This window comes from Malania oleifera, chromosome 11, assembly GCF_029873635.1.
Source record: "Malania oleifera isolate guangnan ecotype guangnan chromosome 11, ASM2987363v1, whole genome shotgun sequence".
Classification (NCBI taxonomy): domain Eukaryota; kingdom Viridiplantae; phylum Streptophyta; class Magnoliopsida; order Santalales; family Ximeniaceae; genus Malania; species Malania oleifera.
The window spans coordinates 54,763,458-54,835,546 of NC_080427.1; the positions used below are offsets into that span (position 1 = coordinate 54,763,458).

The 72,089-nt window shown below is 36.2% G+C and overlaps 2 protein-coding genes and 1 long non-coding RNA gene across 12 annotated transcripts; 1 reads left to right on the forward strand and 2 right to left on the reverse strand.

Annotated features, from left to right (window-relative positions):
* Positions 1 to 3,231: 3,231 nt before the first annotated feature.
* Positions 3,232 to 23,063, reverse strand: LOC131168471 (shaggy-related protein kinase epsilon). 9 transcript variants are annotated; one of them, XM_058127920.1, is made up of 14 exons: positions 22,867 to 23,063; positions 19,240 to 19,519; positions 13,193 to 13,427; positions 13,013 to 13,105; positions 11,019 to 11,078; positions 10,629 to 10,901; positions 6,939 to 7,013; positions 6,805 to 6,861; positions 4,913 to 5,053; positions 4,749 to 4,799; positions 4,548 to 4,643; positions 4,372 to 4,455; positions 3,684 to 3,786; positions 3,232 to 3,552 (listed from the first exon to the last, which is right to left on the reverse strand). In XM_058127920.1, exons 3-14 carry the CDS (start codon positions 13,313 to 13,315, stop codon positions 3,470 to 3,472), a joined length of 1,239 nt encoding a protein of 412 aa, XP_057983903.1. In that variant the 5' UTR covers positions 13,316 to 13,427; positions 19,240 to 19,519; positions 22,867 to 23,063; the 3' UTR covers positions 3,232 to 3,469. The 9 variants fall into 9 exon arrangements, with proteins under 9 accessions (XP_057983903.1, XP_057983906.1, XP_057983901.1 ...); XM_058127923.1 differs by having other exon boundaries at positions 13,202 to 13,427; positions 19,240 to 19,341; positions 22,867 to 23,038; XM_058127918.1 differs by having other exon boundaries at positions 19,240 to 19,341; positions 22,867 to 23,038.
* A 31,779-nt stretch (positions 23,064 to 54,842) lies between these two features.
* LOC131168472 (polygalacturonase At1g48100) lies at positions 54,843 to 58,094 on the forward strand. Its single transcript, XM_058127926.1, has 7 exons — positions 54,843 to 55,159; positions 55,918 to 56,049; positions 56,191 to 56,394; positions 56,512 to 56,562; positions 56,660 to 56,867; positions 57,092 to 57,282; positions 57,468 to 58,094. Exons 1-7 carry the CDS (start codon positions 54,887 to 54,889, stop codon positions 57,855 to 57,857), a joined length of 1,449 nt encoding a protein of 482 aa, XP_057983909.1. The 5' UTR covers positions 54,843 to 54,886; the 3' UTR covers positions 57,858 to 58,094.
* Positions 55,645 to 59,727, reverse strand: LOC131168473 (uncharacterized). Of its 2 annotated transcripts, XR_009140301.1 has the most exons (4): positions 58,685 to 59,727; positions 56,732 to 56,881; positions 56,571 to 56,602; positions 55,645 to 56,338 (listed from the first exon to the last, which is right to left on the reverse strand). It is a non-coding gene; the product is annotated as an uncharacterized LOC131168473 (long non-coding RNA). The 2 variants fall into 2 exon arrangements; XR_009140300.1 differs by having other exon boundaries at positions 56,732 to 59,411.
* Between the last annotated feature and the right edge of the window lie 12,362 nt (positions 59,728 to 72,089).

Sequence of the window (72,089 nt, forward strand, 5' to 3'; positions counted from 1 at the left end):
AAAGAGTTTTCTCTCAATTGTGTTCATTTATAACTTGTCTCCATGTAAAACAAGGGATGTGATTGTTTTCTTTGTTTCCTTTGTTCGCTTGTTTTCCTCTTAATTGTGTATGTTTATAACTTGTATGTAAGAATATATCGGTCATGACACAAATGAAATTAAATTGAAAAAGACACAAAATAAAGGGCTGCCTTAGTAGGGTGGTTTACTAACCTATAGTGGCAATCAATTGGCCTAGGCAGAAAGCTCGAGTTTGCTTTTCAGAGATTTCAATGGTCAAATTTGTACTCTAACGGCTAGTGCTCAGTTAACTGGTGTGTGAGACAAGTCGACTAGTTTGTATAGTAAACTGGCTCTAACAGGCAGTGAACAACTATTCTGATCAAGAACTTGATATATATGCCCTCTTAAGCCTAAGGAACGTTAAAGAAGCTATCTATATTGAATTTTCAAGTGCTCTAACTCCTCCTTCTCTATTAACATCTCTTGTGCCTTACGCTTCCTTTTGAGGAAATGTTTGTTGTAATCATCTTGTATTTGGCTGCCTTATATTCATATAAAACAAAGAGTATATTTGGTTGTCTCTCTATATAAGATAAGGGGTGTAACTGGTTTCCTTGTCTTAGTTAAAAAAAAAAGAGGTTAGTAGAGCCTTAAGGTAGTTTGCCATAAGAGAGCCGACATAGGTAGGGACAACTAAACTACTATAAAAGAATTTGCATTCATTTCTTCCCTACTCTTTAGTTTAATTGCTTTATATTTGTATGTTTGCTTGGTTTGCTTAATTTGATTTAAATTTGACATGAAACAATTAATTTTTATTAAACTCAATTCACCCTCCTCTCCTCTTGGGTTGTGAGTTGGGCCAACAAAGTCAAGGAATGAACATATACACTAAATCTAGACATGACACTACTAGAAAATAAGGTAAGGGAAGGACGACTTAGATATTTTGGGCATTTGAAACTATATCAAGTAGGGCACCAATGAGGAGGAACAAGCTAGTTATTGTTAATGATACTAAAAGAGGTAAAGGTAGACCTAAAATAACTTACAGTGAACTAATAATGAAGGATTAACGGATCTTCAAGTTAATAGAAGAAAATGCCCTTGATCGAGTGAGGTAGAAAAGGATTCATATAGTCAACTACACTTAGTGAGGCTTAAGGCTTGTTATTGTTGTTGCTATTTTAGGGCTTTCTTTTGGAATTCATGCATCTTTAGGTGCGTATGTGTAAGAGCAAAGTTATTGATAAAGTTGAATGGCTCTTCAATGTGAGCTTTCCTCCAATGGTGTGTTATCTTTTTCCTCTCATCTCTTCTTACTTCTTCCTTCTTTCTTATTCTTCCCCTTGTCTTCTCTCCTTTATTTCATTGAATTCTCTCATTGTAATTCTCTAAAGATGTCTTGCATCACTGGACCAATTGTTGAAAATTGTCAACTAGGTATAAACTAAATATGTATAACTTATTCATCATTGTTTAAAGCCAAAGAAAAAATAGTGGCTAATGCAAATTCAAAACAGCACCAATTAGATTATAAACATAAACAATTGTAGAAAAGTACTTTACTGAAAAACTAAAAAACATTTATCTAAAAAGCACTTATTTGAAAGCAGTCTAAGATTACTTATTATAAGTATTTTTTTTTTCAAATAAATACTTTTATAGAAAAATATTTTTTTAGAAAATACTTATTTTCCTAAAAAGAAATAGCTTGGAAAGATATTTTTTGAAATAAGTGCTTATTGACGTTCCAAACAGAGGTTAAATCAATTTTTATGAAATTAAAATAGTATAAATTTATCTAACATTACTAAAAGGTCCTTGCACCAATTTGTAGTTTTAAGAAATACATCAAATATTTTACTTCAATTTCTCACATATGCACACTAAATTTATTCTCCAAAAATATGTGTCAAACAATCAAAGATGGATTTCTTCAAACCAACATCAAAATCTTGGGATTTATATTTGTAGTAAATCTCAAAATATCATAACTATATCCATATCTAAATGTTGGCAAACCTTTAAAACTCATAAGTTTGCATGGACGGTCCTAAATCTTTTACCCTATACTTAGAGAGACCATAAATTTATATTTGTATTAAACCTTTTAGATAATATATAATATAAAATCATATTCAAATTTGTCCAAATTCGTCCAAATCCAAATTTATGATTTGAAATTCATGCTCCCAAATGCAGAATTAGTATAGATCAAAATATCTCAAAGCATGGTCCAAATATTGCAAAAGATCTAAAATATTATGGCTAAACCCAACTTCTCGATTCTCACGATTCCAAAAATTGCAGTTGGCTCAAGCAATTTTGGGGTTCTAGCAATTTCTCTTACATGCCGCCGTCAACACATGGGGCGCTTGCGACTCCAACCTATGATGGTTTTTCCTCTTGTAGCATATTGAGGGCTAGTGTCGATGTTTGATCAACAGGTTAGGGTTTGCTTGTGATTGAGCAACAATGTAAACCTTCGGGATGACCTTTCAAGGGGTTCAATTTTTTATAATGATGGATGTGTTTTCAACAGATGCCTACAACAATGGTGCTCGAAACTCAGCAAGAGTACTTTTTTTAGAAAATTTGCGGTTGATGAGCAATGCTTCAAATTTTGAATTTTTATTATATTCTGAAACTTGAATGCGTAGTGTGATTGGCAATAGTGCAACAATATTTACAGTTGTATGGAAATTGAATAAAGAAAAATAACCATTCCTTCTGCTTTGCGACAACATTGACAGTGCTATAGTCTGGCTACAGGTTGTGTTGTTTGGCTACAGCACAGTAATTGTTGTAGGACAAATAGAAAATCAAAAATAACATGGAAAGAGGATCAAATATGAAGGCGGAAGAGAGAGAGAGCAAAAAATAGAAATTGATGCAGGTCAGAAAAGATGAGGGAGGAAGAAGGGTGAGGCTGGAAGAGAGGGAGGAAATTGAACAGGATATTTTGATTTCAAAATGACAGCTTACTAAAATACAGCACAAGCAAAGTACTTATACACCCAACGATACATCTAAAACAAATAAATACAAAGTAACCCTAACTAAAACAAATAATCCCAAAATATAGCCCTAAATTAGCTGTACTTCCAAAACAGCTAGAATTTTAACCAAACTAAAAATTCTAGGTACAATATAAACATCTATAGTTCCCATTGCTTGTTCTCATAATGCTATCATATTCACTTCAATTGAATAATTTTACAAACATTAACACACGAACGAACAAGGATCCATTTGCATTGCCATTTCCAGAGTCTTAACCCAGCACGACGTTTTTGTACTCATCAAATAACAAGAAACCATAAGCACTCACCATTAGTGTTTTTCTTAACGAAAACTTAACATACAAACAGAGATAACACTACTTGCTACTTCAGACAATATGGAAAGCAAACAGGGTACAATGGTACAACAACTACACTTCCACAAACATTGATGTTACAATCTAGGAACCAAGGAAGGGGCACTGCTTCCTAGCATGCTCCGGTATCAATTTACACAGAAGCTCCGGAGACGCTCCTTTCAGCTCTGAAAATGCCAAGCATCATCATTCAGGGCACACAGCATCAGCAACTAGTTCTATGCAAGTTGATGCATTGACACACAAAAAAATGGGGGGAAAAATGAAATACAGAGAGAATGGGTAAACAAAAATGAACCTTGGGGTCTAAAGTTGAAGAGAGGAGGCAACGGCCGCCCATTTGGAAGACGGGTATTGGGATCACGAAGTTCATCAAAAAATGGATGGATACAAGCCTCTAACTGCAAAAAATAGACAGGTGATGATTTGATTATAGTCCAATAAAACAACAGTGCATTATCATGCAGTAGAATCATTCCACTTCTTTGTTCTATAGCAATTAAGAGGTCAGTCTATTTATATTTCATAGCATCTGAAACGAATCTATCTGATTATGCAAGTAATTTTCAGGAGTCAAATTTTCACTATTATTTCCAGTGAAGGCCCCATTTTCTACAAGGCTTTGCCTGGGAAGATGGTTGTAGCCCTCAAATACTCGATTCAACGTCCTTTGCACACCTAGATTCAAGTCCTTCACACACCCATATCCAGACATTTACAGCTCCTGAACCACTTGTTATCCAGAAAAGCAGATAAAAGCAACCAATGACGACTAAAGTTTGAGAAAGTGCAACATCACAAAGTGCAAGGATATCCTCATGTATGAATGGAATGACTAGAAAATGCCTAGACATTAACAATCAGAACTGTGGAGGTAAGACATTGTACCCTCCCCAACCCACAACAGCACGAGGGCTTTGTACAATGTGTACAAACATGTGCTTTGCGTAAGGGCATTAGAGTGATAAAAAGCAGGATATACTCACAGCAGTACACCTTAGATTTGGAGAGTATTGAAGAAGTCTTGAGACAAGATCTACTGCTTCTGGGGGCATGCGCTTGTGAAAAATCTGGGCAGAAAAGAGTGTGAGAAGAATTTGCAGTGTAGAATGTAAAAGAGCAACAGTAGTTAAACAATGTCAATATTAAACAGGGTGCTCACTTTGTGCCATGGGTGAGCCTTGATTTGTGGGAACTTAAACTCGGTATAGTTAGGATTCATACACTTGATTTCCTCACGAGTTGGCGTTCCCAGTACCTAAACACAGGAAACTAGAATTTCAGCTCAAATCTTTGGGAGGCAATCAACGAATATCTTCAGCAGAAATCTTTCTTGTGCAAGCACAGCCCAGAGACTATTTACCTTAATTATCTCAACCAGCTGATCAACTGCACTCTCACCTGGAAAGAGAGGCTACCAAATGTGGAATGGGGGGAAAGGGAAAAAAGAATCGCCATTAATAACAAGCAGTCATACACCAATTGCACCAAACAAAAAGCAAAATATTACAAGCTCACGAGTACAACCTGTCCAAGAAGCAGTTCTGCAAGGACACAACCAACTGACCATATGTCAATAGCAGTCGTGTACTCAGTTGCCCCAAATATGAGTTCAGGAGCTCGATAATAACGGGAACAAATGTATGATATATTTGGCTCACCCTTAACCTGTTACAAATAATTAAATGAGAAGTAACTTACGCAGCATAGTTAAAGAATGGTGTTGAGGTACATTAATCAGGAATCATGATTGATAAAATGGAGACAATTCAACAAGAAGAGGAAGCTAGAAAAACACAAAATAGGATAAAGGATAAACTCTGTCATTGCCTATGTACATTTGAGGATCCTAATGTTTTCGCCATTAGAAATTTTTTTTTTAAAAAAATTTATACAATTTTCAAAATCCTGCAAATGGTTTTTGAAAAAAAAATATAAGACATCATACAGAAAACAATGGACGATATATTTCAAAATCCTGCAAATGATTTTTGAAAAATAATAATAATAAGAAGAAGAAGAAATCAGACAGAAAACAATGGAAGAAATATGGTAGAGCATTTTTCAGCTGCTACTTCACACAGCGCTGCAACTCTCCAAGTTGAACTAAAGGCCAAAACAAACCCAACCTTCTAAACTAAATAAGAATAATAAACCAATTAGAATTCTGGCTTCCATCTCAGCTGTAATCATTAACAAGTAATTCTTCAAAAGTCCAAATATTTAATGTCCTTTAAAAAATTTAAAAAAAAAATAATAACTAATAACATCTTACAATGTAACTGAAATATGTTTGAAGTACCATAAACAAGTTATGTCACCTCCATCATAAATCTTCATTCAATTTTTAATAAAAATAAATTTCTTTCTTTATAGTTATACATGTTTATCTTTTCATAGTTTTTTTAAAAATTTTGTATCACACCATTATGAATTAGAAATCCTATTCATTGCAGGATGCCACCAGGGGACATGGCATCCAGACCAGTTGGGCCCAGATAAATGTCAGGCCAACCAATTACAAAATGTCACATCATCCACGGAAGCATTCCATGATGGGATCCCCGCAATGAATAGCAGAGCTAATCTAAGTTTCTTGGAGAATATGATCAAGTAATATTTTATTGAATACAAATTTTGTACAGCAATAATTTAGGATGTTAAAAAGTAGAAACTTAATTGTGAGATAGTTTTATGAGTTAGTTATAAGTAGTTACGAGCTACTAATGGGATACGTAATATTTTCCTATATTGCCATTAGTTTTATTCTCCAACCAATACTTGCAGGAATATTTAAGGAATATAAAAGAGGACAATCCCTTTTCTGTGTAGATAACGACGACGACAACAATAATAAGAGTGCAGCCATCATTTCCAGCAACTTTACAAACATGCATCTCGAAACTGAATTGGAGCTTTTTTGGGCCCCACACAAATTATCACTCAAGCCTGCGTTGGACCCAAAAGAGCACCACATTGGATTTTGGATGCAGTGTTTGTAAACTTGTCAAGAAGGCTACCATTTTCCTAATAATAAATATGACGGAGTAGAGAAGGCCTTTAAAACCAATTAGAATTAACCTTTTATCCAACAATGTTTACTGCATATGTAGTACTTTCAACTTCAAACTATTAAAACTGATAAGTTCAACCCAACCTTGGTCTCATTTGGTTTTCTCAACCTAGGCCCAATCTTCAATTTTTTCAAACTAAGGCCCAAACAGGCAACTTTTCAGGTTGGGCTCAGTATGCCTGCTTGTGTTGCATTCCTATCACAGCATTTTAATGTTTCATCATTTCATGATTCAAATATTGATAATTTATAAACAGAGTTTGGCACTTCAACTCACTCTTCGCAGCTTTGTAAATAACAAATTTAAAACATGAGATTGAGAAATCAAGAAAAGCAGAAGTCTTACCAAAACTTTTGCACTTCCAAAATCACATAGCTTGAGCTGATGAGTATGTGGATTAACCTGCAACAACACATATTGTTTGGTCAATGATATTCAATAACTTAACATTGAAAAATTACTCAGTTTCAAATACTAACCAGTAGGTTCTGAGGCTTAATGTCCCTGTGGCAGACACCTATACCCCCATGAATGTATGCCAAAGCTCTACAAATCTGTTAAATTTCAACAGATTGTCATAACACAACAAGGGTCAGATGATGCAACAAAAAATATTAGCAAGATAACCCTCGATCACCACCTCAAAATCTCTGATAGAGTTTAAGTGGAAAAGATAGTTGATCACAACAAATTTCAACTGCATTAGAGGTGAGCATGCTAAAGCAGAGACAGTATAGATTACCACTGCAAACTTAGTTATAATTTTACTTCAAGAAAGAAATATGATTGAATTGGACAGGAAAGGAAAACCTGAAAACAGAAACTTCCTAATATATGGCAGTAATGATGTATATAAATGTTAACCATAAAGGAAAAAAAGTTTATGCTTTCTCGACAACTTTGAGGATACATTAACAAAACTGGAAACAAAATGAGTGAGGCATAAATGGAAAAATTAACAGTTCAATTCAACACATCCAAGCTTCAATCCCAATTCCCAAAATTAACCATTCAATTCAACACAACCAAGCCTCAATACCAATTTTTTTTTATAGCAAAAGAAATTCATTAATAGATTAAGAATAACACACAGGAGAATATGACATCTACTTAACAAACTCTGAGGTAACCCCCCCAAAAAAAAAGGGAAAAACCAAAAAGTAGGGACCAAATCTCAATCCCAATTTCCAATTGTCTCATAAATTTGCTAAACTAAGTATTTAGTATTACATGAGTTCTCAACTCCATTCATCATCATTTAATTCTATGAACCATACTTTTTATTTCATCTGCATTACATAGAAAAATTACTTTTCAATATCTCCTCACTATCTATTTCTCTTGTATCCTACTTTTTAAATCAATTTGTTGTACGCATGCCACACCCGCCTATTAAATCAAAAACCTTTAATTCTGAAATAAAAATTCAAATTCCTTATAGAATTGTCAAATTCATCCCATGTTGACTGAAGCTCTGTGATGTGAAAAAAGCCCACATCACAAGATAACCTTTCAATATGCCCAATAAGAATTCCATACAGCCCCTCCAAGCTTTCCTACTTTGAATTTTTCATGACCTTATCTTGAAAGACACAAATCTTTCCAAAAACAAAACTTACAGTTTCTACTCTTGTTAATCGCTTGTATGGTTATAATAACTATTTTATTACGCTAATTTTTCATTCAGAGAAGAAAAATGACCCTAGCTATTGTTCTATCAATTTAACATTGTTAGTCATAATTATAACTAGTTATCTATGCCATTCGATATGTACATATCATGTTAAAACTTGATATGCATTGTTGGTGCACAACCTAATAACTTGAGCTTTTAGGTAAAGTGACAATCTAACATGGTATCAAAGCTAGTTACCAGGAGGCCTTGGGTTCTAATCTTGTTGCCTATGTCTATTGTCTGGTGTTTAAAAAAATTATTGTGTTCCCTATCATGGGTGTTATTTATCGTTTGTCTCTCTCCATGTGTAGAGGAGTGTTAAGTCGGGCTGCACTTGTAGGGGAGTGTTATATCTTGATACACATTGTTGGCCCACAACCTTGTAGCTTAAGCTTTTAAGTAAAGTGGTAATCTAATATGTCACATTTTCATTATTTATAGAGGCTTTATTTATTTATATTATTTTCATCATCACCTGCCACCATTATTGTCATCAATTTTTCCCACAATTGATTGAATTACTTGGCTCAAGCCTTACTCAAAGGTCCTAGAATGCATGACATTGAAGGGTCATGATTCACCATATAAGATAAGATCAATTACAGGATATGTCACAAGATCTTTATTTAATCACAGGTTTGTGTGACGTTTTCAAGAGACGTGGCTTCGTGGGCTCAGGTTGGGGTCCATGGGGAACAACTCTTTAGCCTTTCTTGCATAGCTGAAGTGTCCCCCATGTGCGCTATTGGGTGACGACACAAGGTTTACTATGCTCCCATCACCCATTTGATTGCCCAGACTGTCACATCTGTACTGCAAAAATATCTTATTATTCTTTCCTTTATTTTTATTTTTTTGGGGGGGCAGGGGAGGGATAATGTGCATTTTTCCTATTAGCTTTCTCATCCTTTAATATATTTCCTTAAAAACTACCATAGCTTGTTCCTATATAGACATGACAAACCTCACACTATAAATTGCCCCCCATGCCACCCCACCCCCACCCTCACCCGCATTGGGGGTGGGGGGGGGGGGGGAGCTTTTGCACATCTTGGAACACTCTCTATGAACTAGGCATTTCTGTTTTTCTCCCTTCCTTTCATGATCTCTATCACTGACCTTACATCAAGTGTTTCAAAATCATTCTCCTTTCTTCATCTTTCCATACTTGAAAATGTTTTTTGAAAACAAATAAATTTATTGGGAGAAAATCATACTTAAAAATATTGATCTTACATAAAGCTTAGGCATGCATTGTTGCTTCCCACCTGCCAAAGCATTGAGCTCCCAATGAATTCCCAAGTCCTGCCTTAGTCCTTTCTTTCTCATTGCTTGAAGGTAATTTTCTCATTACTTAAATATAGCACTTTCTCCCTAATCCAACAGAACCCTTGATGCCTTATATCTCATCATCCTTTACTAGAACCCTTCTAGTACTCAAATTTTAAAAGCGTTTCTTGTGATCCAATTTCCAACTTTTCCTTTCCATTATCCTCGCACTTTTTTTTTTAAACAATTATTGTATCAATCCCCTGTTTCTACATTATACAGCATAAGGCATCGTATGCCTTAAAATTTAGTCTAACTTCCTCCGCCTGCAAAATGCACAGGAATAAATAAAAAAAGTAGCTTCACAAAAGATAGAACACTAATACTATAAAGGGGATTCTCCCTTTTGTGTCTTCTTTTAAAAATGTCAAATTTATCCCCATAACTACCAATGATTTTTCCAAAATACTCCTTTAACTAATCACAACTGTCACAAAATACCCTTATAATTTTGTCAAATTTATCCCTATAACTACTCATAACTATCCCAAAATATTCTTATAATTATCTCCAACTATTCCAAAATGACCTTATACTATTTAATTAATTATTATTTCTTTATAATTTTTTTAAAGTTTTGAAAAATGGTTAGCCATGGAGCATGCACATAGTGTGTGCCCATGGCTAGTTAAAATAAAGTTAAGATTTCTCTAATGAGTTAATAAGAAGCAAGCATTAAATTAGGTAGGTTGTGGCTCTAGGATGCATTTGGAAATTTCTTTGTTAGGGTGCTTTCATTTTCAATTCTTCTTTTCTACAACCTGAGCACATCATGCCTGATGTGTCTAACACGTGTTTCAATTCCCAATGTGGAAACATGCTTCCAAAAACTTCAACTCCATGCGCTAGTTTCCTTATTTGGGAAATGGAAATGAACAAATAGAACACAACAAGGCACTCTCAATTGCACTTATGCACTTTTATTCTTCAAGATGTAAATTAATAATGCAAATCATCCTAGAAAAATCAATCCAGTTGTTTCACCAAACCAGAACGAGTAAATATTAAATACCAAGAAGAAATATATCAAGAAAAAATAGCTACAGCATTCATTGCAAGGGCCGGAAAAAACTAAAAGAAAGAGAAAGAGAAACTTTATGACAGTATAAACTCTATGTATGAGCAAAAACATAACAGATGTACCATAATTTTTTTAATGCTAGACCTGATAAGTGTAAAGTTTGACATATATCAGAGGCATTCGCTGATTCGCTCTGCTGTAGTGTTTTGCGACACGATAAACAGTTTCAGGTACATATTCAAGCACCAAATTGAGATAGAGCTCATCCTTGTCCGTAGTTGAAAAGAAACAATGTTTTAGAGACACTACATTGGGGTGATCAAGAAGGCGCATTGTCTGCAACTCACGGTTCTTATATCTCTTATCTTGAAGAACCTTCTTGATAGCAACAGTTTCTCCAGTTTCTAAGCACTTAGCCTGCAAATAAATAAAATGAGACAAAAATAATATTTCTGATTGAAGCTTCGCTTTGTACATGCCATTCTTCTTCGGTATGATTATCAATGGTTCATATTATAAAATTTTAAATATTACCTGAAATACAATACCAAAGGAACCCTGTCCAACAACACGTTCTGCCATGTAACTTATGGTCTGAGGTAAGAAAACAAATTATGAGTTAAATATCTGTATTACCTAAAAAATAATGCACTACAAGCAAAACAATACCTACATACAATTCCACAACACAGATAACAAATTTATTGTACAGAAGGGGGGTTGTCAAAAGAAGGGGGTGAGGAGAGGAAGAATTTGTAGTGTCACATAAAACTCCACAAGACAGATAAAATTTAGGGCTTGTTTTTTGTATCATTTCAATTTTCTGTTTTTGTTTTTGTACAGTAAAGAAACAAATTATGAAAACATGTTTGTTCACATTGCCAGTTTTCTATTTCTGTTGATAGTTTTCAGTTGTTTGCAAAAAAACTGAAAACTATGTTTTATGGTTTTCAGTTGTTTTAGCAACCTAATGCCAGAATATTTTAGTATCCAGATTTAACTTTTTTGGATTAAATAATTAATTTCATCCAATTTCAAAATTAAAATTAAAATTAAATGAACATATGAATTTAAAAGATAACTGAAATAAAAAATGCCCATACAATTTTCAAAAAATTAAAAAGATAATAAAGCCATTTACAAAATAATTTTACTATATTTCAATTGTCATACAATAAGATTGTTCTTGTAAAGTGAACTTTGAAATATAATAATTAAGTAATATAATTATAATAATTTTTATTTTTATTTTAGTATTTTTAATCTATATTACTTTGTACTTTATTATTTTAATCATATTTTGTAACTGTTATTTGATTCAAGGATTTTTAGTTTCTATTTCTGATTTAAGTTTTCATATTTGGTTTTTGTTTTCATCTTATCTAAAAATCAAAGACTAACCAAAATCTTCACAATAGATTCCCATTACCTAAATCTAATTTCTACTCCCAACTGCAAAGCACTATTGTACAAAACCATTATGTTCTATCAATAGTTTCCCTTGCATCTAGAATTCCCAAGTTTGTCTTGTCTTTTGGTCCTAAAAATAACCTAAAAACTTATTTAATCATGAAGGTAAGAATGTCATTATGTATTCAAGACACTACTTACAATAATTAGTTAACCTCCCAATGCTACTTAAAAGTCATGGGCCCATGACTAGTTTCTCCTTGCATTTTTTTTGTAATTCACAAATGTAAACAAGTAGATGACTTCAGAGAGAAACAAAAAACATTTTAGATGCATCCTTGGTTACGTGTGTGCATGCGCATGTCAGAGAGAGAGAGAGAGAGAGAGAGAGAGAGGAATTTTAATTCAAGCATGTGTTGAATTTGGTGCTCAATATAATAAGTATGATACTACTTTTGATGATTTTGTACATTGCATTGAAGCCATGAACCTCAAAATTAGTACAGATCTTGCTCACATGCCATAAGGCCTAAAGGCACTACTAAGATACTGCCTCATATTCTCTTGCATTCAATGCAATCGCTGGCCTTCAATAAAGTGCTCAACAAATCAAATAAAATATATTTCTAAAAAAATATATGTCAGAACCAGTATGCATTACAATCAAGTTGTACATGCCAAAAAAGTAAAGCTGAGAAACAGCTTGCGAGTTATTTTTCACTAATTACTAGCCATAGGCACATGCTTCATGCTCCGCAGATCTCTGATTATGCATTACTGAAGAAGACAGTGAGTGGAAATTAAAATTTTAAAAGAAAGATAGTTCATCATGAAAGAGTAGAGGAAGTACTTTACAAGAGAGATTTCAACAATCTACTGGCTGAACTTGGAAATTATAAAAATTGAACTTTGAAGGCTGGAACAAAATAAATCATAGTCAATCTGGCTGGAACAAAATAAATCATAGTCAATCTTACCAAAACAAGCTTTTTATACTCGCAATTGTAATCAAACTACTAATTACACAGATTCATATGTCATCACACTTCAATTCACAATTTGAGCATTACAAGTACAATATCTAACTCTGGGGGGGGGGGGGGGGGTGGAACAAACACCTGTTTGGGCTGACCATTCCTGCCACCAATCGTAGTAACAATAATGTGGCCTGTTTCTGTCCCATTGCCATCAACTACTGTTGCCTCCATTTCCTAAGACAAAAAACCATCAATGGGAAAACAATGCAGGAGCAAACAGTAAAATAAAAACATCATACAATTCCACTTTAAGAAAGCAACCTTTTCAACCTTGTCATCTCTGATCTTCATTTCATTGATTTCCTCAGGGAGCTTATCAACGAACATTGTATTGCCACCAGGCTTTCCAATCGCTGATGCAGGTGCTATGCCAGTAGAAGCCATCCGCAAGTAACAAAACAGAAGTACAATGTATACAGTTGCTTAACTAACAAGATCCAAATCAGAAAGAATCATCCTTTTACTTTGAAAGTATAAGACATCTACAGATCTGATGCTGCAAAATTAGGTGGAATACGAAGATGTGAAGTAACTTTTATCATTGAGCACAAGGAGGTATCAATCACAACCACTAGAGGCCATTGTTATCACTATCAAAAATTAAGAAAATGAAAGCTAAAAAGCAGAAGTAAACACTAAAAACTGAAAATTAGCAACCTGTTGGTTAATAATATATATATATACACACACACACATATATGAAACTAATACTAATTGAAAACTTCATTAAACAAATGCTACTTGAGCATTTTTGTCCTCGAATCTCGTAACAATTAAAAAAATGATATAAATAATAGAAATACAAAAAAAAAATGCAAAAAAAAAATATTATAATTATAAAATTATTACATTATTTTATATATCAAAATTCACTTTTTGGTGCTTACAAAAATGGTATTCTATTTGTTTGCATTTTTCCCTGTTTTTAGGGCTTCCAATAATTAGAGTAGTGTCGTACCATACCAGGTTGGTCATTAGGAAGTGAAATGGAGCAACTTTAGTTTTCTCCTCATCTCTCCGCATCATTTGATATCAGATCACCTTGATACTCTCTATCCTTACCTTCAATCTTTCCTTTTTATTTCCCCATGTTTCTTTCCATCTGCTCTTTAAACATGAAGCCTTTCCTCTTCTGCTACAGACACCAACTTTATCCTGTGATCTTTCCTTCCTATTTTTTAATCTCCCGCTTCCTACCATATAGGAATCCCAGCAAGCAAAAATTCATCCATAACCACTCCCAGGGTTCAGTTTCTCATTTTCAAAAAATTTTGAAAAATAAATAAATAAATAAATAATCTGTCACAGCCCTTCTTCAGATTATAGTACGTCACAATTAAATAAGCAGCCCTCACCACCACAGTCAGAACACTCTGACCAGCTGGAAACTAGAGCCCTGATTCCTTCCACCATGTCAACCACTGCAATGCACCACTAGGAAGTTGGACCATCACCTGCCACTTCTGTTTCTTACTCTGGTCATGATCTTCAACAAAAATGAGACTACCAACAACTACATCCTTCAATATAACAAAACACTAGAAATCTCCACCAAAGGTTCCCAGAAAAGGCCCCACACACCTCACGCACCAGTAATCTGTATCCACACTGTGGCTCCCGGTTCCCCTTGTCACTGCTTACCCAGTTGTCATTTTCACCATCAGTTTCACATTTTTGCTGGAATCTAACCCGCCCTGCTCCAGCCCCTACCTATGTACCATTCTATCCAACTGACTCCCAATTCTTCTTCCTTCTCAAGCCAAATTCAAGCATCCAACTTGCAAAACCTTTCTCAATTTTTTTTTTTCTCTTTAAAATTCAGTTCAGCTTTTCTTCATTAATAAAAAAAAGAATGGAGAACCCTTGTTTGAGCATTACAAACACCTACATGTCCTATTTCCAGTACCATTAGATGCCTTTCTAGGCCTTGCACTTCAGCACTACAAACAAATCTATGCTGGAAGTCTGAAATGCTATTTGAAGTTGTCATTTTCAAACAGCTGGGACTTGAAAGCTTTTGGAGAACATTACTTTTAGGTAAATGGGCCTAAATTAAGTTATCAAAGTGATTTTCCCTCTATTTTCTAGCTTAATCCTACTGTTCTAAAAAAACTGGAGTAAAAGAAAAAGCAGCAGGAAAAAAAAATAAAATCGTTTGAACCTTGCCCTAACTTTTTACTTTAAGGCTATGCAATATACCCTCCAAAGGTGTTGCTAAATGGAAGGATCTTATCAACGTTCATGAATGATAAATCATAGATCAAACCTCCCAATCGAAAAAATTCGGTGCTATTATATCATATCATATAGCTTTGTATTGGCTAAGTTCACGAGCTGGAGATAAGTGAACTCGAACCACTAACCTTCACTAAATTAAAAAAAGAAAAAAGAAAAAAAGCACAGTGACCAATGCAGAGTTGTCTTCAGAGGTTGAACTGTACCAAATAGGGTGCAGAAAATTGTATGTTCTGAGGGGAAAAGAAAAATAAATAAAAATAAATAAACACACTTTAACAGCACTTTGAATAAGCTAACAAACAAGTTCCAGCCACGAGGAAGAGAACAATTGAATCATCAATCACCTATCAATCAAGATTCAAGAAAAAGGTATAAACACTATAATTTCCCACACTTCTGAAATTCGTGAACATTGGAAGAGACCAATTGAATCTCCTACCAATCAAGATTCAAGAAAAAGGTACAACCACTATACTTTCCCACAGTTCTGAAATTCATGAAGATTGTAAAGATCATTTATAAGGGGGAAATAAATTGGAGATTCATATTTCAATGGCATCGGTCCTCCTGATAAATTTGATGATTGGGTGTTTTCTTTGGACAACTATTTTCAGTGATTTGACCTCAATGAAGCCAATAAGTTGTATCTAGTAAAATGAAAGGAATGGCTAGAATTCAGTCAACAAAACAACAGGAAATATTTGAGAGAAAATGATATGGAGAGATTCAAGACACGGAATAAGATGAAGCACACCATGCAGGAATTGTTTGTAACCCATACCCATCAGTAGAATTTTCTAGAGCTTTTCCATTTGAAGCAAGAAAAGATATGTAGCCACTTATACCAGTAGATCCTATCATTTGGCTACTTATGTAGGTATGGAATGAAAAGAGGTTGTGATAGCTCTGTATGTGAAAGGGCTGGTGCAACTATTGCATCAAATGATCCAAGCTTGCTAACGTCCTCTTCTCTCTCTCTCACTTGGTTTTTTCTTCTATTTTCCGTGGATGTTATCATGGCTAAAGATGGAAAAAAAAATACCTATCAAGTCCATGGCTTTCCATCTATATTTGGAAAAGATTGGGGAAAGGGGTTTTGCTCAGTTGGAGCAAAAATTCCGATACAGGGGCAGGTGGATTAGGATCCCGAATTTGGCTGCACAAAGGGTGTACCATAGCTTTCCATGGTCTTTTTAAGATTAGAGCAGTTCATTCGATATAAGAAGTTTGGTAAAAATATTGTATTGGGTGGCAATGAAGACAAATCATGAAGGCAGGTTCTTGGAACTGGTTTTGTGTTTGAATGGCAAGCGTAATGAGGAGAGTTGGCGAAGATATAATTAAGCGTAGGAGCCGATGGTAATCACAAACTAAGTTAGTGATTGCTAGAATTTGATCCTGAAGAAACTTGCAAGTGCTAATGATGGCCGGACTCGGAAAGATGTGTTGGTGGAAGGTTCCAAGCCAAGCAACCAGAAGGTTGGGAGGCAGTGCAATACCTGTGGAAGCTTAGTGCGTGCTAGGCAAGGAGTGACGGCAAATGACAATGCAGCTACTTCAGAGCAGGTAGGGTTTGTGAGACAACAAGGGCTGGGGCCTGTGAATCCAAGTGGAATGGTGTGGGCTTGGAGTGGATTGTGCTGGGTATTATTAATATTTCTCTGCATCTGGGCCAGTTGTTGGGCAATATAGCATTAGATTTGATAAATTTTAACAGGCTGTCTGATGCTTTAGCCAGCCTATCACTTCCAAACAAGGCTTTAGATCCAAACCATAATAAGTTGCTGCCTCTGTAAATAATAATCAAGGTTGTTAGAATCGGAATAATATATAGGATTTCTGCAGGATCGGATCGTAGGATCAAATCATGGATCGTAAGATTCTAGTTGCGATATAAAATAACTTTAAAATTTACGTATTTGACATTTCATAACAACTGTCAGTAAAACATTGGTAGTAAGTTTAAGAAATTAAAATAAATTTCAGAAATGTAGCTAGCTAGCATCTAGCATGCTTTTCCTTCAACAATTTTGACTCTAAAAAACTCTGAAAGGTCCAAATTGCAAAGTGCTCTGCAAAGGGCAGACTGTTACTAGCTTGTTTATTCAATATTTGCAATTAAAAAGAAAAGAAAAAGAGTTAAGAGAAGAGGAAGAAGAACTGCTAGTTTAGGGTTTGCTGGAACCACTTCTAAAACGGTACTTTTCCAAAAAAAAAAAAAAAGATGTACGCATCTTGAAATGTACTGAACTGGAAAAATGCTAGAAATCATAAGTACTGCCTGGTTGTGCTTAAAAATAAGTATTGATTTTAAGTACTTATAAAATAAATAATGTTTCAATACTCACTTTTATTATAAAATAAGAGCTGTTTGGATACATACATACATACATATATATATATATATATATATATATAATCATAAGAATAACATTATTAAACTTCAATTTATAATCATAACATTATGTTAATATTTGTAATTAACATTTTTAATACTCTTTAATTAACAAATTAATTATTATTTTTAAGTAAAAGTTTTAATTAACATTTAATTATTGTTATCTAACAAATTAATCAAAATTTTAGACTAACATTTTCTAATTAATATTAGTAATTAATTTTTAAATAATTTCTAATTAATATTTATGTTAATTAACAATTTTAATTGACATTTTAATATTTCCTAAATAACAAATTATTTTAATAAACATTTATAATATCTTATAATTAATAAATTAATTAAATAATAAATATTCAATTTTTTTAATATTAATTAATATTTATGTTAATTAATTGAAATTTTTAATATTTTCAAATTAATAAATTAACTAAAACTTTTAACTAAAAATTATGAATACAAACTGAGAAAATTAACTAAAATGTTTATTAATTAATCATGTTTTTTCATCTTCTTCCTCTAGATCTTGCAATGTAAGTCTTATAGTGCACCTGTGAGGAAGAGTGACTTAGTTACTGTGGGGGGCAGTAGAAGGGGTAGGGGTAGACCTAAAATAACTTGGGAGGAGATAGTGAGTAAGGATTTAATATCCTTGAATCTATCAAAAGAAATGGTCCATGATCGCATAAATTGGCGGAAAATGATTCATATAGCCGATCCCACTTAGTGGGACTAAGGCTTGGTTTTGTTGTTGTTGTTGTTCCTCTAGATCTTGGCTTCTTCCTTCTTCCAAAGCTCCATCGTCGTCCCTCTTCCTCCGCAACCTCTCTCACTCCACCATCCTTGCTGCCTCTGATTTTGAAATATTTGAACACCCACAACCATTGCTCCAATCCAGAAACCTCCGATTTGCAAACCCACCCGCCAAATCTCTCTGTAAAATCCTCATTGATGACGAAACCCTCATCAATGATAGTGCTTGGTTGTGGCTGGAGGGGGGAGCATCATGACCATGGGTGGAGGAGCACCGTCGTGGCCAGTGGGTGGAGGAGTGCCACTGTGACGGACGAGTGGAGGAGCACCATTGTGCGCCATCATGGCTACCACAAGCTCTAGATCTGGTGAGAGAGGGAGAGAGATGAGAGAGCCGAAGAAAAAGAAAGAGGGTAAATTCTGCCCTGTCTAATAAATTTCTTTGTTTATCCAAAAAAAAATAGGGCAAATGACCATCATGCCCAAGGATTCTTAAAAGTTACAAGTTCACAACCGTCTCTCTACAGTAACCATTTACAAGTAGTCCAAATATTCCCAGGATACTTCTGAAATGGTACTTATTTTTGCCAAGAAAAGTAGTTTGAATTAAGTATTCATTTAGCTGTGAATCAAACAGTACTTTTTCAGGCAACTACTTATTTCAAGTCATTTTTACAATGAGTACTTTTAAGCGGTTCCAAGCAGGGGTAAATTTAATGAGCTGCAGTAAACTTCTCAGCTTTTGCAGCTTTGTCACTAGACCATAAGAAGAAGAAGGAGAACTTTTTGTTGGCCAAAAAGAAAAGAAGAAAAAGAAAGTTATCTGCTCTCTGCATTGGGGAAAAAATAGGTCTTTGGCTTGTCAATAATAAGAGAAAGGAAGAGGAAGAAAGTAAAGAACCACAAAGATAATGCATACCTGCTACGAGCCTGCAACTTTAACCTCTCAGCCTGATTGTATAACTCCCTGGTTGTTGAAGCTCTCTGTTGATCTCAAAGTCTTGGCTTGTCTCTGCTACTGCTGGAAGAAAGAACAGTCCCAAGACAGCTTGAGTTCAGCCAATCAAGAACTCTCTAAGCTCTGAGAGAGGATTTCAAAGGAAAAGAGCTTTCAGGAGATGAGTGGCTGCTCTCTTGACTTGGTACAAACAAATCCCAGGAGATAGTTGTTACTTTGCCCTTATTTTGCTGCATTTGGGCTAAATGGACCAAATTTTGTGTCTGTTACAGAAGTATGGTGCTTGAGCCAAAAACAAAATATAGATTAGGCCTTTTTCTTTAAATTCCTAAAGAGACAAAATTCATATTTTGTGCACAAGTAGGTTCAGTAGGAACCCAAGTAGCATTGTTGAAGGAGAACAAAGTTCAGGGCCTCCTGAACAGAGCTTTGAAGCAACTAGCCCTACTAGAGTTGCTCGCTTGGAGTAAGGCTATGAACCTTCTCATTCAGGCAAACCTTGACCTCCATTAACTTGGTTATTTGAAAATTGAATGGAGGAACCATGTTGTTTTTTCCCTTAATTCTCCTCATTTCTACATTCTTATTCTTCCACTCTTCCTCTTTGCCCTCCCTCACTCCCTCTCATATCAAATTCTGCATCAGGTAAGCAGTGTAAACCGTTGGTACGAGTGCACACATACACACACAAAGCAAAACAATAATGAGAAAAGAGAAGAACACAAAAATTTTACATGGTTCAGTAGTGTGTTGCTGGGACACAAAGATCACCGACACCCAATTGACTAAGAGACAAGATAAAATTGCAAGAAATTAAAGAAATTACACGTGGGCAAGCGCTCCGTGCATGCTCCACAACTTTGGGGCATTTTGGGTAACTCTGGGTGGTTCTAGGGGTATTTTCAGAAGTTTGGAGTAGTTATAGGTGGTTATAATGAGCAGCTTCTAATAAATAATCACGCAACAATATTTATGCAATTGTCCCAAAAGCCAAGGCATGGCTTTGTAAATATGCTCTTGGTTGCTCACAGAGAGTAACCATACATATTAATTCTTGGATAGCCGCGCTAAATATAGATCCCTCCATTTCCCCATTCTGACCCACTTCCCGTGCCAGTGAAAAGACCCTATTAAAGTCTCCTACAATATACAATATATGGGTATTAAAAAAAAATTTGGTAACGAAAGATTCTTATTATAAATGAATTTCTAAGAATTCTTTTCTATTTCTAGTTCTAGAAACATTGGTTCATTTCTTGGTGTAAAAAAAATATATTATGCACTAAATACATGTATATACATGTATATAAATATTTATATGTATAAATAATATTGTATAAATAATATGTATAAATATTAAATATATAAGTATAAATTAAAAAAATAATAATAATCATGCTACAATATTTATGCAATTGTCCCAAAAGCCAAGGCATGGCTTTGTAAATATGCTCTTGGTTGCTCACAGAGAGTAACCATAGATATTATCCTATAAAGTTTCTTCACGGAAAAAGCCACCATGCTACAAAATGTTGACCATACATGCCCTGGAAAAACAAACACCTGCTACTGCATAAACAACCTAAAACTACTTAATTAGTCTTAAAAACTAGCATGGCATGGCACACTGTGCCCATACTAACCAGACAAGAAAAAAAACAAGTCTTTATGCATGCTCCATGCAAGTTTCAACTTCCCATGTAACAAATTCCCTTCTCCCTTTACTTTTTTTTTTTTTTTTTTTTATTTGAATGAGTAGTGTCCCACCACATGGGTGAGACCAACACTACAAAACTCCACCTCATGCACATGCGATGCCACTGACCAAGCACATAACCAACACCTTGATATAAGACCACCACTTGCCACCTACCATTACCACCAAATTGGTGGTATCGATTAACTTCTACCAATTTCCAACTTAGGGTCCCTTCATCACTACACGAGTACACTTTGATATTTTAACATACCCACCTTGACCAATGATCTTGTATCCCCACAAATCTGATTTGGACAGAAAAAATCAACTTTTCTTTCAAGTGCAATATATGTATAACATTTTCAAGAATTCTCATTACACCATTATACATTTTTATCTAGATCCTACAAACTCCAAACTCCAGCCACGTTAGATTTTGAATCGTTTCTCATTGTCAAAAACCTATCCTCACATATATAATAAGAATCAAGCCATGATATGTCTAAGCAAATATTGATCTATATAAGCACATGTAACGAGTGGCATACTTGCACCACCATCAAGAATCCATTTTTCATGAGTATTAGAACCTTGATCGGCAGCATACACTTAATTGTCACTAATAACAATAACCTTATACCAGCATTCCTTCTTGACATACCCTTTCTTTCCATAATACCATCAAACAAGTCTAACATTCTAGATTTTGAATGGCTTCTAGATTATGTCCCATTTTACTTGACTATCCTCTAGTAGCAAGAGCTTTTTTCTAATGAACCTAGAACTCTCTTGATTGAGTCTTTATGCAAGCTCCGTGCAAGGCTCAACTTCCTATGCAACACACTCCCTGCTTCATTTTTTTAATTATTATTTTATTTGAATAATTTAAGTCCCATCACACGGGCTGGACCAACCAACACGTGCCTACATCCACAAATACCCTGCAAAATTTTAATAACTACCTTATGGTTTTAACCCTCAACTACAAATATAAATAGTCCCTAATAAAAATCCTAAAAAAAATCCATATAACATTATACAGATTACAGACACAGCATCCTAGCTCAAAACACAATATCATTATACCATTCAGCATCAGTGTTGGCAGCATTGGAATCATCACCTGGGAATGTTAGACATCTGGAGGGCTTAGGGCCCAACCTTCTCTCTTATAGAATTGGGCCACCCCTGAATATGAGCTACAAGTCACAACTCAACAGTCTACAACAAATTGACATTTTTGGTTTCCATAGAGAACTTACAAGTCTATGACTATGAGATGAGGCAGATGGCCTGCTATCTGCCGGAAGCTGTTCTTCAAAGGAAAAAAGTTTTAAAAAATGCAATTTGGTTCTAACACTATATCACAGTGTTCTAATAAAAAAATAAATAAACATTATATAACATTGTTACTTCAATAACTGTACATTGAGTTCAAACTGTAAGTTTTGTCCATCGAAGACACAAAATTACTGTCTTCGCCTTCTTCACTTTTCGATTCCTAGTTACTTTTTCCTTTCCCTTATTGCTGCAAGTCACCACAACAAAACATACAGATAACTCGCAAATTTGACATAAATAGTTTCTACATCGCCTTTCAATCTATATTTTCAAATACAAGGAACTCATGAAAAAAAAAAAAATGCCCCGTTCAATGGAACCTAATAGAACTATTTCCCTTAATTGAGCAAAAAATTGAAAAAAAAAAAAAAAAGCAAGAAAAAGAAAAAGCATAACAGTACATTTCTCCCCTTCTTTCTCTCGTACCAAACGCAAAACCAAAACGAAACGCAAACCAAACTTGAGCAATACCACATTATGCTTTTGCATGGAAGAAATGAAACCTAAAACCTCAAAACAGCGAACCCCTGTAAATTGCGGAGGCGTACCTGAACCATATTTTCTCACATTGTGCAAACGAGTGGTGCCTGTGAAAGCTCTGGATCCGAGCAAACCCTAGAAATGTTCCTTCGAGTAGAAGGAGAAGCGAGTCTTATGAGTTTCTTGCAGGTTTGACCAACTGCTACTCTCCCTCTCGGATGCTTTGCGCCTCTGTCTGTCTGATTCGGGTTTGGGGAAAAATAAAGCGGACCCCAACTTGTTTTATTAAATCTTGTTGAGGGAGAGTTCCGACATCCGGAGTTTGTTTTTTAGTGAATCGTGTCAGCTAATGGTTGGCTAGCCCAGAGAGTGACGTTAAGCTGTTGACTGATTTCGGGCCACTAATCTGCAACGGTACCTTTAAAGCGTATGTCTTCCTCAAATTTAGGCCGTTGGATTTCCGACGTCTTCTTAATACGGTACTTTTCTCAGAACATTTTTTATTTTAAAATATTATAAAAACTAGAATTGGTGCTGAGAATATTATATTTTTTTCAAATAGAAAAATAAAAAATTATGTTCGTAGACTGTCCAATGTTTTTGCAACTTTATAATGTTACAACTCTCTAAATTTGCAAAACACAATATTTTTTTTATTAATGAAACAAAATAATATTGACTGCGTCATTCCCTCTATTCTTTAGCCCAGGTGTATTTACACAACATGGAAAAATAAAATTTTTATATTCAACATGAAAAAATAAAATTTTTATCTCTTCGATCTTTAATTTTAATTTTGAGACTGTAGTAAAATTTGTATTGCTTCCCAAGATCTCGATACATGAAAACTTTATGCACGGTCCCTTTTTTTAATTAATAAAAAAGTACGCAAACTTACACATTAGACAATAGAAATTTACCTACAACTAGTTTTTTTTTTTTTTTTTTGTGTGCCAAAAATTAGGTTTTGTTGTTTATAGTTAAGTGATTTGGTTGAACTCAAGAAGATTGCATGTAATGGATTTTTATGATTAGTTTTTTTTTTTTTTTAATATGTACTTTGCACAATTCACATAGTTGTATCTTCACATAAGTGTAAGATAATAATTTTTTCACCAAGACTTGTAGAATCCATTCTTGATAATGCTTGATACCTATTATAATTTAAGTTTACAACTGATTTAATGTTACTATATAGGAAAATTCTGAGCATTCATCGTATTTCTCTATCAACATACGAGGGAGTTGTTGCATACAATTTGGTCATTGATAATTGAAAGAAGAAGCAATTGGAAAAAAAAAATATTTCTTCATCATTTTGTTCTTACATACAATCCAATATATAATACAATTACCTATTCTAAATAAGGAAACAATTTCCTATTGAATAATATCAAATCTCCCATAATTACCCACTTTCCTAATTTGTATTTTATTTACAAAGATATCGAGGTTGATATTTTAACACTCCCCCTCAAGTTGGATCATAAATATTAATCATCTCCAACTTGCTAATAAGATCATCAAAGCTCTGTCGTCTCAAGCCTTTAGTGAGGATATCTGCAGTTTGTTTCTTGGTTGGTACATAAGTCATACATATAATTCATTCTTCAATTTTTTCTTTAATGATGTGTCTGTCTACCTCCACATGTTTAATCCTGTCATGTTGGACTGGATTAAGAGAGATGCTAATAGCTACCTTATTGTCACTGTAGAGTTTGATAGGAGGGTTCACCGGTACCCGTAATTCCTCCAATAGTTTTTGTAACCACAATCCTTCACAAATCCCTTGAGCGACTGCCCTGAATTCAACTTCAGCACTACTACGAGCCACCACATTCTGTTTTTTGCTTCTCCAAGTCACGAGATTTCCCCAGACAAATGTACAATATCCTGTGGTGGACCTTCTATCTTCCACTGATCCTGCCCAATCTGCATCTATAAAGATCTCTACTTCCTTACTTTCACATTTCTTAAAGAAGAATCCTCTTTCCGGGGATCCCTTGAGATATCTAAGAATCTTGTATACAACATCAAAGTGAACTTCCTTTGGTGAATGCATGTGTTGACTTATTACACTGACTGCAAATGCAATATCTGGTCTAGTATGTGATAGGTAGATCAGTTTGCCAACCAATCTCTGATACCTCTCCTCTTCTACTGGTTTTCCACAATCTTCAACCTTCTTTACTGTTTCTATCGGGGTTTCGCTGGGTTTGCACCCTAGAATGCCAGTTTCAAGTAGGAGGTCGATAACATACTTTCGCTGAGAAACACTTATCCCCTTCTTCGTTCTTGCCACTTCCATGCCCAAAAAATACCTCATCTGTCGCCAAGTCTTTAACTTCAAATTCAGTAGTCAGAACCTTCTTCAATCTCTCCATTTCTACAGTATCATCACCAGTAAGGATTATATCATCAACATACACTATTAGAATTGTTTTCTTACCTCCTTCAGACTGTTAGAAGAATAGTGTATGGTCTGATTGCCCTTGTCGATACCCTTGATTCTTTAGTACCTTTGCGAATCTGTCAAACCACGCTCTTAGAGATTGTTTGAGGCCATATAACGATTTCTTTAGTTTACCCACTCTGTTTTCTTCATCTGTTCTACTGAATCCTGGTGGTATAGTCATGTAAACTTCTTCTTCTAATTCTCCATTTAAGAAAGCATTTTTAATATCAAGTTGTTGTAGTGGCCAATCTAAATTGGCTGCCAAAGACAAGAGAACCCGAACTGTATTTAAGTTTGCCACTGGTGCAAATGTTTCAGTATAGTCAATGTCGTAGGTCTGTGTAAAGCCTTTTGCAACAAGTCTGGCTTTATATCTTTCAACTGTTCCATCAGATTTACATTTCACTGTGAAAACTCATTTACAACCTACTGGCTTCTTCCTTTTCGGTAGATTTGTCAACTTCCAAGTTCCATTTTTTTTTCTAGGGCTCGCATTTCTTCCATGACTGCCTCTCTCCATTCTGGTATTTCTAGAGCTTCCTGAATGTTTTTTGGTACTTTCATCCTATCAAGATTAGAGACAAACACACGATATGTGATGACCCAAAAATATATATATGATTAAAGTACAATAATAATAAAATAATAAAAATGGTCATTAAGTTAATATCAATACAGAAATGTTTCTCTGTAGGGTCCTTGATTCCATGTTTGATGCCTAAGAAAGACCTTGTCTTAATGAGTGCTCAAAGACCATTGCGGCTCAGTCGCTCCCCGGAGGTCAGCCTCGTCAAAATGGAATTTCATAGAATAAACAGGATAGACACTGTTTGTACACGTAAATAAGTACATAAAATAATGTTTTGACTAACATAATTTGTAGAAATATATGATAAATAATAATAATATAGGTATCCTATGCGGGGCCCACAAGACTGTGTGGGGCCCACATGAGTCCCGAAGCCGTATGGAGGTTTACACGAGTTTCGAAACTGTGTAGGGCTCATAAAATCATATGAGGATTATTGGAGTTACGTAAGATCCGTTTGGGTCTCGAAGTGGTGTGGGGCCCACAAGACCATGTGGGGTCCACATGAGTTTTCAAAATTCAAATTTAATTCTTATTCAAAAATAAATAATAAAATAAATAAATACTAAAAATAGTTTAAAAGTAATAACAATGATAATAATAATGATAATAATGATTAAGAAAAATAATAAAATAATTAATTAACTAATTGATTAATTAATTAGGTAAGTAGTTAATTAAAAATTTATTTAATGGGAATGGTGGCAAGCACTCCCACATGGCTTCCATCCTCATCCCATACTCAACCCATACCTTACCCATTCTTTAATTTTTAAAAAATTATAATTTCACCCATCTCCCCACACTTTTATAAATTTCATTTCTTCCCCAAAATTTCTCTATAAAAAGGGAGCTCTCAACATTCATTTTTCACAACAATTTTCCAAAGAAGAGAATGATTAGTGAGTGAAAGAATTTGTGGTGGAGAGAGAATTTTTGAATAAGTTCTCAATCACCCACTCTTTCCGATCTCATTTCTTAGAGATAGTTACAGTATTCGTAAGAAAGAAGGTAAGTAAATTTTGATTTTGTTAGTTTTTTTTTTTATTTAAAATTTATACCCGAGTTTATTTTATAAGTAAATTTCAATTATGTTAATTAGTTCCACAAAATTACCATGAGTTTATTTTTATGCATATTTAATTATACCAGTTCTATCTTTAATATACTTGCATCTATTTTTGGGTTAAGAAATGTTCTAATCCCCTCGGGTAAATTTTCAGCATTTCTTTCTATTCAAAAATAAAATTATATATATTTTTAACACAAAAATTGTGTGGCATGAGTTTATTTCTATGTTGGATTTTTTTATGAAAATATGAGTAAAGATGAGATTTTTACGATATTATTTTAAATTGCATAAATTATAATAAGATGATTTAAAAACCCCTTATGGCAACGAAAGTTCAAAGTTACAGATGCTTAGTACCGCAGCTTAAAGTGTATACGGATCAGAGTGCACCCACACTATTTACAGAGTGGTTATTTATGTTAGTGGATTTCTCCTGAGTGCACACCTGGTTCCGGACCAGGACTTAATAAGGAAAATCTCACTTAAAGTTTACGTACGTTGATTTAGTTTGATCGGCCAGCCAGCTAAGTCCAGTCTTCGGACTGCATAACCCAGTCATGGGGATAAACATGACTCATGGCAAACAGGCCTAAGGGTGATTTTTATAATATATGTTTATACATATTTAATTACATGTACAAAGTTACTGATGATTTGAAGGAAATGTGTAAATTTAAGTGAAAAGAATCATTCTGGTGCTGAAATGACGATTTAAGGAAAACGTATAAGGAAAAGTATATGTATGTTTATCATTAAATATTTTTACAGTTTTAAAGTTAAAAGTTTAATTTAACAGTTATAGTATATGATTATAAAATTTTACTGTTGAAATTAATGACAAAAGTTTTATGCAAAAATTTTTAAATTTATATTTATTCTAAAAGAAATTTTAAAGTTTTAGTATTAAATATTGTTTTACGAAATTTTTAAAAAAGCTCATTTTGGCCACACACTAATAATAATCTTATTTACTTACTGAGCGTCGTCTCACTCCAATCATATTTTTATTTCAGATAACTCTGAAGGGCATATCTGAAATCAGGCTTAGCAAGCATGCGGGTGGGGATTAGAAAAATAAAGATTGATTAGAAATATTAGTATGATTTTAGATATTTATGTTTGTGTAATTTTCTTCTTTTGAAATAAATGATTGTAATATAAATAATTAGCGCTTTGGTTTAATAATAATTGAGTTTATTTGCTTCCGCTGTAAATCAATAATAAAAAGTTAATATCCTAGGCCCCTCGGGGTCGGGGTGTTACACGATATCCTATAGACAAGCTTTTATAAGACATGTATTTTGACCAAGGATATTGAGTACATGACCTGGTTTGTTTTCTGAGTGCAATAGGTAGATTGATATCATCAGGTGCAGAATTATCACAGGAAGACTCAATTACCATATCAGGATAAGTCAAGGGCTCATGATTATTTGGAGCCATCACCGGTTCCAACGCTCTTGGTGCCTCAGGTATAAGATTCTCCCTCTCCTTTGTTTTCGGCTTTCTTGAGTAAACCAGTATGTCTGCGTTGTTTTGCTCTCCTACATCTCCTCTTGAGGGTAAGTGTTCAGTTGTGTTTGGCAAGTCGAGAAGTAATGTAATGGAAGACTCAATAGATGGGTCAGGGAATGAAGTAACTGGAGTAACCGTAGATTTAGTAGTAAAAGGATCAAAGAACCGATCTTCACTCCATTTCTCCCCCTGAAGAGAGGGCTTTGGGAAATAAGGAGTGGTTTCAAAAAAAGTGACATCAAGACTAATGAACAGTCATTTTGAGATCGGATCATAGCATTTGTAGCCTCTTTGAGTAGGTGAATAACCAATGAAGACACATTTAATGGCACGAGGATCCAATTTATCACGATGGTGTGCATGGATATGAACAAAAGCAGTACAACCAAAAATTTTCAGTGGGAGACTGGAAGGGAGTCGAGAGGTAGGAAAGTTTCCCTGAAATTTCTGAAGAGGGGTGACAAATGAGAGTGCTCGACTTGGCATTCGATTAATGAGATGTGTGGCTGTTAAGATGGCATCGCCTCAAAAATAATGTTTCATGTGGGTAGTAAACATTATAGCCCGGGCTACTTCAAGTATATGTCTATTTTTTCATTCAACATCCCCATTTTGTTGAGGGGTATCTACACAAGAGCTTTGATAAACAATCCCATGATCTTGAAGATAAGTTCCCAGGATGGTATTGAAATATTCCATACCATTATCAATACGTAGGATCTGAATATGAGTCTGGAACTATGTATGAATCATGGTATGAAAATTGATGAAAGTGGAGCAGACTTCAGTTTTGTCTTTCAGTAGGTAGACCCAACAAAGACGATTATGGTCATCGATAAAGGTCACAAACCATTTTGTATTGGTGCAATTTAGGGAACATGAGGGACCCCATACATCACTGTGAAACATAGCAAATGGGCGAGATGATTTGTATATGGATGATGGAAAAGAAGTACGACGATGTTTAGCAAACTCACATACTTCACATTGAAACTCAGAAGCCATTTTATTTGAACAAAGAGAAGGAAACAAACGTTTTAAATATTAAAAATTGGGATGACCCATCCGTGAACGCCATAACAAAAGTTCACTATTTCTAGAAGTAGATGCAGAATCACAAATTGCAATATTACATAGTTCACTCAAACTTGCCTCCTCAAAGTAGTAAAGTCCCTCAGACGCTTTAGCAGTGCTAATCGTCTTCCCCAATGATAGGTCCTGAAAAACACAATGGGAGGAAACAAATTTAGCGAAACAATTCGAGTCTTTTGTTAACTGACTGATAGATAATAGATTGCATGATAACTTGGGGACATGTAAGACTGATTGTAAAGTTAAGGAATCAGATATGCGAATACTTCCTTTTCCAGCAACTGGTGAGAGAGATCCATCTGCAATTTTTACCCTCAAATTCCTGGCATATGGTGAGTAGGATGAAAAAAATTGATACGACCCAGTCATATGATCGGATGCACCCGAGTCAATTATCCAAGGACATTTGTAACAAGATGTGGTTTTTAAAGCTGACAGATGAATACCTCGATGAGCCAGAGAACCAGAGGAAGATTGACCCGATGTTTGCATTGATGAAATCATCTTATATAACTGATCCAACTGTTCAGGACTGAATGCACTGCTAGACGGGGTATCATTGTTCTCTCCTTGTGATCTTTGAGTTGATCCGTCAATGCTGGCCTGGTACCCATGATTTTTTTGGTATTGTCTCGGTTTCCAGTCTACCGGTTTTCCATGAATCTCCCAGCAGGTATTTTTTGAATAACCTGTTTTTCGGCAATGTTCGCACCATATTTTTCCTCTTTGTGGTTGTTGACTAGGTCCTCATGGGCCTTTTAATGCATGAGCTGAGGCATCCGGCCCAGCGTGTAGCCCATCTAATTTTTGGGCGGATACAGGTACAGCCGGTCCAGCCTAGCAAATCCATTTTGAGGTCGTAACATCACCCGCCTCCTATTCTCTTCCCTCCTAACCTCTGCAAAGACTTCTCGGGTTGAAGGGAGAGGTCACCGGCCAAGGATCCGTCCCCTCATGTCGTCGAGCTTTCGATTCAGGCCGGCAAGAAACTCAAAGACCCTCTCATTTTCGAGCCTCTTTCGGTATCTCGTGCTATCGCCGGAGCACTCCCACTCCTCGTCGATGCTCAGATCAAGCTCCTGCCAGAGATGACTCATCTCCATGAAATACTCAGTAACACCTCTCTCGCCTTGCCGCATCTGCCACAATCGGGTCTTGATGTCGAAGATTTGTGAGTAACTTTCGACATTGGAGTATATCTCACGTACGGCTTCCCAGACCTCCTTCGCCATTGGCAAAAACATATAAATTTTTCCGATTGATGGTTGCATCGAATTGACGAGCCAAGCCGTGACCATGGAGTTTTCGGACCTCCATCTTTGCAAGGCTACAGCGTCGGAAGGATCTGGTTTCCTTCGCTCACCGGTAAGGTAACCAAGTTTTCCTTTTCCCTCAATCACTAGTTTCATGGACTGAGCCCATTCACGGAAATTTTTTCCGTTTAGTTTTTCCAATGAGAGTGGAAAGATTGTGTTATCATTCGTACCCCCACCGGACGTAACCTCTGAATCGCCGGTGATGTTTGCAGAGGAGGTAGAGCCTTTGCTGTTAGCCATCGTTTAGCTGGGTTTAAGAAACCCTAGCTCTGATACCATGAAAGAAGAAGCGATTAGAAAAAAATATTTCTTCATTATTTTGTTCTTACATACAATCCAATATATAATACAATTACCTATTCTAAACAAGGAAACAATTTCCTATTGAATAATATCAAATCTCCCATAATTACCCACTTTCCTAATTTGTATTTTATTTACAAAGATATTCGGGGTTGATATTTTAACAATAATAGTAGCATGTAGGGAGCATGCCTTTTACGGGGCATTGAATTTCCCCTAACTCACATGCTATAGCACACACTAATTTATTTTATTTTTACTTATTGCTTGTTTGTGTAGTATTGATTTAACTGCATATAAAAGAATGCAAATAAATTAATCTACACTAAATTTCTACCAATCTAAAGATAGAATTTGTGTATATAATTTGTTAATATTGATTTTAACTACCTCTTTATAATTGTTTAAAAATGTATAATTTGCATACAACGATTTCCCTTCATGATTCCAAATCTTTTATTTACTCATTTGTTTTGCGATTGTTACAATCATTTGTCGCTATGATATTCAATTGACTTCTAATATTTAGGAAAACCTTCTTTTATTTTGGGACTTGAATATTGGAGATTTTAAGTTTAAATGGTAGAGGAGTGAAAGGAGTATAGGATGGGAGATGTGCTACCTCTCATTATGTAGTTAAGACCACATCATGACTTCTAATTGGTGCAGCAAAAACTTCTTTTAACTTGTCTCTCCCAAGATTAGGGGTGAGCAAAATTCGGTGAAAACCGAATTAACCGGCCGAAATTGGTCGGTTCGGTTCGGGTAAAAATCCCGGTTCGGTCGGTTCAGTTATAATTCCACAAAATTTCGGTTAATCGGTTTCGGTTCGGTTAAGGGTAAAAAAATTTCGGTTAACCGAATTAACCGAATTACTAATTAATTAGATTTTAAATATAATTTATGAATATAAATTTTGCTTATGCAAGTGCATGAAGGAGTTTAATTAACATATTTCGATTCTTTGTTTTACGGTAAAATATTATTTTCATTAATAAAATTAATAAAAAAGGTATTTAATTAAGTTAGATTTGGTTTTAAAAAAAATTTATAATTGTATTATATTTCTAACAATTAATTTTAAATAATTTCGGTTAAAATCGGTTAACCGAATTACCCGAATGGGCAATTCGGTCGGGGTCGGTTCGGTTTCCATCGACAATTCGGTCGGTTCGGTTAATGGTTTTATTTAACCGAATTTTTCGGTTAATTCGGTTAATTACCCGAATTTAACCGAACCGACCGTTTGCTCACCCCTACCCAAGATAAAACAATTCAATTTTAATTGTTTCACTATTTGATCTACATAAATGGAAGAGTTCGAAACTACACAAAGAAACACCTTTCTTTGGTTGTCAAACTCTCTAAACATAGAACGCAAATGATTGAGTTAGAGATTGGTGTAAAGTGTCATTACCTTAGGCGTCTATCTATAAACAAACATGATCCTTCATTATGTTGGCTCAAGTGGCAATCCAAAAGAGGGGTAAAATAGGTTTAATGAAAATTAAATATATGATTACCAAATTCAAAACAATTTAAATAAACCAAGAAAGTACATAAATATAAAGCAATAAAAGCAAATGAGAGTAAGGAAGAGAAATCACAAACACTTTTTCTAGTAGTTCAACAACTAGCCTACATCGATATCATCAAGGCCAACCACCTTGAGACTTCATTATGCCCCTTGTTTTAATGGAAATCAATACACCCTTGTTTTTAGAGATAAGGCAACCAATTTACAATAATTCTTACAATAGAAATTTCATCAAAAGAAAGGATATACAATTTGAAGCTCAAAACGAACTCTAAAGAATATTCAAAAGATGAGTCAAGAGTTTTGTATGTGATATCTCAAGAGTGAGCAAATTGAAGCGCAAGAGAGATTGAAAGAGAATTGAAAATTTGAGCACTTGAATATTTAGTGTAAAAATGTTCTCTAACGTCCTTTGTGCTTTAAAGAAAATATATATAAAGTTTAGAGCAAAACTAGTCAATTTCTATATATAAGAGTCAATCTGTTGTACAAACCAATCGATTTAGGTCTTTGGCAGGTTGACTAGGTGATTAAGTGTCAAAATTGTATAATTAAGTGTTTAAATGTGTTTATTGGTTATTGCAAATTTGGATTAAAAGCTTAGCTATGCATATGATTTTAGTAATTGAGCTAAATTAATACCATTACGACCATTATCCCATTTTTGCCCTTAAGATTTTGAGCACTTATAAGTGATTATTGCAGGGTATTTTTTGGAAGATAAAAATTAAGCAACTAAATGGCAGAGCAGTCACAGCCAGCATATGCAAGGAATGGACACACAGTAGATGGTTGGGAGGTGAACAGGGCTCGGCCAAATCTACCAGACCTGAGTGGTAGTGCAGCTGGGCATAAAAAAAACAGTAGCAGTGTGCTGGGACAAATCTGCTGGGACCACATGTTGGCAGGAGTGTTGTGGCAGTGCAGTGCTGTGAAGGCTGCAATGCAGTGCTGGGAACATGAAGGGTTGGAGTTAGGACACACATGCATGCAGGCGCAATTGCATCCGAGAGAAGGCAACTGCTGGGGCATAAAAAAACAGAGGCAGAGCACACTAGTGCTGACATATGTAGCAGGTGGGTGTTAGAAATGGAAATGTGGAGAATCGCAAAAGAAGATTTCAGAGAAAAAAGAAGAAAAGAATGCTCTCTGTATTTCTTTTGTTGCAGCAAGCTTACAATAGTGTGTTTATATACGATTACCAAAGAATATTGTAACTAACTAAGAAAATACATTACTACCCTTTATATACAGCTGGGCAAGGAAAAGGAGCAACCAACTAATGGAATCAAAAGGGAAAATGAAAACAGAATGGCAGACGTCATTCTTCAGTTGTGCCATGTGTTGTATGCTGCGCTGAATCCATCTCCACTCCCCCCTCTCCCGCAAGATGGAGCGTAAAGATTTACAACTCCCATCTTGGAAAAGTGAGAGGAAAGAACTTTTGAAGACAAAGCCTTTGTCATGGTGTCGGCAATTTGAGCAAAGTTAGGGACATAATGAGTGCAGAGGCTTCCATCTTTGATTTTGTCACGAATTAAGTGACAATCGAGCTTGATATGTTTGGTTCTTTCGTGGAAAACAGGGTTCGCAGCGGTGTGTAGGGCAGCTTGGTTATCACAATGAAGTAAAGCTGCCTGAGGATGAGGAACTTGAAAGGTAGATAAGATGAACCATAGCCATGTTAATTCAGAACAGGTAGCAGCCATTGATCTATACTCTGCCTTGATGAGCATGAAACAACCGATTGTTTCTTAGACTTCCAAGAGATTAGGGAAGAGCAAAGAAAGATGCAATAGCCCCTTGTGGATCTCCCGGTGTCAGGACAATAGGTCCAATCTGAGTCACAATAGGCCTCAAGTTGAAAGGAAGAAGAACTGGGGAGAAGGAGACCTTGACTAGGGGCACCCTTGAGGTATCGAAGAACTTTATGAGCTACCAGGTGGTGGGAATCAGTGGGGTTGGCCATGAATTGGCTTAAAGTTTGAACACTAAAGCATATGTCTGGTCGGAAGATAGTGAGGTACAGCAGGCGACCAATTAGTCTTCTGTAAACACTAGGGTCTGATAAAGGAGTACCTATGGACTTAGTGAGTTTGAGGTTTTGTTCCATAGGAACCTTAGTAGGAGTGCTGCCCAAGGTACCAGAATCTGCCAAAATGTCCAGTGTATACTTCCGTTGACATAAATGTATCCCTTTAGATATGGGTGAGAAGCGAGTTGTGGGGCCAGAGCTGGTACAACAGGCGTATGATAAAGTTCGACTTATCAGGGATAGAATCAGTGCAGCTCAAAGTCAACAGAAGAGTTATGTTGACAATCGCCGCAAGAATTTGGAGTTCGATGTGGGTGATCACGTATTTTTAAAGATAGTTCCACTAAAAGGAGTTATGAGGTTTGTTAAGAAGGGTAAACTTAGCCCTAGGTTTATCGGTCTGTTTGAGATTTTAGAGAAAGTGGGGCCGGTGGCCTACAGGTTAGCTTTGCCACCTACACTATCCAAGATGCACGATGTATTCCATGTATCTATGTTGAGGAAATACGTCTCAAATCCTTCTCATATTATCAGCTATGATAAGTTAAAGCTTAGTGATTCGCTAGTCTATGAAGAGGTACTAGTGCAGATTTTGGACCGAAAGGAACAGGAACTTCGTAATAAGAAGATTCCTCAGGTGAAAGTTCTATGGAGGAATCACGCAGTAGAAGAGGCTTCTTGGGAACTCAAGGAACAGATTAGACAGAAATATCCGCAATTATTCCAAGAAGTCCATATGTGATTAAGAAATGTGAGTAAATACGTAATTTTTATTTTGCAGGTACATGTAATGTTTTAGGTAGTATATGGTATTTTAGTTTTGGGGGAAATTTTCTTTTGGTATATGTAATCTCTCAGGACTTGAAATGTAACCACGATATTCCTCCGCCATAAGTAAGGATAAGTAATAAAATAAGTAGACCATTTTTCCTACTAAGGAATGATGAATTATATGAATAGTAAATTTAGAGGACGAAATTTTATAAGGAGGGGAGAATGCGACGACCTGAATAATAATGGTATTTAAATAATAAAGAGGAAGGGAAATGGAAATAGTAACAGAAGGAGGAAGTCGACTTCGTCAATGACAATGCATTTTGGGAATAATAACTGAGGGAAATTATCAGGGCCTCGTTGATGAAGCCAAGTTTCGTCGATGAGAAGATACCGAGAGAGGGTTCGAGAAAGTCTGAAATTCATAGACAAAGGTGCAGGTTCGTCGACAAACTTTCTGCAGGACTCGTCGACGAGGTGACGTGTCTCGTCGACAAATCCAGTCCTATAAATATCAAAAACCCGAATTTAAAGTCAAAATTTAGAAAAATCTCATACACACTCTCTCTCTCCCTTCGGCTCCCTCTTTGTCTTCCTTCGATATCGGGTCGAATTTTCGCCAGATCGACGATCTGAAGCCACCATGACGCTCCTGAAGAAGCTCTCTGCATATCTACCGGAGCGGATCGTCGGTGGAACTCTGTTCAAAATCATTCCTCAGTTGAGGTAAGACTTTTTATGCCAAATTTGGTCTTACTGTAGTTATAGGAAATGATATTCGTATGAAAATACTGAAGTTTAGTACTGAGAGTTTTCATTTTCAGGGTATTGATTAGGAAATCCTACGGGTGTGAGACCAGAATTTATAGGGGCTTTTCTCAGTAGCCAGGTAAGGGAATAAATTAAAGCAGTTATTTTCTATGCAAATTATTATTATGTATGAGTAAATTTATTTTCAGGAAAGCATGTATTATATATGTATATTACAAAGGAAATGCACGTTTGGGAAAATACTGCTATTATGTTGAAATGTATATATATGTATGAGATGTTAGAAATTATGATTTTTAGAATACAATGTATGGCTTTATACAGCAAATGTGTGGCATGAATATTACTTTACATGAAATGCATTACGATATGACTTTATTACAAATTAAGCATGTTTTTAGGAATACGAAATGTTACAGTACAAACGATGTTGAAAATACATGATAATTGATTTATTGTCAGAATGATATATATGAAATGATTTCGGCGCAAGGTCGTATAAATATATGAAATGATTTTAGCGCGATGCCGTATATATGAAATGATTTTCGGCACGAGACCGTATTTATGAAATGTTCGGTGCAAGGCCGTATATGTGGAATGATTTTGGTGTGATTGTAACGACCTGCTATTTAACTGGGTTTTTTTTTATTTTATATATACTATAACATTTAACATGCTCTGATACCATACTGGATTAAACTCAATCATAAACCTAAGCAGCAAGAAGCATAAATCAGGGTTTCCTCCCCACCCGGGTTCGATTCAGCGCCTGAGCTCCTGATTTAACCTCCCTGTGGTGTGTGGGGCCATTCTACAGGGAGTGGGAATAGTCATTGGCCGGTGCGACGGACCGTAAAACGGACGTCGTTGACGGTAGGTGGACACCCGGACGTAATCCAAAAAAAAAAAGAAGAAGCATAAATCAAATAAACATGATCATACGTAATTATATACAATACCAAAGTGTTAAAGTGTTTCCCAAAATATACATATATTTTTGTTCCCCAAATATCCTCAACTGGTGAGGGCTATACAAAAATACTACCAAAAATATACTCACTCTCTATGACAGGGGAGTACTGTGGCCCCTCTATCTGTGAGCCTGGTCCGCTCGCCTAACTGGCTCACCTGAAAAATAATTCAATATTGGGATGAGCCAAAACTCAGTAAGATGAAATATGCTATTGCTAGTGTGTGGCAAATGAGTTACAATACTGTGGAAATTTATTACTATATACTTATGCATCACTGAATCTGTAAAGTACAATACCAGTAATATAAATCTTCATCGTTTACCTATTGCTTAACATTTTTGTACTTTAGGTTTCTACTCAAAATACTGCTTATATATATATATATATATATATATATATTTTTTTTTTTTTTTTTTTTCTATTTCTGTAAAACCTGTATTAACATAGTAATAACTGTAAACTTCCCTGTGGATAACTGTGTATCATGATTTAATCCCTCATGACAAGGTTGTGCGGCCCGTAGGTGGGATTTACCCTGGCTAGCTAACTAGGAATAAATCATTATACTCCATAGTCTGATCAGCCCTCCTCAACCTATATCTGATGGGGAGCCTGTCCACTCGTGGGCTCTATGCGATCGACCTTTATATCACGTATTATCTGAATAGGTGGTTGCACTCTATAAACTATTTGTAGCTATGGTACCGTGCTCTGTAACTGTATGGTCCAACAGGGTCTGATATTATATAATACATCTCTATATACAACTATCTGTTTTACCATGATTCTGTAATAACTGTATAGACCATGACGCTGTAGGAAACTGTATCTATATCAACTGTGTTTCTGTAATAAATTGTAAAGTTATATGTCATGGTACTGTAAAACTGTATAATCATGGTATTTCTGTAATTGCTGTAAAATACATTCACTGTCTGTATATTCTGTAAAACACATCTCTAAAAAATACTATAAAGCATGTTTCTATTCTATATCTATATTTTCAAGCCACACAGTAATTTTAAAACATATTAATCATATTTGATAAACTGTATAAATCTCTATTATGAATAATACTCTAGTAGAAAGATACAATTTTATACTAAAATTATACTCAAATAACCTAGCATAGCATATTTCCCTTACCTGTTTCTTGCTAAAGATCCCTTACTATAACGAGTCCAACACCAGTAGGGTTCTCCACTCAACACCCTGAAAACCATAAATTCGAGAACAAAACATCAATATTTCTTGGCCTACATTATTTCCTACAATTGCCAGAAAGTCAAAAACTGAATAAAAGACCTTATCCTGGATTTGGGATGAATTCCAACTTTGTTTCACCAACGATCCGCTCCGACAGACTTAAAGAGAACTCCGCCAAGAACGTCGTGGTGGCCTCAGATCGTCGATCCGGCGACTGACGGGGCCGAAATCAAAGAAAGAAGAGGGAAAGGTCGTAGGAGAGAGAGAGGAGAGGGTTTGCGGCCGTTTTTCTGCAATTAAAATTAGTTTAAGGCTATTTATACTATGGGATTCGTCGACGAGCCACATCATCTCGTCAACGAGTCCTTAAGTAAATTTGTCGACGAACCTTACCCTTTGTCGATGAAATTCAGAGTTGCCCAAATTCTTCTCTTGGTATTTTCTCGTCGACACGAGATGGGACCTCGTCAACGAACCCCTGTATTCGTCAAAGAAGCTTGGAAATTCCTCAAAATTATATTCTCCAAAATGCAATGTTGTCGATGAACGCGAAGCGTTCGTCAACGAAGTCGGCTGCCTCCTTCTGTTATTGATTCCATTTCTCTCCCTCTCTATTATTTAAATACCATTATTACTCGGGTCGTTACAGCGAGCTCGTATTTATGAAATGTTCGGCACGAGACCGTATTTATGAAATGATTTTCGGAGCGAGGCCGTAATTATGAAATGATGAAAAATGTTATAATATCTTGTATTATATGTTATCAGAACCCGGATGTTAGTTTAGATCAGTTCAAGAGTACTGTACCGTAGCTTATAGATCAGATATCTATGATCAGATTGGTGCTAACCACCCCACGAGGGGGTGGGAGATGGATAGTTGATGTGACTTTCAGTAGAGTGTGGATGTCCACCTGGCAGTCCGGACCAGGGTGTGGCGGGCTCGTCGTACTTACAGACATTTTTGACTCGGCAGTGGTCGACCAGCCGTTGTCGAGTCCTGCCTTCGGAATGCATAACTCGTCATGGGGAGTAATACATGACATCACCTAACTATTCATCTTGGGTGTGTTTTTAGTATTATTAGTTACAACAGACATTTCATGATCAGTATGAATTATTAGAAAATATAAAAGTACATGATTATTCCACCATGTTATGATGTATGTTTTTAGATATATGAAATGTACTTAGTATGTATAACTGCAATAAATATTCATATTGCCACACAACTGTATTTAGTTTATTTTCCTTTACTGAGAAGTATCTCACCCCCGAACATTAAATGATTTTCAGGAAACCTAGAGAGATCGGTGGGTCAAGGCCACCGTTGAGTGAGTTGAGCTTCCCTCCTAGAAGGGTAAGCGTCAATCTAGGATCATGAGATTTTGTTGTATGATCCTAGGGTTATTTTAATGTTTTGAAGGTTGTATATAAATACAGTATTTTGGTGATGTAGTGAACTCTGGTATTATGTATTCTATGGTTTTGAGAATGTGATTTAAATTCATTGCTGCTTAGGTTTCCGCTGTGATTAACAGGTGTCCCCGTTACCCACGGGTTCGGGTTGACTTTTCTATTTATTATGTTTCATTTTATATTAAGATTTTTGAGGTCGTTACATATTAAAATGTTGATTATAATCTCATGTTGACGACACGCTGTTTTAATTTATATTGTTTCTTTCCCTTACTGAGATGTGTCTCACCCGATTACGAATTTATTCTTTTTAGGACCACCACGTAAACGAGCTTAGAGAAGCTCGAAGTGGATAACATTTTTGGGGTTCTAGATAGAGAAAAGGGTACAAATATTTTGATGATATTTTGGGATGTAAATAAGTTATGTTTTATGTCTTAAAGTTTTTTCGAGGTATGAATGGTTGTCGAACATACTGGTGTTTGTGAATACTAAAATGTTTTGGAGATATGTATATATGAGAATACAGGTGATGAATGGTTATTGTGGATTACAGATAGAATAAGTAAACTCTGGTATTTACTATTATGATTAAGGATTATAGTTATGTTTTTCCGCTGTGAATGTATTTATCTGTTTATGGAATATCAAGACTATCAAGAATAATGCACTAGATCAGGTTTAAGGGTTCGAGTCGTTACAGGGGAATTAGTTAGTTAGCTGAAAATTCATAAATAAAAAAAAGAAAAAAAGAAAAGAAAAGAGAAGTTGTTTGTGCGAAAAAGAAGGGAATAATTCCCTACTAGGTTTGTTAGAAGGGATTCTGTTTGGAAATTTGGCGCCAAATCACTCGAGAGCCTCCTTTTAAATAGGGAGGCTCGCACTGTAGCTAGGATAGAAAAAGAGCATAGAAACATGCTATAGAAATTGAGAAAAGAGAGAGTTAGAGAAAGGAAACTCTGTAGAAACTGAGAGGAGGGATAGGCAATTAGAAAGAAGGGAAGTTCTACCAGTTTGAGAGCTTCGGATAGAATAGGCTCTATAAATTGAGAGATATTGGAAGGCTCTACTCGACTGAAGGAGCAGAAGAGAAGAAGTAGAGAAGTAGAGAAAGAGAGGAGCAAAGAAGCAAGAGAGCAGAGAAACAAGGCAATTCCGGAGCAAAGATCATACCCAGAGCACCCCCAGATACCCAGAACAGACGCAGAAGCAGACAAGCTCAGGCCTACCCATCGGAGAGGAAGACCGGAGGAGGAAAAGAAGGAGGGTAAAATCTGAGACCACTTTTATTGCAATCATTCTATTTAGTTAATAATTGCGTGTGAATGTGCATTATCTCTCTTAAGTTTCATATTTATGCTTGAATATGAATTCTAGTTGGACAAGGATCAGACCCAAATCCTCTTCCCTAAACCCGAATCCAAGTTCAGGATCAAACCCCTCGAACAAGACCCGTAGACCTAGACTCCAACCTAAACTCTAGTTCAGATCCGAAGTATCCCCTCAGCCCACAGGCTGTTTAGAAATACCCTATAACCCTTTTTTTTTTTTAAATCTCTAAGCCCTTCTCCTTTTCTAAAACTCCTAAGCCTGTTTTTGAATTAATTGAGGCCAAGTTCAATTGTAAAACACCTTAGGCTCACTCATTTTTAAAAAACCCCCAGACCATTTGAAAATTTTAACCCCCGATGCCCATTTGAAAATTTTAACCTCCCAGCCCATTTTATAAAACTCACCCCAAGGCCCACTTTTCAAAATAACCTCAAGCCCATTTTTCAATTTGAATACCCGAGCCCAACTTCATTTTAAAAGACCCCCGACCCACTTAAAAAAATAGCTCACTCCAGTTTTAAAATAACCCCTGGCCCAAATCCATAGTTTTAAAAACCCGTGGCCTAAATCCATTTTAAACACACCCCTAACCCACTCGTGTTTTAAAACAAGCTTTAAGCATTTTCCAAATCGAGCCCATTAAAACATTTAAGGAACCAAAGCCCACCTAGTTTTCAAATTAAAATGGGCTAGCCCATTTTTAAAATCCCCAAGCCCATTTTGTAATCAACCCAAGCTTGTTCATGTTTTGGAAAACAACCCAATACCCTAAGCCCACTGAGCCTAACTCGGGCTCTACTGAGTTCACATGACCCCACAGGTTGATTCGCTCGAGTCAACCTTATTTTCACTTACCGAGTTCGAACGAGTCAAGCTCGTCCCTGAAACCAGATCTGCAACTTGACCCTCGAAACCCTAACTTAGCAACCCAAAACCTTAGCACCAATCTGAGACTTGAAACCTTCAACTTCACCCCGATCAACCTGAAACTGAAATCCCAAAAACTAAAACCTAACACCAACCCGAGCACCACACTCATCAACACAACCAGTATTCACGTCACACACACACACACACACATCAAGAAACAAAAATCACATAAGCAACTAGTATTCAAATCACATAATAATAATAATAATAATAATAATAATAATAATAATAATAATAATAATAATAATAATAATAATAATAATAATAATAATAATAATAAAAGGAGGAAGGTTCGAAAATACTCAGCTTCGGATTTTGTCTGACCTTTTTAGGTCTGAATTCTAACCTGTCTTTGCTTGATTCCACATGCTCGAACCATGGGAGAACCATGAACTTCAAAGAGAAACTGATAGAGATAAGGGATTTTGGGGTCTTCGCTCATATAAGCTTTAGAGGGAGAAAGAGAGATACAGAGAGAGAACGAAGGGAGATTTTGGGTTACAGAGAAACAGTAGGCTTCAAGAACTAAGAGAGAGGCCATAGGGGAAATTAGGGTTTTCAGAATAGGGAAATAGAGATTGGGATAGGAAGCTGGGGCTTCTGGATATGGATTTGCAGAGCTAGGGCAAGCTGCAAAATCTCAGAAACACTAAGCTTTCTGAGCTTGGGTTCGCAGAGAAAAGAGGATGGGGAAAGAGAGAGAGCTGTAAGGAGAGAAGGATAAAAATGAAAGAAAGAAGAAAATTTTGGCTTAAGTATCTTAAGCCTAGAAGTTGCTGGATTGCAACACATGTCACACATTTGACTGTTCGATTAGAAAGCCACGTAGCCCCCTTCATCATCGTCCATCGTACGTCTTCTAAAAACAGTCAGGATCTTACCAGGTCACCAATCCGCGTACCATAACCCTCCATCGTTTAATCTAAGTGTCTCCATATAGCCATGATCACCCCAGGAAGAAGGCCTCCTTGAGCACTACTCCTCCATTTGTCATGTGACACGTGGCCACCTTGTCTGTAACGCCCCAACCCGCCACGTGGGCCCGAGGTGCTACTTTAGTGACGTCTATGTACCTGATACCTTATTCATCATATATAAAACACATATACGCAGCGGAAATAAAATACAAAATCCTCAAATTACATTACCAGAGTTCTAACTATCTTTATACACAAATATATCCATTTTCACATAATTACATCTCATAAAACTATACAAAAATAAAATTCTAGTCCATACACACCACCTACATAAATTTACACCACTAGCTTGGCTCCTCTAGCCCGCTAGACCCGATCTCTAGGATTTCCTAAAAAGATAGTTTGTAAAGTAGAGGTGAGACACAAATCAGTAAGGGAAAGACTAAGTTAATGTCAGTTTGTGGCCAACATGCATTTAATGTACAGAAAATAACCAGTTCACTAAATAGATGAACACATTTATGAAATCATTCTTATTTTACACTCACACACACAATTAGTCGAGAATAGGGAAGATTACCCTCCTGTTGGCCTAACTAGGCTTTTCAATCTTGTTTTGATAATAACAAATGAAGATGTTTTAACATGTGCCATTGAGTGACTCTATTTCAGGAATAGATAACTCAACACTTTGTGATGGATGAAAGCCAGAAATCAAAGACAAGTCAAGTGAAAGCTTCTCCCAGTAGTTAAGCATCAAAAGACTAAAGCTTGAAGATAATGAGAACATGGATATTAAAGAGAACTCAATGAAAAGTTCAAAGTATCTTAAAGCTTGAAGATGAGAAAAAGACCAAAGCATGAAGACTTAAAGTGTTTAAGAATGACAAATAGCTTAGAAGTCTTTATGCAAGTGCTTTAATATTTAAGTATATTTTGAAATATTGTTGAAGCTCTTTAGGGATATTTATGGACTTAGAGACCTATTTTAAAATCCCAGAAAATGTTTTATAAAAGATCAAAACATGTGAGCAAAAATAAATTTGGAAAATCAAAAAGGAAAAATCAGTAAGAGGTCTGCTCAACCGACTGACCAAAAACACTCTGGTTTAGTCAGTCGACTGACAGAGAAACAATAGAAAAATTAACTATCCAGCCGACTGACTAAAACACTCTAGTTTAGTCAGCCGACTGACAGAGAAACAATAGAAAAATTAACTATCTAGCCGACTGACTCAATAAACTGAAAGAACCCAGCCGACTAACAGTACCTAGCCGACTGACCCAAAATGAACTATGTCACGTTAGTCGACTGACTATTTCTTGATTTAATTTTTGGAAGACAAAAGTGTGTCAGCCGCCTGTCTAGCCAGCTGACCTTGTGGAAATACACTACCCAGTCGCTTGTCTAGCCAACTGACTCCATAGGTTTTGACTTTTTAAAATTCCAACGGAAAAATTTTAAAAATTTGTTTTTCAAGTATGAACATTATAAAAACTTGGGGGACACTCTAAGTTACTTGGGGAACAAGGAAACTAATCTTAAATTGCCTATAAATACTCCTTTAATCCCAAGAATTCATATATACAAGCAATCACATAGCATACTTGCATCAAATCTCTCAATCTCTCTCAAAGCTCCATATTGCTCAAACTCTTGCTAAAGGGAAATCATCTGAATTGCTGAAACACCAATCTAAGGTTCGCATACTGAGTTTTCTCAAATCACAAAGGAACCCTTGGTGAATTCTACACTTGAACTTCAATTCTATTTCTTATTGGTATTTAAATTGTTAAAGTACCTAGAGCTGAAATTGTACTAATCTACTATGTTTTGAGAGTGCTATTGTACGCAGAGATTACTTCATATCTTTTGTAGTTCTTGGACGATTTGAGGAGTTCGGATCGTTGGCTAAGTGAGGAGATATTGCTTAGAGAGGTGCTGCTCTAACCTAATTGAAGGAGTGACCGAACGAGGGTATATCGTTTGGAGAGGCGGGCTCTAGCCTACTGAAGGAGTGTGTAAACAGTGTTATTCCGCCTAGCAAAGGAACTGATTTTAGTGAAATCCTTTGATGATTTGCCAAAGGCGAGGACGTAGGTTGGGTATAAGTCGAACCTCGTAGAAATCTTGGTTTCACTCTCTTTTTCCCTTACTCTTTATTTTCAGCACATATAAATTGCGTGGATGATTTAATTTGTAATAATATATACTACATATATTTGGAAATCAAGTAAACTTAAAAGTCTAATTTTGATTTGGGTTGCGAAAATCGAAAGGGAGTACGTTGGTTAAACCATACTTTGCGGAAACCATAAGGAAGTACATTACTTGGTTAACACTCAAAGATAAATTAACTAAGAGGTTATTTGAATTCTAGATTTTGGAAAGAGTGTGAATGTTTTTGTTGAAAATCACTTTGAGAAAGCTAATTCATTATCAAAGGGATTGCATTAACAACAGGGCTGCAAACAAACAAAAGCTGAAATCTTGTATCTTATATATCTTGGTCTGGATATTGAGTTTGATTGGATAATCAGTTTGGTTGATTGATTGGTTACTTGATTATTTAAATAGTTGTGTTGTTGAGTGTATTAAAGGAACTAAGTTCTTGTGTGATTGATAAATTAAACAAACAAGTCAAAAATTGGTTAAAAGAAATAAAAAAGGTTAAGAAATCTTAAAAGGAATTAAAAGAAAAATTTTATTAAATCCAATTCACCCCTCCTTTTCAGACTACATCTTAGTTTTCATCGCTTATACAAGTATCTTCCCTCTACTCTAATATCATTATTGATACTAGGGCACTCATCTTTTTCAGCAAACCCTCAAAGTCATCTTATTAATTAATCATATTCACATAAATTAACAGATATGCATATAAAACATTTCTTGTGACAAACACGTCATTTACTTCCCCTATAACACGAGTTGTGTAGCCCGAAGACTAGACTAATGTCCTGAGGGATCCACCCAGACAATAGTCATCTGTACTATCTGCTAACATGCTCCGCAGGTATATGCAGCTTCAGCTCCCGGTCCGATTGCCCTTACCCAGGAGGGTACATTCACCTCACGTAGGCAAATCGGACAAGACCACCCTACACCTCTTAGCATAGGTGTGGGCGCACACGGCCACATAAAAAATCCCTAACAATAGTACCGTACTCACAATACACTGGTTCTCAGGGTTCCTAAAGCATATTATGCAATTTAAATAATAGAAATCATCATTTAAAACATCAATTCACACATATTTCCTATTATTCCAAAAACCTGGCCCCCGGCCACAAAATACAAACCAGCTTATAGCCGTCAATTAAAACTCGGTCCTCGCCCATCAAGTAATAATCCTGGCCCTTAGCTAATCAAATAATACTCAGCCATTGGCCGTTATTTCAAAGTCCTGCATTTCATAAACAGTTCCAGTATTTTTGCAAGCATTTCCAATATTTCTCAAACAATACAGTATTTTATAATTTCCAAACCATTCAGATCATCTGCCACATAATTTCACATTTAAACACACTCATATATATATATATATATATATATATATATATATATATATATATTCAATTGTCCACCGTTCATTTTATACAAAATTACATATCATATATCCTAATTTTTGTAAAATGAATTAATCTGAACGAGGTTTTTTTAAAATAACTCTCGAATTCTCAAATCAAGTTATATATATGAACATAACAATTAAATTGATTCAAACTTCATAAAATTATTGACTTAACTTAATCCCCTTACCTGATTCCTGAAAAGTTCGGTAAAACCCTGACTTACGCTCCACAGCATTCGAAACCCCTAAAATCTTGAAATTCAAATTTTACCATATTATTTATTACAATCCCCAGAGTAACTTTTACTAAAATTCGCTTAGATTCCGAATACCCTAAATAGCCTACAAAAGCATAAATTATTAAACTTACCTAGATTTAGGGTTAGTACCCCGAAACTCCAATTCGAAAACCCGCTTCGACTAGATTGTAGAGAATCTCCCCACGAATCTCCTGATAGTTTTCGTTCGTCAATTGAGTTTAAGATTTAAGAAAAATTGAGGTAAGAGTGAGAATTGACCTTACCCCAGGAGATATGCCTATACTGCTCCCATGACAAATCCGCTCCAGTAGGAATGTCAGTGGCGAAGATAGAGACCCAACGGTATTTTTTGTTTTTCGATTGGCCGAATATTTGAGAAGAAGTTGACGAGAGTGGGAGAGAGGTGACGAAGGAGTCTTATAGCTTTTGTTATACTTCCTAAAGGATCTTGAGATCCTTCAAGTTATACATATCTATATATGTATAATATATTTTATTATAATATTATATTATTATATTATATTATTAAATTAATAATAATAATTTTTAAATTAATTTAACTTTTTTTGACATTTTAATTTTAATTTTAAATTTGATTTTCATTTTCATTTTCATTTTTTTTTTGGATCACTACATTGTCCCCCTTACCATTAATATATGACACGGCTCACTACAAGCCATTGGATCCCCACCCTCAACGGACGCCTAGGATTGAGCCACCATGCCAATCTCCACCCACATGCGTCCCCACTCCGGGTGTAGTCACGGCCCTAGCCAGGCCTTAAACCGGTTCCCCCCTAGACTGATTAAAGTTTGGCCGGTTTTTCCCCTTGAATCAGTTTCCACCGATTCTTCTTATTTTGTTTATTTTATTTGTTTTTAATGTTTTACAAAAATTCACAAAAATTCATAAAAATTCAGAAAAATCATAAAAAAAAAAAATATTAGAAAAATCAGGAGAAAATTTTAAAAATATTTTTTAACTCAAACTTTCATTGATTTTTCCTTAATTAATTTTTTGTTATTTATTCATTTAGGAAAAGTATAAAAGTTTACAAAAGTCAGAGAAAATTGCAAAAATTCACAAAAAAATCACAAAATTTCAAAAAAATCATGGAAAAATCATAAAATTATTTTTGAGGTCTAGAAATTTTTTTTCATCCCAAAATGAGTCCCAAGGTTCCAAAATATATACTTTTCCTTGCTTAAGAAAAATCCTACAAATTTCTAAAAAACTTGGGAACGTATTTTTATAACATATTTTCTAGATTTTCTACCTCAATGATTTCAAAAGGAGGTATGAGCTCTTCAGAGTACGGTATGCCCCGGTAATGAGGGAATACTTATGTAGTATTTTCATTGTGTTTTTCTTTACGGTTTTTGAAAAGGAGTAATTTCAAAGGCTTATTAAATTTAATTTGTGAGATAATTTTCGATTAATTAGGTACCATTCGTTGAACGGGCGTGTAGGGGGTGCTAATACTTTCCCCTCACATAACCGAACTCCCAAACCTGACTTTGGCAATGCAGATCGATTCCACCCTTAATTGGGTAGCAATCAATTGTTCTAACCACACTCCAAAAGGTTAGTGGCGACTCCATCACACCTTATTTTTCACGAAAATATTTTTTAAAAAACCACCCTTATCCTAGTTCGCATCGAGAACGTCGCGACAAATGGTGTAAATTGATACCCAAATAATGATAATCAAATAATGATAATAATGTGAGCATGTGAAGCCAACTAAAGAAACAAATAAAAAAAAGTTGAAATTGAAATTGTTATATTGTACAATCCCCATTTTCTTTAAATAGTCATACGACAAACACAAGTTTTAAAACTTCTCTTGATATTCAATGATCACCCACAAATTGTAAAGATTTGAAATCAATGACATATGCATATAAATATGCACATGTGCGTGTGTACACAACAACTCCTTCATGCTTATTATTTAAAAGAGTTAAGGATCCTATATTACTTCTTCATTTCTCTAGTTTGTTCATACATATATTATTCAAAATATTATTTGAGCAATAATAATTTGAGTTATTCACCTTGTTTTTGTTGGTATGCCAATAAAATGATACTACAAGTGAACTTGAATTTGATCGACATCATGTTATGCGTTGAAAGTAGATATAACATTTATGATAAAAGTCTTTTTCCAACTAATAAGTCAATTCTCATTAATTTTATTTTATCTATTTATGTTCAAATACTATTTCATTGATTTTACCATACACAAGACTCAAGAGATTAATATACAAATTTTTCCAACAAAAGGAGGTGAAGACGGGCAAAATTCCATGTGGGTTGATGAATTGTGTGCAATTTAATGGGTAGAAAGTGATAGAGACGTGACATTGTACTTTGATTGCAAGTTTTGTCGTGTTAAATATGAACATTGAGACATTAAGGAGTAGAGTATAATTATGTCAAACTTCAAACTTTAATTGTGCACTACATTCTTTATTTAACTTGAATGGCCTAATGCCGGTTTTCTAATCCTACCATCTCAAAATAAAAACTATTTTAACACTACGAAACCATCTTAAAATAGAATGCAACATATGTCCTTTTGGTCAAATAAAAGGATACACCTTTTTACTTAATCAATTATACCTTTCCATGTGTTAGTTACAACCTCATCATGTGATGGAATGATTGTAAATGTATCACGACAATTAGCTCGTATAAAAGATGGTTTTACTTAAATGCTCATATGAGAAAGGGGGCGGCATCCTATTCTCCTACTTAAAATATAAGTATTGAGTCAAAATTGTTCAAAATGCATATCTTGTAAAAAAATAAAATAATAAATGAATGGTATCAATTTTTCTCCAACTAAACCCGAAGGGGAAAAAGTTTAATCGAACAAGATGATAAAACTTTGACAATTTGAATAGCCATTAATTAACTATCTCGATCATTTGTATAATATTTCCGAGTAAAAAATTTGTAGATATTCTAATAAAGTTAAATATCAGAAGAAGTATTGATTTCTAAATTTGAGATAGCATGAAGAGATACTATATGAATTAAAAATAAAACTATATCCTATCAGATAGCCTAAACTCAATAAGCTCGACCAAAAAAAGAAAAAAAAAAAATTCAAGTTCACTTGTTCGACAAAGAGAACTATAGAAAAAAAAAAAAGTCCAAACAATCTACAACATATATTAAAAGTAGTAAGTGGGCGCTTTGTATGTTAACATGTGACATACCATTTTGTATTTTCTTGACATAGCCGGACTTAGGGCAAATCCCGTTTTATCAATGGGTGTATGGTGAGGAACCGAAGTCGAACTCTCTGGCTAATGGGTCGGGTGAGTTGGATCGAAGAAGGTGGGAATTCGGCCCAACGCGAAGGCTTAGCTTAGAACTGTTAATGGTAGTGGATTAAATCCCAGCAAAGCTACAAATTGTAAAGTGAGTCAACAAATAATCCGTGATCTCAATCTGGAGCACTCTCCTTGATTCTCTCCCTATGGTCGCCTTGGGGGTCCACAGCAAAAACAGCAACATGGGTGGGGTGATCATTGTTAAGTTTGAAATTCTTACTATGGATTTAGTCTAAATTTCAAAGATGGAGTCTCCCAATTGCAAGTTGAGATTCATGCTCATGTTCATGTTCATGTTCTTCCAGCTTCTTTTCCGTTGCTTCCGGTGGTTTTGAAATTGTCTTGAGTAGATAAAGAGACATGTTACCCTAGCCGCCGTGTCCATTTATTTAGTTGAACGGCCGAAAAGGTCGTCCATTTATTTAGGAAGACTGTAACTTTGCAATTAATAATAATTATTAGTATTATAATAATAATAGTATTATTATTATTATTGTTAAATTCAATGCTCTTAGAGGTCTTCTAGACATTCGATTATTCCATTAAGATAATAGGTCTACTCTTAATCTCTCATTCCTCTTGAATACTAAAGTTTAATCTCAATTGAAAAATATATTGCAGTCACGAAATTCAGATGTTAACTCTTAACCACTAAAGTCTTATGTTTACAAGCTGAATAATCATCAGAGGCAATTATTATTATTACTATTATTATTATTAAAATGGGCTTCTTTCCAATGCATTAAATAAAAACAAAATTCTATGTTTGTGTTAGGAATATAGATTTAGTGGTTTGGATTTAGATTTGTATGAATTTGGATAAAAGTTGATAAGTTTGGCCCAAATTCAACTCTCATATTCAAAAACCAATCTTCTTAATTGCCAAACATTGGGTGAAAAATATTTATTTGCAATGTTGTCTAATTTCACCAATTACAAAAAGAGACAATTGCACAAACATTCACCCAAGACTATTCATATTAACCATATTATTCTTGTCATTAGAAATTCATTGATCAATAAGAATCAACGGAGAAGCATTCTACAAATTCATTGATTGACGAGATTCAATAGAGAAGCATTCCACACCTTAGCACGACCTAAAAATAAATGAACTTAGATAAAGTAGCTCATTTTTTTTTTTTTTTTAAAGAAGGACGGCACCTCCATTTATTTATTAATAATCACTCACTTTTGGCAGAAAAATACCGTGGTTACAAGACAAGCAATGAGAGATAACAAAAGACAAAACGTTAAAGACCTCCCAATGAACAACACCAACATCCAGTCAAAAAATAGGGTTACAAGTCCAAACAAAACAAAACAAAACAGGACCTACAAAACAAATCTCACGCAACAAAACAAACAAAAGATAAACAACATAAAGCATAAATTAAAACCAATAGGAAATCAGCTAAACATACCTCATATAAGTCCTACCCATCTTCTCCAATTTATACAAATCATTACTAATTTTAGGGAGTTGACTACTATTTATAAACAAACTATTACTCACCATAGCACCTTGTCGAGCGAAGACATCTGTCACTTTGTTTCTTTCTCTATATCAATGATTTATCGAAAAATCTACTCCCTCCAATAAGCCAATAAGTTGTTCCCAAAAATTTCACAAATATCACAAGGAGCACTTCCTGACTCTTATCCCATTAACTACAATATTCGAATCACATTCAATATCAATACAGGTATGACCCAAATGTTTGCAAATTTTTATTTCCTCCAATACAGCTCTCAATTCAACTTCATTATTTGGATAAAGTAGCTCATGCTCACGCGAAAATACAAAAATAATAAAGACAAAAACAAATCAAAACAAAATAAAAACAAAAAACGAATTCTCACGTCAATTCACATGGTCACCACTCTTTAACTTTCTATTTGATAATTCCCTTCTACTTTATAAACTTTGAAATTGTCAACATGACCAAATGAAGCCAATTAAAAAAGAGAAAAATCAGAGAAGATAACAAGCTAGTCTTCATGACACTGTACAGAAGCCAATCCCAAAATCAATGGCATAAAAAGTGGAACAAAGGTTTTTCCTAAAATGAGTAATCATAACGGCATGCACATGGGGTTGTAACTGTCCCAAAAAATAAAAGCCAAGCCCACATTCTCTCCTGTTGCACATTGTGTCAACCTATCATTTTCAATTTTTTCCAAATGAGTTTATATAAATGGCAGCACTGGTTAAAATTTCTCAAATTGAAGTTAATAAGAATTTCTCAAGAATTTAAAAATCAGCTTTATAAAAACTTACAAAAATGTTTACCAATTATGTTGTGCTTTTAAAAAAAAAAAAAGTAAAAAATGTTGTTTACAAAAAGAAACTGTTGCGGGATAAAATGGTGATGACCTGTGACGTTGCTCTATGACTTTCGATGACCTGAAAAGAACGAAAACAAAGCAAGCTTGGAGGACCTAGGGTGTACTTCGGGGGTTCACTCCGATGCCTAAGTAAGGGAATGCTTCCAAGAGGTCGAATGCAACAGTAAGATTGGGTTAAAGAGTTAGTTATCTTGGCTTGTTTGTATCACCCTTCTTTATAGTGGCGAGATTTGACTCTTGGGGTGATCCGCCATTATGACGTAAGGACATGGATCACTCCGAAAGTTTAAAGCGCCAACGTGGATCATTCTAGGCATTTAAGGCGCCAGCATGGATCTCTCCCTTCATTATTGGATTAGAGCTAATCGCTCTTACTAGAGGATTTGACTTGGGTAGTGATTGCTGGGTTTTGGATTAAAAAGGAATATCCACAGAATTTTGCATAAACCTCTTAGCAACCCAAAAAGAATAAAAGGAAGATGAGCCAACTTCAACATTAAGATCAATTCTTCATGCTAATGAGTAAGAAATAAAAGATAACTAAAAACTTAATGAAGAATACGTAGAAATACGTAGCAATGTAAGTTTAATTATTTTAAATTCTATTGTATTTATATGTAATAAATATGTAAACATGTTAAAATAAATAGTAAATTCAATCACATTCTATTCTATTCATGTGTTTGAAAGACTGGCTAGTTTCATGAGAAATTATAAGTAGAATATGAATCATACCTAATTGAACTGCGTATCCTCATGTGAATGTCCCAAAAATTTGTCAAGAATCCATTTCTCATCTATTGTGTTTTTTACTTTTGTGTTCAAAATGAGTCATTCAAACAAGTATGTGTCTTTATCCCTCCGAGAAGATGCTCAAAAAGAAGTATAGATTCAATTAACTTCAAACTTCCCTATCTTCTTTTCTACATACCCTTCTCCCTCTTTCTTGGTACCCTATACAATTTCATAGTCTTTATTATTATTTTTTTGACAACAGCTAGAATTATTCATCTCATCTTTGTTGGCATGTCTATGGAATGAGACAACCTAAACTAACTTTGATGTTCCAGACAAAATTGTTGACAACAGCAAAAACATATACCATCTATATAGGCAATGGCCCTCCACGAGCCATAAAAGAACTACTTCATTTATCTAAATTTTTGTTCGTTGCCATATATTGCTTAATAATTTTATCATACACGAGACACACGGGTTAATCCACACTAGACCTTGTAACAGATTTATCAATAGAAAAGGAGAATGATAAGGAGGAGTGTCATTGCATGACTAGCCATTTGATTTTGAAAATATTTTTCGCATGCCTCTAAGAAAAACTACAAGGCATTCAGCTTTTGGAGATTCCAACATGCCAATGTATGAACTTTGCTAAATTTTTCTTGGAAAAACAAAGGCGAATGCGCAAGTTTAGCTAGAAAGGGAGGGCTGCAGGTGTAAACTAATCAAAATGTGTTTATAAGAATACATGCATAAGCACAAGGGAAATGGTACTCTTCCCCCCACCACAGAACTCAAGAAAAAAGAAGACTAAATGAGCAAACATTGCACAATAACCACATGCGCACCCACACATTCTCATTTGCATGTGTCAGTTCTGCCAATCTTCTTGACAACTTTACAAACATATATCTTGAATGCTCTTTTGGGTCTTAGATTAATCATCACTCAAGCCCCCATGTCTAAGGTGGTATTTTTTTTTTATCCCACATTAAACTTGAGTGATGATTTATGTGGATCCCAAAACAGTATGACATCAAACTCAAAATGCATGTTCGTAAAGTTGTCAGGAAGATTTGTATTTTGCTTTCAATGTATGCCAATATAGATGTCATGACATGAGAGTTGGACAAATCGACCTGTTCCTCAGAATCGTATATAATCAATATATAGCATTGCCCAAATAGATGTGCTATCCACCTAAAATCTGCTGATATATATATGTTATTGCACAAATGCCCCATCCGGCATGGCACTTGATTACATTATTGTATAAATGCCAGTGAACTATTACAAGGTAATAGAAATAAAATAATAAAAGTCTAGGAAATGAAACTTTAATATCCCACTCTTTCTTTGGTCAACTGAACGTGTGTGTCAATACATAAATTCTCACACACAGACACACAGAGCTATGAGTTCTACAGCCCCTAGCCTTATCCCTATAAAACCCCAAGCATCTTCTTTGTTTTTTTACATATGCAAACTCCCAGCCCACTTCTAAACTCCACACCCCACATAGGCGTGAAGATGAAGAGGAATAGCTTAGACCTAAGAGACCTGACAGTCTACATTCTCATGATCTGGCTGGTTTGTTCTTTGAGAATTGATGTATGCAGTGCTAGAGAAGGCAAGCAGTACTGGAGGCAAAGCAAACCCATTTCTAGGAAGAGTGAAAGTGGTAGCACCAGCAACCACCTTCCTACCAGCGTATCAGAGTTCGGAGATGGTTACTCTGCACAGGAAGACGCTACAGCAACTCAATCACAGAATGGTGGGAATGGGAACACTCTCATCTTTAATGTATTAGATTATGGAGCCAAAGGTGATGGAACTACCGATGACACAAAGGTGAAGTTGCGTATTTTCTTTTCTAATTGTGCTGCACATATTAACTAGTTTCATGCTCTGCACATATAATTAAGCTTTCCAAGAAATCATGAACCAGAAAGAAATTATATCATGATCATGCGAATACTCCTTCATTCTGCAGCTGGAAATGATCAGCAGCTAATAAAATGGGGCATAAATTTTAAGGTCTTCTCATTCATATGGTTCAATGCATATCTTTACATAGTTGCACAATTAACAAAAGCTGCTCAAAGGAACCGTTGGATATTTACCTGAGGCTATGCTTCAAGTCATTCGGTTCATCCTCAACAGTTAAACAAAGTTGCCTCATTGGCCTAAAGGACATAGTATTCCCTGTCCCAATTTCCACAGAAGCAATAGCTGCAACCATGAAGACACACAATCCAAAAGAACGGTCTAGACAATGCTAACATTATACAAAAGAAAGACTCGGGAAAATAGCGCAGCAAATGGCACATCAAAAGGGATCCAACTAATTTTCATTTGCAGGGCATTAGTCAAGGCTGACCCCAGCTACAAAGTAACACCAAAATTCACAAATTTACTTCAAGTATTCTCTTCTTTATACATTCTTCCCTATTTAAAGAAATATCCTCTTTTTCTATAAAAAGACCCAAAAAAAAAAAATAAAATTGTTGAAGACTCGAGCGACAAACTAACACCAAATATTTCAAAACCATTACTACTGCAACTGTTAGCTTGTCAAAACTGAAAGCATCTGTCACACTGCAAGGCAGGCATTCGGAGCAGCATGGAGAGACGCTTGTGAACAAGAGGGATCGACAATGACCATTCCTTCAGGGTCCACCTTCCTTGTCCAGCCCATTTCCTTTTCAGGCTCTAATTGCACATCAAACATTGTGTTTCAGGTGAATTGCATATCACCGTTTTCCAGGTTTCATTTCCCCATGATTATCCTTACGGGCATAACACAGGACCAATGTTGGCTAGAATTTTGTTTTCTAAATATACTTTTGAGCTTTAAGGTTGATTAAGTAGGTCCCTTGCAGTTGGATGGGAAAATCATTGCACCCACAAGCTTTGAATCTTGGGGATCAGGCCTCTTACAGTGGATTGAATTCACAAATCTCCAAGGCATTATAGTCGCAGGAAAAGGTACAATTGATGGACAAGGCTCTGCCTGGTGGCACAACGCACCTACAGACAATCCAACTGATGAATCAGAACAAGTTGCTCCTGAAAAAAAAGAGTTGGTAATGGTTGCCACTTATGTCAGACACACGGCAAGCTGATCCTTTTCTTCCAGTATAAAAATGCTACTTATTAGACACAAAACGCTAACCAAGCCTTTTCATGGTGTTTGTGTGCAGCATCTAAATGGTAGAAAGCTCAATACAAAAATGCCGAGCACCAAGCCAACGGTGCTTACCTCCTTACCCTCCTGGCATCCACTTCTAAAGCCTGATATTGACAACAATATTGAAATCAATAATATTATAAGCATAATTTTCTGTGCAGGCACTTCGGTTCTATGGAAGTCAGAATGTAACTGTCACTGGCATAGTTATTCAAAACAGCCCTCAGACCCACCTCAAGTTCGATGACTGCAAAGCTGTCAAGGTTTTTGAACTGAGCGTCTCATCTCCTGGCATCAGTCCAAATACAGATGGAATCCACCTACAGAACTCCCAAGATGTGGTGATCTACAACACTGCCCTCGCCTGTGGTAATTCTGAAAATCTGAGAAAGGGTAGCTTGAAATCACAAGAGCTTAGAAAAGAATGAACATAAAAAATTCCAAGTGAACATTCATATAACAATTGCTTAATCAAAGTCCAAGCAATAGCATGTTGAAATGCATACCATGAAACCAAGCAATCGGTGTGACAAAATCAAAGGCACTAAATTGTAGTTCCAGAAAGTAACATGAATTTCTACTGATTTCCACAGGAGATGACTGTGTATCGATACAAACCGGATGCTCAAACGTAAACATACACAATGTGAATTGTGGACCTGGGCATGGAATCAGCATTGGAGGGCTAGGGAAAGATGAAACCAAAGCATGTGTTTCAAACATCACTGTCCGAGACACCACCATGCGAAATACATTGACAGGTGTTAGAATAAAGACATGGCAGGTCATCATCTTATCAATCTTATATACCTCTTTTGAAGAACATTCACTTGTAAACATGATTATTTGAACTAATCTGAGTATCAACCAACAATGGCGAGTCTAATTTCAATTTCCATAATTTATTCAGACAGTGCCAGGTAACTAATTTCCCCTCTTAAATATCTTATAATCTCATTTTTCTGACAGGGAGGCATGGGCACAGTGCAAGGAGTAATGTTTTCAAACATTCAAGTATCTGAAGTTGAAACTCCAATGGTTATTGATCAATTTTATTGTGACAAGGAAGAATGCCAGAACAAAACATCAGCTGTGGCTATATCAGGCATAACGTTTGAGAACATAAGAGGGACATACATAATGCATCCCTCATACTTTGCATGCAGCGACAGCTCACCATGCATGGATTTATCCCTGAACACCATAGAGCTGAATCCAGCACAAGTGAATGATACAAATGGGCCTTTCTGTTGGCAGGCATACACAGAGGTGAAAACTAATGCTGCCCCACCTATTGACTGTTTAAAGATGGGCAAGCCATTGAACAACCCAATTCAGTTCAATCATGACTCCTGTTGAACTTTGCCAAGGTATAATGGCAGATTTTAACATGGGGTTGCAGCAGTTTCTCAAGTCCCTGTTGACACATACCTGTATTATGTAGGTGATACAAGTTTACAGGAAATTCTAGTTGTCTGTAGGAATTCCTTTTTTTTTTTTGGGCTGGGGGGGAATGGAGGAGGATATGATGATTTCTACAGCAAAAGAATATACAGAACTCCTATTTTTTAAAGATATACACTAGACTACAACAAATTTTGTTTCTATGTCCCCTAATCACAAATACCATAGAAGTAGTACAAAAGAGCCCTTAAGATATAGCAGACAACCATATTTTCGACAGGGAATATGTGAATATTTGAGGCATTGAAAAAATTTTCAGCAAGAGGATTGAGGATTCACATAGCCAACCTCACCTCAAGAACTGAAGATATATGAGATGACCAAATTGCGACAGGGAATATGTAAGGTATTGAACAAAATTTGAACAATAGGATTCAACCTCACCTGAACAAAATGTTTTGCTGCTTCTGCTGTTGCTTTGTAAGGGCATACATTAGGGATGGGTCTATTGAAGGGACCAAACTCAGTGTGTATGTATGTGTGTTTTAAAAATAAAAATAAAAAATTGGGGGGGGGGGGGTGGTGTGCTTGTTAACCACTTCTGGATTCATTTTTGGTAATGTATGAATATTGTTCCTTCCATGAGAAAATGGTAAAAGAACAGTGAAGAGAGCCCCCCTACCTAGTAACAAGTACACCAACTCATTTACAAGGCAAAAAATCAACAAGATAAACAGTCTCTGTTCTACAACAATGTCCCTATAAACCAAAAAAGTAATTACCTAGACCTCCTTTCTGTAATTTTGGCAAGAAGAAATTCGACAGCTTAAAATGCCTTCCTGTTTCTCTCCCTCCACACAATCTAAGAAGCGGTGGGAGGGATTAGTGAGAGCTTTCTTCCTATCTTTACAAGTCTTCACCCTTTCTCAAGACTCAAAACTCTTGGGAGTAATTAAATTTGAAATCACCCTGGGCAGATCCACCATATTCAAAGCCAGATCCCTAAAAAATTTAGTCCATCAAAAAAGCAAAAAATATGATGAACTGATTCCTTGTCTTCCTCACAAAAATAGCATCTATTAACTAAAGTCCCCCCTTTTCCGGAGTTGATTAGTTGCTAAATTTCCTCCCCATGCTGCCTCCACAACCAGGAAACCAACAAACTATGAATGCTTAATTTCCAAATAATTTTGTGAAGGAAGTTATTCTGTAGTAGGAAACCAGCTCTTTGTAGTAAGATTTCAATGAGAACTCACCTTTCATGCTAGCCTCTCCTTGCCTTGAAGATCTAAAAATTTATCTTGTAAAAGAAATTAAAAAGTTTGAGAAAGATTCAAATCCCCAATCTTGAGCATGTATCTAAAAATTAATATTCCACCAAAAAAATTCCTCGTCTCTAACCAAAAAAACAAGGAAAGATAAAGTTTAAACGCTCATGAAGATTAAATCCTCCAAACGTTTTTGAATCCACCTTCGAACCCTCAATCCAAAAGGCTTTCTATTTTCTTTAGCAGTCCACCCATTCTCTTCCAAACCATATTTGACCTCAATTATTTGAGAAAGGTGGGTCTGCCCTGGGTCATTCTTTTACAAACCCAAACATGTCTTCATGGTAGGGATACAAATCATTGATGCTACTCTTCTTGCTTAGAAATTGTGGATATCCAAATCAAAGATGGAAGAGAAGGTATTGGGTTCAAGCTTAACATGGAAAAAGATTTTCATCATGTTTGTTGGTATTTCTTGTTATTCATGACACTAACCTTCTCAATCCTCATTTATTGTCGTCCTTCAAGGCACTTCCATTCATCTAGAGGTTTACGACTGAGAGGCCATCTTCTTTTTGAGATAAGTAATCAAAATTTTCAGTTTCTTGCTCAAAAATAAATAAATAAATAAAATAAAAATAAAAAGCCCAAGGAGAAGTTCTTGTTGACTTTTTGAGTCCAATCCCCGTTTTGATGCTGACAAAGCACTTGTATCTCATGTATGTATTTAGTGCATGAGTAGGTTTATAAATCAACACGCACACAAATGAGAGGTATAATGGAAGTCATGAGAATCCAAAAGCTCATACACACTTGGCGTATTCCATGAAAATGTGAAGAGCAAAATGAAAAGAAGACACATGATTTTACTTGTAATGCATTTAGTTTAGATTTTAATTTGTAATAATGCATATCGTGTATGATGGGATGAATGTTCAAACAAAGACCATAGACTGACCTTAAGGAACCCAAATTTCCATGAAAAAATCCTTCACTCAAAATGCCATAGTCATACATATAGGGTTGAAAGTTTTAAGGTCAAAATTTGGGCAAAATCTTAGGTTTTCAATGTCCTCGGTCAACCGACCCACACACGTTATAATCATCTCAGTCAACCGACTATAGTCTTTTGGCCTGTTCTATAAAACCTCAGTGGACCGGCTACTTTAGCTTTAGAATACCTCAGTCGACCAACCCTACAAAGGATTGGAAATCGCCTATGGCCAGCCGACCGGCTTGCTCCTCAGTCGACCGAGCCCCTAAAGTAATTTGAATTTTTGCCCTAGCTCAGTCGACTGGCCTCTTGCTCGGTCAACCAAACCCACAAAAAATTCAAATTCTGCACTAGCTCAGTCAATTGGCGCATTGCTCAGTCGATCGACCCTCTCGAGTTGCCCAATATTTTCAAAGCTAAACATGCTTAATTTTTTGTTTAAACATTTCTAAAATGACGAGTGTGTCCCCAAACGGTCATATTTTCTAGTGCTCTATATATAACCCATTCTAAAGCATAATTATGTGCGGATTAGCTTAGAAATTCTCTGAAAATATTTTGTGCCATTTTTCCATATACTCCCACATACACAAGCTTTCACCCATTCTTTTTCTCATATTTCTTTGTAAAATCTTCTTAGAAAGAGAGCATTGATTCTCATTCTTCATTTGCAAAGTTATTGCACTTGAAGATTGATTGAGTATTCATTATTGTGGGCATTTCTCATAGTATTCCAAAAGCTTATACTCTCACTTATTCATTCATTTTTGAAAATCAGTTTTGAGAGTAAGCTAGAGCTTTTCCCATATTATTTGATTGATAAATACTTTTTGGGAAAACTTTTTTACAGCTTGTGAATCTTTGCACATTCATTGCAAGCTTCAAAAGCTTGCTTTATGCTTATAGCAAAATATACTTGAAAAGTTAATCTCCATTATCTCCTACACTTTATTGTTGAAAAATATTTTGGAGATATTACTTGAGTTTTTAAGATCTTAGAAATACACTTAGAAAAGATTATATATTTGAATCAAAGATCATATTTATCATTATTTCACATTATTTAATAATACATTTTTGAAAGATTTTATATAAACTCTATTGAGCTTAAACTCCCATCATACTAGAGTGCATTGCGTTTATTGTTGTACACATCTGCTTATTGGAGAAGCATTTTATTTGTACAAAAATCATATTATTTTCTTTGTATTCCAAGTGTGGCCTGAAGAGGAATACACCGCCCTATAAGGTGTACCAATTTGGCTCTAGCCCAGTTACGTGAGCTGAGGAAACTCCACCTCATAAGGAGATCTAGTGTGGTTCTGCCCAGTAAGTGAACTGAGGAGACCCCGCCTCGTAAGGAGAAGTGGTTGTGGCTCAACCCCGTAATTGAGTTGGGGAGACTCCACCTCGTAAGCAGAGTTGTAAACGGCGTCGCTCCGCTCGGTTAAGTTAGCATATAGTGGAATCCTCAAGTAGGTTGGCCTGAGGCGGAGACGTAGGCAAGATTGGCCAAACCTCAATAACAAATTTTGTGTTATTCTCTCCCTACGCTCTTTACATTTTTGTATGTGCATGTTTATAATTACTTGTTGATATTATTGCATGTGTGCTTGAATACAGATTTGTGAATTGATTGAGAATATACTAAAACTATCATACAAGTTTAATTTATTGCACACTCGTATATCTGTTTGATTTGTGTTCAATTACACATACCCTAGGTTGTGTAATACTGATTGCAATTTTAATTAGACCTAGGAATCTTAAAATATCCAATACACCCCCCCCTCTTGGGATTACACCATTCACATCAGTTCTCATTATGTAGCTTGAGGTGAGAAGAAGAGGGAGTGGTTTCCCATATTCTTGTGAGAGATGACACCATTATCTTTTGTGAGGCATAGATTAATCATATCTTCAACTTCGAGTACATTTTTCTTAACTTTGAAGCAATCTCCAATACAAAAGTTAATTTGAGGAACTTATGCTCACTGGGGATGAGGTTGATGGCATTGGCATGTTCTTGGCCACCATCTTGGGTTGCAAACTGAGGACTTTTCCCATGAACTATTTAGGGCTCCCTCTTGAGGCCAAGCTCAAAGATCAAGGTGTTTAGGAATTAATTGTTAGAAGATTCGAAAAAAAACTTGTCAACTAGGATGCGCAACTGCCTCTCTAAAGGTCACCCTTACTAAGAGTACTCTCTCAAACCAGTGTACTTTATGTCCCTTCTCCCATCCGAAGTTCGCTCGCCAAAAGACTCAAATATTGAAGGAAGATACCTATGGGGTAAAGGACTTCATTTAATTAAGCAAGCAATGGTTAAAAAACTAATTCAACTTGGTGGTTTGGTGCTTAAATCTCTCATTATGCTTAACAATACCCTCCTTGGAAAATGGATTTGGAGATTCGCGCTGGAAAGTGAGCATGTTTGGAGGAAAAAAATTGTTGCAAAATATGGCAATACAACATTGATAACAACGGGTGTACCTCTAAGGAGACTAGAGAGCCTTAGGGATTTGGTGTTTAGAAATGGATTAGGAAGGGGTGGGAGGATTTGTTTGTGTTGTGCAAATTAATGTGCAGTGCAATATCGAATCACACAATGCAGCAACCAACAGTGAAATATACAGAAAAACACAATCACGCAAATTATATGAAAGCAATAAAAACAATGACACGAAGAATTACGTGGTTCGGCAATGCCTACATTCACAGGAGCAACCGGCAGTGAATTTTCCCTATCTTGTATCCAAAGACAGAGTTACAACATATATGTATATATAACCCTCTTGAAGGTATTCCTCCCGAAACCCAACCGATACAACTTCTCAATTCAAAATTTGAAAAAATGTTGGGTACGAGCAAAACCATTGAGAGTTTTAGACATATCGTCGACGATTTAAAGTCAAGATCAAACAATCGATGTAACACTGCAAATCTGTTGACTGTTTCTTATGCTCCTGGAAAAAACCATTGACGATTTCAGGCAAACCATCGACGGTTTCAAGCAAACCGTAGCCGATTTCTTCCTGCAAGCCAACTTCACTGTTTTCTACCATGTTTTCTCTTTGTACATGCATTCTACTCAACATATAAGCCACATATTACAACAATCTCCACCTTAGCGAATATACACCCCTTAGGAGAAAATCAAAAACATAACCCGCTACTCCACCTGGGACAATAGGTTGGGACCGCTTCCCATCTAGAAACTGGAGACATTAAGCAAGTCCGAGCAATGCTTGAATTTATCCGTGGTAACAAGCTTTGTCAATACATTTGCTGCATTCCAAAAGTGTGAACTTTCTGAAGCACAAGTTCACCTGAAGAAATCAACTCCTAGATCCTGTGAAACCTTACATCTACATGTTTGGTTCTAGCATGATACACTTGGTTCTTCGCCAAATAGATGGTACTTTGACTATCACAACGCAGCTGAACTCCACCTTGCTGAACACCCAACTCCTTGACTAAACTTGTAAGCCACAATGTTTCTTTGGCAGATTCGGCAACTGTCTATAAGAAGAATTCTATATGAATAATTCTTCCATTGAATTTACGTATGTACATCCCAATCTTTTATAATATAATCAACTACTTTAAATAAGGAAATAATCTCCCTATAGAATAAAATAAAATAAAATCTCCTACGTTTATCCACCTTCCTAATTTATTCATTATTCACAAAGATACTTGGGATTTTAACACTTCCCCTCAAGTTGGATCATAGATATTAATCATCTCCAACTTGCTAATGAGATCATCAAAGTTCTATCGTCCCAACCCTTTAGTGAAGAGATCTGCAGTTTGTTCCTTGGTAGGTACGTAAGTCATACAGATAGTTCCTTCTTCAATTTTTTCTTTGATAAAGTGTCTGTCCACTTCCACATGTTTGGTCCTGTCATGTTGAACTGGACTGAGAGAGATACTGATGGCTGCCTTGTTGTCACAATAGAGTTTGATAGGAAATTCCTCCAGGACCTGTAGTTCCTCCAATAGTTTTTGTAACCATAGTCCTTCATATATTCCTTGAGCAATTGCCCTAAACTCTACTTCAGCGCTACTACGAGCCACTACATTTTATTTTTTGCTTCTCCAAGTTACCATATTTCCCCAGACGAATGTGCAATATCCTATGGTGGACCTTCTATCTTTCACTGATCCTGCCCAATCTGCATCTGTAAAGATCTCTACTTTCTTGTTTTCACATTTCTTGAAGAAGAGTCCTTTTCCCGGGGAGCCCTTGAAATATCGAAGGATCTTGTACACAGCATCTAAGTGGGCTTCTTTTGGTGAATGCATATGTTGGCTTACTACACTAACTACAAATGCAATATCTAGTCTAGTATGTGATAGGTAGATTAGCTTACCAACCAATCTCTGATACCTCTCCTTTTCAACCGGTATCCTACAGTCTTCAACCCTCTTTATTGCTTCAATCGAGGTTTCACTGGGTTTGCATCCAAGCATACCAGTTTCACTTAGGAAATCAGTAACATACTTTCGCTAAGAAACACGAATTCCCTTTTTCGTTCTAGCAACTTCCACGCCTAAGAAATACCGCATTTGTCCTAGGTCTTTAACTTCAAATTCAGTAGCTAGAACCCTCTTCAATCTTTCCATCTCTACTGTATCATCCCTAGTTAGGATTATATCATCAACATATACTATTAGAATTGTTCTCTTGCCCTTTTCAGACTGTTGGAAGAACAGGGTGTGATCTGATTGCCCTTGTCGATATCCTTGGTTCTTTATTACTTTTGCAAATCTGTCAAACCATGCTCTGGGAGATTGTTTAAGTCCATACAGGGACTTTTGAGTTTACACACTCTGTTTTCTTCACCTTTCCTGCTGAATCCTAGAGGTATAGTCATGCAAACTTCTTCTAACTCACCATTTAGAAATGCATTCTTAATGTCAAGTTATTATAGTAGCCAATCTAAATTGGCTACTAAGGACAGGAAGACCCGAACTGTATACAAGTTCACTGGTGCAAATGTCTTCGTATAGTCAATGTCATAAGTCTGTGTAAAACCTTTTGCAACAAGTCTGACTTTATATCGTTCAACTGTCTCATCAGATTTATGTTTCACTATGAAGACCCATTTACAACCAACTGGCTTCTTCCCTTTCGATAAATTTATCAACTCCCAAGTTCCATTTTTTTCTAGAGCCCACATTTCCTCCATGACCACCTCCCTCCATTTAGGTAATTCCAGAGCTTCCTGAATGTTTTTTGGAATTCTCGTCCTGTCAATATTAGAGACAAAAGCACGATATCCTGTAGACAAACTTTTATAAGACATGTATTTAGACCAGGGATATTGAGTACATGACCTGGTTTATTTTCTAATTGCAATAGGTAAATTGATGTCTTCAGGTACAGGATTATCAGATGGGAGCTCTATTACTGGATCAGGATGGGGTGTGGACTCATGGTTATTTGGAGCCATCACCGGTTCCAACGCTCTTGGTGCCTCAGGTATGAGATTCTCCCTGTTCTTTGTGCTCGGCTTTCTTGAGTAAACAAGTATATCTGCATTGTTTTGTTTTCCTGTATCTCCCCCTGAGAGTAAATGCTCTTTTGTGTTTGGCAGGTCATGAAGTGAAGCAATGGAAGACTCAATAGATGGGTTAGGGAATGAAGCAATGGGAGGCTCAATAGATGGTACGGGTTCAGATGGTACATATTCAGTAGTAAAGAAGTCAACGAATCAATCTTCACTCCATTTCTCCCACTGAAGAGAGGTCTTGGGGAAATAAGGAGTGGTTTCAAAGAACGTGACATCCAGGCTAACAAACGTCTTTTTTTAGACAGGATCATAGCATTTATATCCTTTCTGGGTAGGGGAGTAACCAATGAAAACACATTTAACAGCACAAGGATCCAATTTAGCCTGATGGTGAGCATGAACATGAATAAATGCAGTGTAATGAAAGATTTTTAGCGAAAGACTGGAGGGAAGGCGAGTGGTAGGAAAAAATTCCTAGAATTTCTGGAGAGTGGCAAAGGAAAGTACTCGACTCGGCATTCGATTAATGAGATGGGTAGCTGTTAAGATGGCATCTCCCCAAAAATAGTTTTTCATGTTTGTAGTGAAGCTTGAGCTACTTCAAGTATATGTCTGTTTTTTCGTTCGGCAACCCCATTTTGTTGAGGGGTTTATACACAAGAACTCTGATGAATAATCCCATTTTCTTGAAGATAAATTCCCAGAATTTCATTTAAATATTTCATACCATTATCAGTACGTAAAATTGGAATTTGAGTCTAGAATTGTGTTTGAACCATGGAATAAAAATTGACAAAAATAGATTGGACTTTAGTTTTATCTTTCAACAAGTAAACCCAACAAAGATGAGTGTGGTCATCAATAAAAAAAACAAACCATTTTGTATGGGTGCGATTGGGGGATCGTGAGGGTCCCCACACATCACTATGAATCATAGTAAATGGGCAGGATGGTTTGTATATGGATGATGGGAAAAAGGCATGCCGGTGTTTTGCAAGCTCACACACATCACATTGAAACTTAGAAGACTTTTTATTTGAACATATAGATGGAAACAAACGTTTTAAATATTGAAACTTTGGGTGACCCATCCTAGAATGCCATAAAAAAAGTCATTCTCTCTAAAAATAGATACAAAATCACAAATTGCAGTATTATATTGTTTACTCAAACTTGCCTCCTCAAAAGTAGTAGAGTCCTTCATACGCCTTAGCAGTGTCAATCGTCTTCCCCGATGGCAGGTCCTGAAAAATACAATGAGATGAAACAAATTTAGCCGAGCAAGTGGAGTCTTTTGTTAACTGGCTAATAGATAACAAATTGCAAGATAATTTGGGAACATGGAGGACAGATTTTAAAGTTACAGAGTTAGATATGCGAATATTTCCTTTATCGGCGACTGGTGTGAGAGAACCATCTGCAATTTTGACTCTCAAATTTCCAGCATGAAGTGAATAGGATGAAAACAATTGATAAAAACCAGTCATATGATCAGATGCACCCGAGTCAATTATCTATGGTGGTTTGTAACATGATATAGTATTTAAGGCTGACAAATAATTACCTCGGTGAGCCAAAGAACTAGTGGAAGACTGACCCGATGTTTGAATTGAGGAAATCATTTTATACAGCTGATCCAACTGCTCAAGGCTGAATGCACTACTTGAAATATTGTTGGGTTTTTCACCTTGTGGTTTTTCAATTGAACAATCAGCAGTAGTCTGATACCCACGATATTTTTGATATTGTCTCGGCTTCCAATCTGCAGGTTTTCCATGAATCTCCTAGTAGGTGTCTTTTGAATGTCCTGACTTTCGGCAATGTTCGCACCAAATTTTTCCTTTTGGTGGCCTTTGTCCAGAACCGGAGCTCAAGCCTGAGCCCATAGGTATTTCAAATCTGCTCGTAGGGTGTTTTGACATTAGGGCTGAAACTTCAGGCCCCATTTCTTTTCGGATTAAGGCTGGAATTTTAGGAGTGTCGTGCGTCTTCAACATCAATTTGCGGTGACTCTCCTCACGCCGCACCTCTGCGAAGACCTCCTGAGTCGAAGGTAGGGGACGCTGGCCAAGGATCCTCCCTCGTACATCATCCAAGTCGCAATTGAGACCCGCCAAAAACTCGAACACCCTCTCATTCTCGAGGGGTCGTTTGTACCGTATGCTGTCGCCGGAGCACTCCCACTCTTCATCGACGCTGAGGTCAAGTTCCTGTCAAAGGCTGGTCATCTCCACGAAGAACTCGGTGACCTCCCTTTCTCCTTGCCGCAGCTGCCACAGTCGGGTCTTAATCTCAAAGATTTGGGAGTAACTTTTGGCATCAGAGTATGTCTCGCGAACTGCGTCCCATACATCCTTCGTCGTTGGAAGGAACAAGTATATCTTGTCGATTGAGGGCTTCATCAAATTTATGAGCCACGCCGTCACCATGGAATTCTCGGCTTTCCATTTTTGCAGAGCTGCAATGTCGGTTGTGGCGGGCTTCTTCCGTTCGCCGGTAAGGTATCCTAACCTCCCTTTTCCTTCAATCAATAGTTTAATGGACTAAGCCCATTCACGGAATTTTCCGTTCAATTTCTCCACCGAGAGTGGAAAGGCCGTGTTGTCTAGCCCCTGCGAACTCACGGTTGAGATGACGTTAGAGTTGCCGTCGAGAGTTTCAGAGGAACTTGACCCTTTGCTATTGACGGCGGCTTCGTCTGCCATAGTTAGCTAAGGTTTAGAAACCCTAGCTCTGATACCATGTAAGAAGAATTCTATATGAATAATTCTTCCATTGAATTTACATATGTACACCCCAATCTTTTATAATACAATCAACTAATTTAAAGGAAATAATTTCCCTATTGAATAAAATAAAATAAAATAAAATAAAATCTCCTACGTTTATCCACTTTCCTAATTTATTCATTATTCACAAAAATATTTGGGATTTTAACACTGTCATATACTCCGACTCAATTGTTGATACTACAACCAGAGATTGTACCATGGACCTCCAAGATATAGGCGCTTCAACAAGGGTGAACACATACCTTGTTGTACACCTCCTATCATCCTAAGTCCCTTGCATAGTCTGCATCCGCATATCCCACAACTAAAAAATCACTTTGTTGCCTGTCGAACATGATGTCGCAGTGAGAAGTACCCCGCAAGTATCTGAAAATCCACTTGACTGCATCCCAATGTTGTCTATCCAGATTTGAAAGAAACTTACCGCACTAAAAACTTGTGTCAGATCTGGTCTTGTACATACCATAGTATACATTAAACACCCCACTGCACTAGCATAGGGGACCTTTGACATGTCATGAATATCTTCTTCCGTCCTTGGGCACTAGGCGGTAGACAATTTAAAATGATTTGCTAACGGTGTACTTACTGATTTTGCATTAACCATGCTAAACCTTTCCAACACTTTCTTCACATAACTGCCCTGAGATAACCACAATCTCCCTACAGCTCTCTCTCGGTGAATCTCCATCCCAAGAATCTTCTTGGCTACACTCAAATCTTTCGTGTCAAACTCTTTACTCAACAGAGTCTTCAACTGATTTACCTCAGTCATATCCTTCGTAGCAATCAGCATGTCATCAACATAAAGCAACTAGAATAATGAGAGAACTGTCCTCAAGAATCTTCATATACACGCAACAATCATACTCACACCTCTTGTAGCCAATCCGGATCATGTAGGAGTCAAAACGTTTGTACCACTACCTCGGAGACTGCTTCAGCCCGTAAAGTGATTTCTTTAGTTTACAAACCAAGTGCTCCTGTCCAGGTTGACTAAACCCTTCTGGTTGTACCATGTAAATCAGCTCCTCCAAATCTTTATGGAGAAACATTGTCTTTACATCCATTTGCTCCAATTGCATATCGTAATGCACCACTAATCCCAACACTACTCTGATGGAAGTGTGTCTGACCACAGGGGAGATCTCATCATAATCAACCCCTTTATTTTGTGAGTATCTCTTTGCTACTAACCGAGCCTTGAACTTCTCTCATTCCTTTTCCGATACTGCTTCCTTCCTCCTATATACCCACTTGCATCCTACAACCCTCTTCCCTTTTGGAAGCTTCACCAACTCCCACGTCTGGTTCTTATGCAATGACTTCATCTCCTCCACCATAGCTCCCATCCATCTACTTTTATCTTGATTGTGCACCGCCTCTTGAAAGTAGTCGGATCCTTGCAACTGGTAATGAGAGCATAAGACACGAGATCATCAAATCCATACCTGGGCGGTGGCCTAATAATGCTTCTAGGTCTGTGTATAGCGATACTATGATCCTACTGGTCTCCTGAGCTAGAACTCCCTGCATTCTGAACACTGTCATCACTGCTCTGAGTCTTTAACTCCACCTGCACCACATGCTCATTTCTGCTCCAGTTTTATGGCACCTTTTCCCTTTTTCTTCCTCCTGAGTACGCTACAATATGACTTTCTCATCAAAAATCACGTCTCTACTGATCACCGCCTTGTTTGTCATTGGATCCCACAGCTTGAACATTTTCACATTTTTCTGATACCCCAGAAAAATACAACATCTAGACTTTACATCAAGCTTTGATTTCTCATCACTAGAAATGTACATATAGGCTAGACAACCAAACATTCTCAAATCAGAATAGTCTACCGCACTACCTGCCCATACCTCCTCTGTAACTTTCTCATCTAGTGATGCCCTTGGCCATTGGTTAACCAAAAAACACGTCATACTCACAGCCTCGCCCCAAAAGTTCTTCGCAAGCCCTGCATTTAACCTAAGACACCGAGCTTTTTCAGCTAGAGTTCGGTTCATCCTTTCTGCCACACCATTCTGTTGTGGTGTCCATCATACTGTGAAATATCTCCTTATGCCATGCTGCTTGCAAAAAACCATGAACCTCGAATCAATGAACTCAGTTCCATTGTATGACCCGAGGCATTTAATTCTCCTCCCATTCTGGTCTTCCACCTCATCTTTCCACAATTTAAACTTGACAAACGTCTCTGACTTGTGCCGCATGAAGTACACCCAGACCTTTCGTGAGTAATCATCGATAAAACTCAAGAAGTACATATGTCCACCCCGTGATGCTACTCTCACCGGCCCCCAAACATTCGAATGAATGTAGCCAATAATATCCTCCATCTTGTGAATGACTATTTTGATCTGCACCCTGTTCTGCTTTCCAAGAACACAAGACTTGCAAAAATTCAGCTTGCATGTTTTGAAACCCTTCAAAAGATTCCTCTTATGAAGTTCCTTCATCCCACGCTCACCCATATGCCCTAACCGCATATGCCACAAAATAGTATTATCTAACTCAGAATCTACAGCTGTAACTCCACCTACAACTGCAGTACCTAGTAGTGCATAGATATTTCCCGCTAACTTCTGCTTTTTATCACCGTTAGAACGCCTTTACACACCTTCATTACCCCACTTTCAGACTTGTAACTAAACCCGTTACAATATAAAGTGACCAATGAAATTAAATTATTTCGTAGATCCGGTATATGCCTTACATCACATCATGTTCTCACAACACCATCATACATTTTAATTCCGATGTTTCCAATTCCAACAATTTTGCATGAAGCATCATTTCCCTTCAGAACAGAATTAGAATTAACTGACATGTAGGTGTTGAACCATTCTTTATTTATTATCATGTGATAAGAGCATGCCGAATCTAGGATCTAAGAATCCGTAAGGTGAACCCAATGAAACAGAAAGCATATCACCATCACGGCTCTCTAAGTCTCCTTCCACTACATTCGCCGATTTTGAAGAACCCTCTTGATTTTCTACATTCCCCTTCTTCCTTTTCGGACACTCTGATTTTATGTGTCCCTTTTTCCCACACTTAAAACACCGTATGTCCTTCTTCTTGGATTGTGATTGAGGCTTATTACTACTTGATCCCTTCTAGAACTTGCTTCTTCCACATTCCTGGTTACCCTTCACCACAAGCCCTTCACCTTGTGAAATCTCATCGCTGACCTTCTTTCTTTGATGAAAACCCAGCAAAGCACTTGTTATCTCTTCCAAATTCAGGGTTTCTTTCCACCATGTTAGACTTGTAACCAAATTTTCATATGTTTGATACGCAGGTAGGGAATTCAATAGAATCAATGTCTTGTCTTCTTCCTTGAACTTCACATCAACCTGCATCAAATCACTTATAATCTCATTGAATAAATTGATGTGTTGGTTCAAATTCGAACCCTCCGCCATCTTAAACCAATACCATTCTTGCTTAAGATACAACTTGTTCGTTAAATACTTGGACATATACTAGCTTTCTAGCTTCTACCAAACAGCCGCAGGAGATTCCTTATCCATATTAGCAAAACAAAGTCTGATAGTCGCCACAGCCTTCACTTCCAACTCCTTCCAACTTGTTTCGTCCA

Excerpts from the sequence above, each read along its gene's own strand:
- LOC131168471 (XM_058127916.1), bottom strand. The coding sequence starts at position 13,315 with ATGGCTTCTACTGGCATAGCACCTGCATCAGCGATTGGAAAGCCTGGT. Across the intron at positions 7,014-10,628 it reads TCAAACTTTACACTTATCAG|ATTTGTAGAGCTTTGGCATA; the intron begins GTCTAGCATTAA and ends GAAATTTAACAG. Across the intron at positions 6,862-6,938 it reads TTAAGCCTCAGAACCTACTG|GTTAATCCACATACTCATCA; the intron begins GTTAGTATTTGA and ends GTGTTGTTGCAG.
- LOC131168472 (XM_058127926.1), top strand. The coding sequence starts at position 54,887 with ATGATCTGGCTGGTTTGTTCTTTGAGAATTGATGTATGCAGTGCTAGA. Across the intron at positions 55,160-55,917 it reads GAACTACCGATGACACAAAG|GCATTCGGAGCAGCATGGAG; the intron begins GTGAAGTTGCGT and ends ACTGCAAGGCAG. Across the intron at positions 56,050-56,190 it reads CATCAAACATTGTGTTTCAG|TTGGATGGGAAAATCATTGC; the intron begins GTGAATTGCATA and ends GGTCCCTTGCAG.